This window comes from Stenella coeruleoalba (assembly GCF_951394435.1).
Source record: "Stenella coeruleoalba genome assembly, contig: scaffold_554, whole genome shotgun sequence".
Classification (NCBI taxonomy): Eukaryota; Metazoa; Chordata; class Mammalia; order Artiodactyla; family Delphinidae; genus Stenella; species Stenella coeruleoalba.
The window spans coordinates 5,657-74,000 of record NW_027646201.1 but is presented as its reverse complement, the minus strand read 5'-3'; the positions used below and the strand labels follow the sequence as shown (position 1 = coordinate 74,000).

The window sequence follows — 68,344 nt, the reverse complement described above, 5'->3', positions numbered from 1 at the left end:
TAAACTTGGCTACACAGGAACTGCATTCCAAAACAGAACAGGGTCTCAAATTTAGAAAACCAACTTATGCTTGCTTAAGGGGAAAGGTGAGTTGGGGTGCTGCATAAAACCAGAGATTGAAATGAGCACAGATAAAGTTCCTTAAGCCAAATATGGAATAGACAAGAGCTACTCCTTGCTCAACGAAATGGACTCAACACCGCATATTAAACGCCTAAGAATGTACCTGACTAGTAAGTATCTTAAAACCTATAGATTGCTATGTCTCCGAAAGAGAATCAAGCATGTGTACAGAGGCATAAACGCAGCAGTGATAGGATTTCAGAGGTTCGTGAGCAAATGAAGACCCTTTGAAGTCATATTGCATGTTACCCATTACACGGGTTTCAAATACCCAGGTTTAAGGTATTCTTCTTTCAGCTAAAACATGCATGTGGAACCTAGAGTATGATCAACCATGTGATCGGGAGACGTGTTCAAATATGTCTCAGTTTTTGTACCCTGGTCCTCGGGTGCAACATTCCAGACGCTTTACTAACACTCTCCCGACTTGGAGAGTCAGTCCCTTTAACCTCCTGTTTGGCCCAGTTTGCAATTTCTGCGGAAGATGAACAGGAATAGCGAGAACCAATGAGAGACTAGCTGGAGGTGTCTGGACGGGCAAATTTAACTCTCATTTCCCACCAGGAAGAGGAAATAACCAAAGGCTCAGCATGCCATACAGGAACCAGATTAGGGCCTGAAGCCATCCTGCGGTGTTGCGGCCAGCTCAAAAGAAAGCGAGTTGAAGAAAGGAGCTCAGGGGCACTGTAATTCACAAACCTGCAGAGTTATAAATGACAGCTATCGTCCAAAAATAGACTGAAGTAAGGCTGCCAAGAGGACTTGAAAGCGGGGCAGAATTGCAGGAAACCGATTTCAGGAGGTAGACTGGAATTGCATTGAAAGCATAGGAAAAGAGGCAGAACGTCCACAATGATGCACTTGGCCTAAAAGGGCGTATGCGTTTTTTCCTGAATATATTCAGGAAAAAACGCATACGCCCTTTTTGGCCAACCAAGCAAGCTTGCAAAGGAAATCTGCACTACAATGAAGTCTCACTTCCCCCCGGTCAAAAGGGCCATCTGAAAAAACTGTAAAATCCAGAAAGGCAGGACAGGCCATGGAGAACTGGGAGCCTTGTTATGCTGATGGGCGGGATGTAAATTGCCAACAGACACTCCGGAGAAGTGTATGGTGTTTCCTGAAACATCTAAAAAACAAAGCAACAGAGCCTAGGGCACTTCCACTTATGGTCCTATAGCTTAGGGAAATTAAAATCAAAAAGACACAGCCACCCCAAAGTTTGGGACGCCTCTGTTTACAAGAACCTCGTTTACAGTACAAGTTCAATATCACAGAAAGTGAAAAATGGATAAAGAACTTGTGGTACTTACGTACAATGCAGTATCACTCAGCAATGAAATCTATGTCATCAGGCCCGTAGCAGCATCATTAGTGGATTCAGGTACGATGATTCTAACTGAAATAAGTCACACAGAAAAAGAAACATCATAAGATATCACTAATACACGGAATGTAAACTTGGCTACACAGGAACTGCATTCCAAAACAGAACAGGGTCTCAAATTTAGAAAACCAACTTATGCTTGCTTAAGGGGAAAGGTGAGTTGGGGTGCTGCATAAAACCAGAGATTGAAATGAGCACAGATAAAGCTCCTTAAGCCAAATATGGAATAGACAAGAGCTACTCCTTGCTCAACGAAATGGACTCAACACCCCATATTAAACGCCTAAGAATGTACCTGACTAGTAAGTATCTTAAAACCTATGGATTGCTATGTCTCCAAAAGAGAATCAAGCGTGTGTACAGGGGCATAAACGCAGCAGTGATAGGATTGGAGAGGTTCGGTGAGCAAATGAAGACCCTTTGAAGTCATATTGCATGGTACCCATTACATGGGTCTCAACTCTCCAGGTTTAAGGTATTCTTCCTTCAGCTAAAACATGCATGTGGAACCCAGAGTATGATCAACCATGTGAACGGGAGACGTGTTCAAATATGTCTCAGTTTTCCTCCCCTGGTACTCGGGTGCAACATTCCAGATGCTTTACTAACACTCTCCCCACTTGGAGAGTCAGCGCCTTTAACCTCCTGTTTGGCCCAGTTTGCAATTTCTGCGGAAGATGAACAGGAATAGCGAGAACCAATGAGAGGCTAGCTGGAGGTGTCTGGACGGGCAAATTTAACTCTCATTTCCCACCAGGAAGAGAAAATAACCAAAGGCTCAGCGTGCCGTACCGGAACCAGATTAGGGCCTGAAGCCATCCTGCGGTGTTGCGGCCAGCTCAAAAGAAAGCGAGTTGAAGAAAGGAGCTCAGGGGCACTGTAATTCACAAACCTGCAGAGTTATAAATGACAGCTATCGTCCAAAAATATACTGAAGTAAGGCTGCCAAGAGGACTTGAAAGCGGGGCAGAATTGCAGGAAACCGATTTCAGGAGGTAGACTGGAATTGCATTGAAAGCATAGGAAAAGAGGCAGAACGTCCACAATGATGCACTTGGCCAAAAAGGGCGTATGCGTTTTTTCCTGAATATATTCAGGAAAAAACGCATACGCCCTTTTTGGCCAACCAAGCAAGCTTGCAAAGGAAATCTGCACTACAATGAAGTCTCACTTCCCCCCGGTCAAAAGGGCCATCTGAAAAAAGTGTAAAATCCAGAAAGGCAGGACAGGCCATGGAGAACTGGGAGCCTTGTTATGCTGATGGGCGGGATGTAAATTGCCAACAACCACTCGGGAGAAGTGTATGGTGTTTCCTGAAACATCTAAAAAACAAAGCAACAGAACCTAGGGCACTTCCACTTATGGTCCTATAGCTTAGGGAAATTAAAATCAAAAAGACACAGCCACCCCAAAGTTTGGATGGGCTCTGTTTACAAGAACCTCGTTTACAGTACAAGTTCAACATCGCAGAAAGTGAAAAATGGATAAAGAAGTTGTGGTATTTACTTACAAAGCAATATCACTCAGCAATGAAATCTGTGTCATCAGGCCCTTAGCAGCACAATGAGTGGATTCAGGTATGATGATTCTAACTGAAATAAGTCACACAGAAAAAGAAACATCATAAGATATCAGTAATACACGGAATGTAAACTTGGCTACACAGGAACTGAATTACAGAACAGAACAGGGTCTCAAATTTAGAAAACCAACTTATGCTTGCTTAAGGGTAAAGGTGAGTTGCGGTGCTGCATAAAACCAGAGATTGAAATGAGCACAGATAAAGTTCCTTAAGCCAAATATGGAATAGACAAGAGCTACTCCTTGCTCAACGAAATGGACTCAACACCGCATGTTAAATGCCTAAGAATGTACCTGACTAGTAAGTATCTTAAAACCTATGGATTGCTATGTCTCCGAAAGAGAATCAGGCATGTGTACAGGGGCATAAACGCAGCAGTGATAGGATTGGAGAGGTTCGGTGAGCAAATGAAGACCCTTTGAAGTCATATTGCATTGTACACATTCCACGGGTTTCAACTACCAAGGTTTAAGGTATTCTTCCTTCAGCTAAAACATGCATGTGGAACCTAGATTATGATCAACCATGTGATCGGGAGACGTGTTCAAATATGTCTCAGTTTTCGTACCCTGGTACTCGGGTGCAACATTCCAGACGCTTTACTAACACTCTCCCCACTTGGAGAGTCAGTCCCTTTAACCTCCTGTTTGGCCCAGTTTGCAATTTCTGTGGAAGATGAACAGGAATAGCGAGAACCAATGAGAGACTAGCTGGAGGTGTCTGGATGGGCAAATTTAACTCTCATTTCCCACCAGGAAGAGGAATTAACCAAAGGTTCAGCGTGACGTGCCAGAACCAGATTAGGGCCTGAAGACATCCTGCAGTGTTGCGGCCAGGTCACAAGAAAGCGAGTTGAAGAAAGAGCTCAGGGGCACTGTAATTCACAAGCCTGCAGAGTTATAAATGACAGCTATCGTCCAAAAATAGACTGAAGTAAGGCTGCCAAGAGGACTTGAAAGCGGGGCAGAATTGCAGGAAACCGATTTCAGGAGGTAGACTGGAATTGCATTGAAAGCATAGGAAAAGAGGCAGAACGTCCACAATGATGCACTTGGCCAAAAAGGGCGTATGCGTTTTTTCCTGAATATATTCAGGAAAAAACGCATACGCCCTTTTTGGCCAACCAAGCAAGCTTGCAAAGGAAATCTGCACTACAATGAAGTCTCACTTCCCCCCGGTCAAAAGGGCCATCTGAAAAAAGTGTAAAATCCAGAAAGGCAGGACAGGCCATGGAGAACTGGGAGCCTTGTTATGCTCATGGGCGGGATGTAAATTGCCAACAACCACTCGGGAGAAGTGTATGGTGTTTCCTGAAACATCTAAAAAACAAAGCAACAGAACCTAGGGCACTTCCACTTATGGTCCTATAGCTTAGGGAAATTAAAATCAAAAAGACACAGCCACCCCAAAGTTTGGATCGGCTCTGTTTACAAGAACCTCGTTTACAGTACAAGTTCAACATCGCAGAAAGTGAAAAATGGATAAAGAAGTTGTGGTATTTACTTACAAAGCAATATCACTCAGCAATGAAATCTGTGTCATCAGGCCCTTAGCAGCACAATGAGTGGATTCAGGTATGATGATTCTAACTGAAATAAGTCACACAGAAAAAGAAACATCATAAGATATCAGTAATACACGGAATGTAAACTTGGCTACACAGGAACTGAATTACAGAACAGAACAGGGTCTCAAATTTAGAAAACCAACTTATGCTTGCTTAAGGGTAAAGGTGAGTTGCGGTGCTGCATAAAACCAGAGATTGAAATGAGCACAGATAAAGTTCCTTAAGCCAAATATGGAATAGACAAGAGCTACTCCTTGCTCAACGAAATGGACTCAACACCGCATGTTAAATGCCTAAGAATGTACCTGACTAGTAAGTATCTTAAAACCTATGGATTGCTATGTCTCCGAAAGAGAATCAGGCATGTGTACAGGGGCATAAACGCAGCAGTGATAGGATTGGAGAGGTTCGGTGAGCAAATGAAGACCCTTTGAAGTCATATTGCATTGTACACATTCCACGGGTTTCAACTACCAAGGTTTAAGGTATTCTTCCTTCAGCTAAAACATGCATGTGGAACCTAGAGTATGATCAACCATGTGATCAGGAGACGTGTTCAAATATGTCTCAGTTTTCGTACCCTGGTACTCGGGTGCAACATTCCAGACGCTTTACTAACACTCTCCCCACTTGGAGAGTCAGTCCCTTTAACCTCCTGTTTGGCCTAGTTTGCAATTTCTGTGGAAGATGAACAGGAATAGCGAGAACCAATGAGAGACTAGCTGGAGGTGTCTGGATGGGCAAATTTAACTCTCATTTCCCACCAGGAAGAGGAATTAACCAAAGGTTCAGCGTGCCGTACCAGAACCAGATTAGGGCCTGAAGACATCCTGCGGTGTTGCGGCCAGGTCACAAGAAAGCGAGTTAAAGAAAGGAGCTCAGGAGCACTGTAATTCACAAACCTGCAGAGTTATAAATGACAGCTATCGTCCAAAAATATACTGAAGTAAGGCTGCCAAGAGGACTTGAAAGCGGGGCAGAATTGCAGGAAACCGATTTCAGGAGGTAGACTGGAATTGCATTGAAAGCATAGGAAAAGAGGCAGAACGTCCACAATGATGCACTTGGCCAAAAAGGGCGTATGCGTTTTTTCCTGAATATATTCAGGAAAAAAAGCATACGCCCTTTTTGGCCAACCAAGCAAGCTTGCAAAGGAAATCTGCACTACAATGAAGTCTCACTTCCCCCCGGTCAAAAGGGCCATCTGAAAAAAGTGTAAAATCCAGAAAGGCAGGACAGGCCATGGAGAACTGGGAGCCTTGTTATGCTGAAGGGCGTGATGTAAATTACCAACAAACACTAGGGAGAAGTGTATGGTGTTTCCTGAAACATCTAAAAAACAAAGAAACAGAGCCTAGGGCACTTCCACTTATGGTCCTATAGCTTAGGGAATTTAAAATCAAAAAGACACAGCCACCCCAAAGTTTTGAACGGCTCTGTTTACAAGAACCTCGTTTACAGTACAAGTTCAACATCGCAGAAAGTGAAAAATGGATAAAAAAGTTGTGGTATTTACTTACAAAGCAATATCACTCAGCAATGAAATCTGTGTCATCAGGCCCTTAGCAGGACAATGAGAGGATTCAGGTATGATGATTGTAACTGAAATAAGTCACACAGAAAAAGAAACATCATAAGATATCAGTAATACACGGAATGTAAACTTGGCTACACAGGAACTGAATTACAGAACAGAACAGGGTCTCAAATTTAGAAAACCAACTTATGCTTGCTTAAGGGGAAAGGTGAGTTGGGGTGCTGCATAAAACCAGAGATTGAAATGAGCACAGATAAAGTTCCTTAAGCCAAATATGGAATAGACAAGAGCTACTCCTTGCTCAACGAAATGGACTCAACACCGCATATTAAACGCCTAAGAATGTACCTGACTAGTAAGTATCTTAAAACCTATGGATTGCTATGTCTCCGAAAGAGAATCAAACATGTGTACAGGGGCATAAACGCAGCAGTGATAGGATTGGAGAGGTTCGGTGAGCAAATGAAGACCCTTTGAAGTCATATTGCATGGCACCCATTCCACGGGTTTCACCTACCCAGGTTTAAGGTATTCTTCCTTCAGCTAAAAGATGCATGTGGAACCCAACTATGATCAACCATGTGAACGGGAGACGTGTTCAAATATGTCTCAGTTTTCCTCCCCTGGTACTCGGGTGCAACATTCCAGACGCTTTACTAACACTCTCGCCACTTGGAGAGTCAGCGCCTTTAACCTCTTGTTTGGCCCAGTTTGCTATTTCTTGGAAGATGAACAGGAATAGCGAGAACCAATGAGAGACTAGCTGGAGGTGTCTGGACGGGCAAATTTAACTCTCATTTCCCACCAGGAAGAGGAAATAACCAAAGGCTCAGCATGCCGGGCCGGAACCATATTAGGGCCTGAAGCCATCCTGCGGTGTTGCGGCCAGGTCACAAGAAAGCGAGTTGAAGAAAGGAGCTCAGGGGCACTGCAATTCACAAACCAGCAGAGTTATAAATGACAGCTATCGTCCAAAAATAGACTGAAGTAAGGCTGCCAAGAGGACTTGAAAGCAGGGCAGAATTGCAGGAAACCGATTGGCACAATGATGCCATCCTGCGGTGTAGCGGCCAGCTCAAAAGAAAGCGAGTTGAAGAAAGGAGCTGATGGGCACTGTAATTCACAAACCTGCAGAGTTATAAATGACAGCTATCGTCCAAAAATATACTGAAGTAAGGCTGCCAAGAGGACTTGAAAGCGGAGCAGAATTGCAGGAAACCGATTTCAGGAGGTAGACTGGAATTGCATTGAAAGCATAGGAAAAGAGGCAGAACGTCCACAATGATGCACTTGGCCAAAAAGGGCGTATGCGTTTTTTCCTGAATATATTCAGGAAAAAACGCATACGCCCTTTTTGGCCAACCAAGCAAGCTTGCAAAGGAAATCTGCACTACAATGAAGTCTCACTTCCCCCCGGTCAAAAGGGCCATCTGAAAAAAGTGTAAAGTCCAGAAAGGCAGGACAGGCCATGGAGAACTGGGAGCCTTGTTATGCTGATGGGCGGGATGTAAATTGCCAACAGACACTGGGGAGAAGTGTATGGTGTTTCCTGAAACATCTAAAAAACAAAGCAACAGAACCTAGGGCACTTCCACTTATGGTCCTATACCTTAGGGAAATTAAAATCAAAAAGACACAGCCACCCCAAAGTTTGGGACGCCTCTGTTTACAAGAACCTCGTTTACCGTACAAGTTCAATATCACAGAAAGTGAAAAATGGATAAAGAAGTTGTGGTACTCATGTACAAAGCAATATCACTCAGCAATGAAATCTATGTCACCAGGCCCGTAGCAGCATAATGAGTGGATTCGGGTACGGTGATTCTAACTGAAATAAGTCACACAGAAAAAGAAACATCATAAGATATCAGTAATACACGGAATGTAAACTTGGCTACACAGGAACTGAATTACAGAACAGAACAGGGTCTCAAATTTAGAAAACCAACTTATGCTTGCTTAAGGGGAAAGGTGAGTTGGGGTGCTGCATAAAACCAGAGATTGAAATGAGCACAGATAAAGTTCCTTAAGCCAAATATGGAATAGACAAGAGCTACTCCTTGCTCAACGAAATGGACTCAACACCGCATATTAAACGCCTAAGAATGTACCTGACTAGTAAGTATCTTAAAACCTATGGATTGCTATGTCTCCGAAAGAGAATCAAGCATGTGTACAGGGGCATAAACGCAGCAGTGATAGGATTGGAGAGGTTCGTGAGCAAATGAAGACCCTTTGAAGTCATATTGCATGGTACCCATTCCACGGGTTTCAACTACCAAAGTTTAAGGTATTCTTCCTTCAGGTAAAACATGCATGTGGAACCTAGAGTATGATCAACCATGTGATCGGGGGACGTGTTCAAATATGTCTCAGTTTTCGTACCCTGGTAGTCGGGTGCAACATTCCAGATGCTTTACTAACACTCTCCCCACTTGGAGAGTCAGTCCCTTTAACCTCCTGTTTGGCCCAGTTTGCAATTTCTGTGGAAGATGAACAGGAATAGCGAGAACCAATGAGAGACTAGCTGGAGGTGTCTGGATGGGCAAATTTAACTCTCATTTCCCACCAGGAAGAGGAATTAACCAAAGGCTCAGCGTGCCGTGCCGGAACCAGATTAGGGCCTGAAGACATCCTGCGGTGTTGCGGCCAGGTCACAAGAAAGCGAGTTGAAGAAAGGAGCTCAGGGGCACTGTAATTCACAAACCTGCAGAGTTATAAATGACAGCTATCGTCCAAAAATAGACTGAAGTAAGGCTGCCAAGAGGACTTGAAAGCGGGGCAGAATTGCAGGAAACCGATTTCAGGAGGTAGACTGGAATTGCATTGAAAGCATAGGAAAAGAGGCAGAACGTCCACAATGATGCACTTGGCCAAAAAGGGCGTATGCGTTTTTTCCTGAATATATTCAGGAAAAAACGCATACGCCCTTTTTGGCCAACCAAGCAAACTTGCAAAGGAAATCTGCACTACAATGAAGTCTCACTTCCCCCCGGTCAAAAGGGCCATCTGAAAAAAGTGTAAAATCCAGAAAGGCAGGACAGGCCATGGAGAACTGGGAGCCTTGTTATGCTGATGGGGGGGATGTAAATTGCCAACAGACACTCAGGAGAAGTGTATGGTGTTTCCTGAAACATCTAAAAAACAAAGCAACAGAGCCTAGGGCACTTCCACTTATGGTCCTATAGCTTAGGGAAATTAAAATCAAAAAGACACAGCCACCCCAAAGTTTGGGACGCCTCTGTTTACAAGAACCTCGTTTACCGTACAAGTTCAATATCACAGAAAGTGAAAAATGGATAAAGAACTTGTGGTACTTACGTACAATGCAGTATCACTCAGCAATGAAATCTATGTCATCAGGCCCGTAGCAGCATAATGAGTGGATTTAGGTACGATGATTCTAACTGAAATAAGTCACACAGAAAAAGAAACATCATAAGATATCAGTAATACACGGAATGTAAACTTGGCTACACAGGAACTGAATTACAGAACAGAACAGGTTCTCAAATTTAGAAAACCAACTTATGCTTGCTTAAGGGTAAAGGTGAGTTGGGGTGCTGCATAAAACCAGAGATTGAAATGAGCACAGATAAAGTTCCTTAAGCCAAATATGGAATAGACAAGAGCTACTCCTAGCTCAACGAAATGGACTCAACACCGCATATTAAACGCCTAAGAATGTACCTGAGTAGTAAGTATCTTAAAACCTATGGATTGCTATGTCTCCGAAAGAGAATCAAGCATGTGTACAGGGGCATAAACGCAGCAGTGATAGGATTGGAGATGTTCGGTGAGCAAATGAAGACCCTTTGAAGTCATATTGCATGGTACCCATTCCACGGGTATCAACTACCCAGGTTTTAGGTATTCTTCCTTCAGCTAAAACATGCATGTGGAACCCAGAGTATGATCAACCATGTGATCGGGAGACGTGTTCAAATATGTCTCAGTTTTCGTACCCTGGTACTCGGGTGCAACATTCCAGATGCTTTACTAACACTCTCCCCACTTGGAGAGTCAGCGCCTTTAACCTCCTGTTTGGCACAGTTTGCAATTTCTGCGGAAGATGAACAGGAATAGCGAGAACCAATGAGAGGCTAGCTGGAGGTGTCTGGACAGGCAAATATAACTCTCATTTCCCACCAGGAAGAGGAAATAACCAAAGGCTCAGCGTGCCGTACCAGAACCAGATTAGGGCCTGAACCCATCCTGCGGTGTTGCGGCCAGCTCAAAAGAAAGCGAGTTGAAGAAAGGAGCTCAGGGGCACTGTAATTCACAAACCTGCAGAGTTATAAATGACAGCTATCGTCCAAAAATAGACTGAAGTAAGGCTGCCAAGAGGACTTGAAAGCGGGGCAGAATTGCAGGAAACCGATTTCAGGAGGTAGACTGGAATTGCATTGAAAGCATAGGAAAAGAGGCAGAACGTCCACAATGATGCACTTGGCCAAAAAGGGCGTATGCGTTTTTTCCTGAATATATTCAGGAAAAAACGCATACGCCCTTTTTGGCCAACCAAGCAAGCTTGCAAAGGAAATCTGCACTACAATGAAGTCTCACTTCCCCCCGGTCAAAAGGGCCATCTGAAAAAAGTGTAAAATCCAGAAAGGCAGGACAGGCCATGGAGAACTGGGAGCCTTGTTATGCTGATGGGCGGGATGTAAATTGCCAACAGACACTCGGGAGAAGTGTATGGTGTTTCCTGAAACATCTAAAAAACAAAGCAACAGAGCCTAGGGCACTTCCACTTATGGTCCTATAGTTTAGGGAAATTAAAATGAAAAAGACACAGCCACCCCAAAGTTTGGAACGGCTCTGTTTACAAGAACCTCGTTTACAGTACAAGTTCAACATCGCAGAAAGTGAAAAATGGATAAAGAAGTTGTGGTATTTACTTACAAAGCAATATCACTCAGCAATGAAATCTGTGTCATCAGGCCCTTAGCAGCACAATGAGTGGATTCAGGTATGATGATTCTAACTGAAATAAGTCACACAGAAAAAGAAACATCATAAGATATCACTAATACACGGAATGTAAACTTGGCTACACAGGAACTGAATTACAGAACAGAACAGGATCTCAAATTTAGAAAACCAACTTATGCTTGCTTAAGGGGAAAGGTGAGTTGGGGTGCTGCATAAAACCAGAGATTGAAATGAGCACAGATAAAGTTCCTTAAGCCAAATATGGAATAGACAAGAGCTACTCCTTGCTCAACGAAATGGACTCAACACCGCATATTAAACGCCTAAGAATGTACCTGACTAGTAAGTATCTTAAAACCTATGGATTGCTATCTCTCCGAAAGAGAATCAAGCATGTGTACAGGGGCATAAATGCAGCAGTGATAGGATTGGAGAGGTTCGTGAGCAAATGAAGACCCTTTGAAGTCATATTGCATGGTACCCATTACACGGTTCTCAACTCTCCAGGTTTAAGGTATTCTTCCTTCAGCTAAAACATGCATGTGGAACCCAGAGTATGATCAACCATGTGAACGGGAGACGTGTTCAAATATGCCTCAGTTTTCCTCCCCTGGTACTCGGGTGCAACATTCCAGACGCTTTACTAACACTCTCCCCACTTGGAGAGTCAGTCCCTTTAACCTCCTGTTTGGCCCAGTTTGCAATTTCTGCGGAAGATGAACAGGAATAGCAAGAACCAATGAGAGGCTAGCTGGAGGTGTCTGGACGGGCAAATTTAACTCTCATTTCCCACCAGGAAGAGGAATTAACCAAAGGCTCAGCATGCCGGGCCGGAACCAGATTAGGGCCTGAAGCCATCCTGCGGTGTTGCGGCCAGGTCACAAGAAAGCGAGTTGAAGAAAGGAGCTCAGGGGCACTGTAATTCACAAACCTGCAGAGTTATAAATGACAGCTATCGTCCGAAAATATACTGAAGTAAGGCTGCCAAGAGGACTTGAAAGCGGAGCAGAATTGCAGGAAACCGATTTCAGGAGGTAGACTGGAATTGCATTGAAAGCATAGGAAAAGAGGCAGAACGTCCACAATGATGCACTTGGCTAAAAAGGGCGTATGCGTTTTTTCCTGAATATATTCAGGAAAAAACGCATACGCCCTTTTTGGCCAACCAAGCAAGCTTGCAAAGGAAATCTGCACTACAATGAAGTCTCACTTCCCCCCGGTCAAAAGGGCCATCTGAAAAAAGTGTAAAATCCAGAAAGGCAGGACAGGCCATGGAGAAATGGGAGCCTTGTTATGCTGATGGGCGGGATGTAAATTGCCAACAACCACTCGGGAGAAGTGTATGGTGTTTCCTGAAACATCTAAAAAACAAAGCAACAGAACCTAGGGCACTTCCACTTATGGTCCTATAGCTTAGGGAAATTAAAATCAAAAAGACACAGCCACCCCAAAGTTTGGAACGGCTCTGTTTACAAGAACCTCGTTTACAGTACAAGTTCAACATCGCAGAAAGTGAAAAATGGATAAAGAAGTTGTGGTATTTACTTACAAAGCAATATCACTCAGCAATGAAATCTGTGTCATCAGGCCCTTAGCAGCACAATGAGTGGATTCAGGTACGATGATTCTAACTGAAATAAGTCACACAGAAAAAGAAACATCATAAGATATCAGTAATACACGGAATGTAAACTTGGCTACACAGGAACTGAATTACAGAACAGAACAGGGTCTCAAATTTAGAAAACCAACTTATGCTTGCTTAAATGGAAAGGTGAGTTGGGGTGCTGCATAAAACCAGAGATTGAAATGAGCACAGATAAAGTTCCTTAAGCCAAATATGGAATAGACAAGAGCTACTCCTTGCTCAACGAAATGGACTCAACACCGCATATTAAACGCCTAAGAATGTACCTGACTAGTAAGTATCTTAAAACCTATGGATTGCTATGTCTCCAAAAGAGAATCAAGCGTGTGTACAGGGGCACAAACGCAGCAGTGATAGGATTGGAGAGGTTCGGTGAGCAAATGAAGACCCTTTGAAGTCATATTGCATGGTACCCATTACACGGGTCTCAACTCTCCAGGTTTAAGGTATTCTTCCTTCAGCTAAAACATGCATGTGGAACCCAGAGTATGATCAACCGTGTGAATGGGAGACGTGTTCAAATATGTCTCAGGTTTCCTCCCCTGGTACTCGGGTGCAACATTCCAGATGCTTTACTAACACTCTCCCTACTTGGAGAGTCAGTGCCTTTAACCTCCTGTTTGCCGCAGTTTGCAATTTCTGCGGAAGATGAACAGGAATAGCGAGAACCAATGAGAGACTACCTGGAGGTGTCTGGATGGGCAAATTTAACTCTCATTTCCCACCAGGAAGAGGAATTAACCAAAGGCTCAGCGTGCTGTGCCGGAACCAGATTAGGGCCTGAAGACATCCTGCGGTGTTGCGGCCAGGTCACAAGAAAGCGAGTTGAAGAAAGGAGCTCAGGGGCACTGTAATTCACAAACCTGCAGAGTTATAAATGACAGCTATCGTCCAAAAATAGACTGAAGTAAGGCTGCCAAGAGGACTTGAAAGCGGGGCAGAATTGCAGGAAACCGATTTCAGGAGGTAGACTGGAATTGCATTGAAAGCATAGGAAAAGAGGCAGAACGTCCACAATGATGCACTTGGCCAAAAAGGGCGTATGCGTTTTTTCCTGAATATATTCAGGAAAAAACGCATACGCCCTTTTTGGCCAACCAAGCAAACTTGCAAAGGAAATCTGCACTACAATGAAGTCTCACTTCCCCCCGGTCAAAAGGGCCATCTGAAAAAAGGGTAAAATCCAGAAAGGCAGGACAGGCCATGGAGAACTGGGAGCCTTGTTATGCTGATGGGCGGAATGTAAATTGCCAACAGACACTCAGGAGAAGTGTATGGTGTTTCCTGAAACATCTAAAAAACAAAGCAACAGAGCCTAGGGCACTTCCACTTATGGTCCTATAGATTAGGGAAATTAAAATCAAAAAGACACAGCAAACCCCAAAGTTTGGGACGCCTCTGTTTACAAGAACCTCGTTTACCGTACAAGTTCAATATCACAGAAAGTGAAAAATGGATAAAGAACTTGTGGTACTTACGTACAATGCAGTATCACTCAGCAATGAAATCTATGTCATCAGGCCCGTAGCAGCATAATGAGTGGATTCAGGTACGATGATTCTAACTGAAATAAGTCACACAGAAAAAGAAACATCATAAGATATTAGTAATACACGGAATGTAAACTTGGCTACACAGGAACTGAATTACAGAACAGAACAGGTTCTCAAATTTAGAAAACCAACTTATGCTTGCTTAAGGGTAAAGGTGAGTTGGCGTGCTGCATAAAACCAGAGATTGAAATGAGCACAGATAAAGTTCCTTAAGCCAAATATGGAATAGACAAGAGCTACTCCTAGCTCAATGAAATGGACTCAACACCGCATATTAAACGCCTAAGAATGTATCTGACTAGTAAGTATCTTAAAACCTATGGATTGCTATGTCTCTGAAAGAGAATCAAGCATGTGTACAGGGGCATAAATGCAGCAGTGATAGGATTGGAGAGGTTCGTAAGCAAATGAAGACCCTTTGAAGTCATATTGCATGGTACCCATTCCACGGGTTTCAACTACCCAGGTGTAAGGTATTGTTCCTTCAGCTAAAACATGCATGTGGAACCTAGAGTATGATCAACCATGTGATCGGGAGACGTGTTAAAATATGTCTCAGTTTTCGTACCCTGGTACTCGGGTGCAACATTCCAGACGCTTTACTAACACTCTCCCGACTTGGAGAGTCAGTCCCTTTAACCTCCTGTTTGGCCGAGTTTGCAATTTCTGCGGAAGATGAACAGGAATAGCGAGAACCAATGAGAGGCTAGCTGGAGGTGTCTGGATGGGCAAATTTAACTCTCATTTCCCACCAGGAAGAGGAATTAACCAAAGGCTCAGCGTGCCATGCCAGAACCAGATTAGGGCCTGAAGCCATCCTGCGGTGTTGCGGCCAGGTCACAAGAAAGCGAGTTGAAGAAAGGAGCTCAGGGGCACTGTAATTCACAAACCTGCAGAGTTATAAATGACAGCTATCGTCCAAAAATAGACTGAAGTAAGGCTGCCAAGAGGACTTGAAAGCGGGGCAGAATTGCAGGAAACCGATTTCAGGAGGTAGACTGGAATTGCATTGAAAGCATAGGAAAAGAGGCAGAACGTCCACAATGATGCACTTGGCCAAAAAGGGCGTTTGCGTTTTTTCCTGAATATATTCAGGAAAAAACGCATACGCCCTTTTTGGCCAACCAAGCAAGCTTGCAAAGGAAATCTGCACTACAATGAAGTCTCACTTCCCCCCGGTCAAAAGGGCCATCTGAAAAAAGTGTAAAATCCAGAAAGGCAGGACAGGCCATGGAGAACTGGGAGCCTTGTTATGCTGATGGGCGGGATGTAAATTGCCAACAACCACTTGGGAGAAGTGTATGGTGTTTCCTGAAACATCTAAAAACAAAGCAACAGAGCCTAGGGCACTTCCGCTTATGATCCTATAGCTTAGGGAAATTAAAATCAAAAAGACACAGCCACCCCAAAGTTTGGGACGCCTCCGTTTACAAGAACCTCGTTTGCCGTACAAGTTCAATATCACAGAAAGTGAAAAATGGATAAAGAACTTGTGGTACTTACGTACAATGCAGTATCACTCAGCAATGAAATCTATGTCATCAGGCCCATAGCAGCATAATGAGTGGATTCAGGTACGATGATTCTAACTGAAATAAGTCACACAGAAAAAGAAACATCATAAGATATCACTAATACACGGAATGTAAACTTGGCTACACAGGAACTGCATTCCAAAACAGAACAGGGTCTCAAATTTAGAAAACCAACTTATGCTTGCTTAAGGGGAAAGGTGAGTTGGGGTGCTGCATAAAACCAGAGATTGAAATGAGCACAGATAAAGTTCCTTAAGCCAAATATGGAATAGACAAGAGCTACTCCTTGCTCAACAAAATGGACACAAAACCCCATATTAAACGCCTAAGAATGCACCTGACTAGTAAGTATCTTAAAACCTATGGATTGCTATGTCTCCGAAAGAGAATCAAGCATGTGTACAGGGGCATAAACGCAGCAGTGATAGGATTGGAGAGGTTCGTGAGCAAATGAAGACCCTTTGAAGTCATATTGCATGGTACCCATTCCACGGGTTTCAACTACACAGGTTTAAGGTATTCTTCCTTCAGCTAAAACATGCATGTGGAACCTAGAGTATGATCAACCATGTGATCGGGAGACGTGTTAAAATATGTCTCAGTTTTCGTACCCTGGTACTCGGGTGCAACATTCCAGACGCTTTACTAACACTCTCCCCACTTGGAGAGTCAGTCCCTTTAACCTCCTGTTTGGCCGAGTTTGCAATTTCTGCGGAAGATGAACAGGAATAGCGAGAACCAATGAGAGGCTAGCTGGAGGTGTCTGGACGGGCAAATTTAACTCTCATTTCCCACCAGGAAGAGGAAATAACCAAAGGCTCAGCGTGCCGTACCGGAACCAGATTAAGGCCTGAAGCCATCCTGCGGTGTTGCGGCCAGGTCACAAGAAAGCGAGTTGAAGAAAGGAGCTCAGGGGCACTGTAATTCACAAACCTGCAGAGTTATAAATGACAGCTATCATCCAAAAATAGACTGAAGTAAGGCTGCCAAGAGGACTTGAAAGCGGGGCAGAATTGCAGGAAACCGATTTCAGGAGGTAGACTGGAATTGCATTGAAAGCATAGGAAAAGAGGCAGAACGTCCACAATGATGCACTTGGCCAAAAAGGGCGTATGCGTTTTTTCCTGAATATATTCAGGAAAAAACGCATACGCCCTTTTTGGCCAACCAAGCAAGCTTGCAAAGGAAATCTGCACTACAATGAAGTCTCACTTCCCCCCGGTCAAAAGGGCCATCTGAAAAAAGTGTAAAATCCAGAAAGGCAGGACAGGCCATGGAGAACTGGGAGCCTTGTTATGCTGATGGGCGGGATGTAAATTGCCAACAGACACTCGGGAGAAGTGTATGGTGTTTCCTGAAACATCTAAAAAACAAAGCAACAGAGCCTAGGGCACTTCCACTTATGGTCCTATAGCTTAGGGAAATTAAAATCAAAAAGACACAGCCACCCCAAAGTTTGGAACGGCTCTGTTTACAAGAAACTCGTTTACAGTACAAGTTCAACATCGCAGAAAGTGAAAAATGGATAAAGAAGTTGTGGTATTTACTTACAAAGCAATATCACTCAGCAATGAAATCTGTGTCATCAGGCCCTTAGCAGCACAATGAGTGGATTCAGGTATGATGATTCTAACTGAAATAAGTCACACAGAAAAAGAAACATCATAAGATATCACTAATACACGGAATGTAAACTTGGCTACACAGGAACTGCATTCCAAAACAAAACAGGGTCTCAAATTTAGAAAACCAACTTATGCTTGCTTAAGGGGAAAGGTGAGTTGGGGTGCTGCATAAAACCAGAGATTGAAATGAGCACAGATAAAGTTCCTTAAGCCAAATATGGAATAGACAAGAGCTACTCCTTGCTCAACGAAATGGACTCAAAACCCCATATTAAACGCCTAAGAATGTACATGACTAGTAAGTATCTTAAAACCTATGGATTGCTATGTCTCCAAAAGAGAATCAAGCGTGTGTACAGGGGCATAAACGCAGCAGTAATAGGATTGGAGAGGTTCGGTGAGCAAATGAAGACCCTTTGAAGTCATATTGCATGGTACCCATTCCACGGGTTTCAACACTCCAGTTTTAAGGTATTCTTCCTTCAGCTAAAATATGCATGTGGAACCCAGAGTATGATCAACCATGTGAACGGGAGACGTGTTCAAATATGTCTCAGTTTTCCTCCCCTGGTACTCGGGTGCAACATTCCAGATGCTTTCCTAACACTCTCCCGACTTGGAGAGTCAGTCCCTTTAACCTCCTGTTTGGCCCAGTTTGCGATTTCTGCGGAAGATGAACAGGAATAGCGAGAACCAATGAGAGGCTAGCTGGAGGTGTCTGGACGGGCAAATTTAACTCTCATTTCCCACCAGGAAGAGGAATTAACCAAAGGCTCATCATGCCGTGCCAGAACCAGATTAGGGCCTGAAGGCATCCTGCGGTGTTGCGGCCAGGTCACAAGAAAGCGAGTTGAAGAAAGGAGCTCAGGGGCACTGTAATTCACAAACCTGCAGAGTTATAAATGACAGCTATCGTCCAAAAATAGACTGAAGTAAGGCAGCCAAGAGGACTTGAAAGCGGGGCAGAATTGCAGGAAACCGATTTCAGGAGGTAGACTGGAATTGCATTGAAAGCATAGGAAAAGAGGCAGAACGTCCACAATGATGCACTTGGCCAAAAAGGGCGTATGCGTTTTTTCCTGAATATATTCAGGAAAAAACGCATACGCCCTTTTTGGCCAACCAAGCAAGCTTACAAAGGAAATCTGCACTACAATGAAGTCTCACTTCCCCCCGGTCAAAAGGGCCATCTGAAAAAAGTGTAAAATCCAGAAAGGCAGGACAGGCCATGGAGAACTGGGAGCCTTGTTATGCTGATGGGCGGGATGTAAATTGCCAACAGACACTCAGGAGAAGTGTATGGTGTTTCCTGAAACATCTAAAAAACAAAGCAACAGAGCCTTGGGCACTTCCACTTATGGTCCTATAGCTTAGGGAAATTAAAATCCAAAAGTCACAGCCACCCCAAAGTTTGGGACGCCTCCGTTTACAAGAACCTCGTTTACCATACAAGTTCAATATCACAGAAAGTGAAAAATGGATAAAGAACTTGTGGTACTTACGTACAATGCAGTATTACTCGGCAATGAAATCTATGTCATCAGGCCCGTAGCAGCATAATGAGTGGATTCAGGTACGATGATTCTAACTGAAATAAGTCACACAGAAAAAGAATCATCATAAGATATCACTAATACACGGAATGTAAACTTGGCTACACAGGAACTGCATTCCAAAACAGAACAGGGTCTCAAATTTAGAAAACCAACTTATGTTTGCTTAAGGGGAAAGGTGAGTTGGGGTGCTGCATAAAACCAGAGATTGAAATGAGCACAGATAAAGTTCCTTAAGCCAAATATGGAATAGACAAGAGCTACTCCTTGCTCAACGAAATGGACTCAACACCCCATATTAAACGCCTAAGAATGTACCTGACTAGTAAGTATCTTAAAACCTATGGATTGCTATGTCTCCAAAAGAGAATCAAGCGTGTGTACAGGGGCATAAACGCAGCAGTGATAGGATTGGAGAGGTTCGGTGAGCAAATGAAGACCCTTTGAAGTCATATTGCATGGTACCCATTACACGGGTCTCAACTCTCCAGGTTAAGGTATTCTTCCTTCAGCTAAAACATGCATGTGGTACCCAGAGTATGATCAACCATGTGATCGGGAGACGTGTTCAAATATGTTTCAGTTTTCCTCCCCTGGTACTCGGGTGCAACATTCCAGACGCTTTACTAACACTCTCCCCACTTGGAGAGTCAGTCCCTTTAACCTCCTGTTTGGCCCAGTTTGCAATTTCTGCGGAAGATGAACAGGAATAGCGAGAACCAATGAGAGGCTAGCTGGAGGTGTCTGGACGGGCAAATTTAACTCTCATTTCCCACCAGGAAGAGGAATTAACCAAAGGCTCAGCATGCCGGGCCGGAACCAGATTAGGGCCTGAAGCCATCCTGCGGTGTTGCGGCCAGGTCACAAGAAAGCGAGTTGAAGAAAGGAGCTCAGGGGCACTGTAATTCACAAACATGCAGAGTTATAAATGACAGCTATCGTCCAAAAATAGACTGAAGTAAGGCTGCCAAGAGGACTTGAAAGCAGGGCAGAATTGCAGGAAACCGATTTCAGGAGGTAGACTGGAATTGCATTGAAAGCATAGGAAAAGAGGCAGAACGTCCACAGTGATGCACTTGGCCAAAAAGGGCGTATGCGTTTTTTCCTGAATATATTCAGGAAAAAACGCATACGCCCTTTTTGGCCAACCAAGCAAGCTTGCAAAGGAAATCTGCACTACAATGAAGTCTCACTTCCCCCCGGTCAAAAGGGCCATCTGAAAAAAGTGTAAAATCCAGAAAGGCAACAGGCCATTGAGAACTGGGCGCCTTGTTATGCTGATGGGCGGGATGTAAATTGCCAACAGACACTGGGGAGAAGTGTATGGTGTTTCCTGAAACTTCTAAAAAACAAAGCAAACGAGCCTAGGGCACTTCCACTTATGGTCCTATAGCTTAGGGAAATTAAAATCAAAAAGACACAGCCACCCCAAAGTTTGGGACGCCTCCGTTTACAAGAACCTCGTTTACCGTACAAGTTCAATATCACAGAAAGTGAAAAATGGATAAAGAACTTGTGGTACTTATGTACAATGCAGTATCACTCAGCAATGAAATCTATGTCATCAGGCCCGTAGCAGCATAATGAGTGGATTCAGGTACGATGATTCTAACTGAAATAAGTCACACAGAAAAAGAAACATCATAAGATATCACTAATACACGGAATGTAAACTTGGCTACACAGGAACTGCATTCCAAAACAGAACAGGGTCTCAAATTTAGAAAACCAACTTATGCTTGCTTAAGGGTAAAGGTGAGTTGGGGTGCTGATAAAACCAGAGATCGAAATGAGCACAGATAAAGTTCCTTAAGCCAAATATGGAATAGACAAGAGCTACTCCTTGCTCAACGAAATGGACTCAACACCCCATATTAAACGCCTAAGAATGTACCTGACTAGTAAGTATCTTAAAACCTATGGATTGCTATGTCTCCAAAAGAGAATCAAGCGTGTGTACAGGGGCATAAACGCAGCAGTGATAGGATTGGAGAGGTTCGGTGAGCAAATGAAGACCCTTTGAAGTCATATTGCATGCTACCCATTACACGGGTCTCAACTCTCCAGGTTTAAGGTATTCTTCCTTCAGCTAAAACATGCATGTGGAACCCAGAGTATGATCAACCATGTGAACGGGAGACGTGTTCAAATATGTCTCAGTTTTCCTCCCCTGGTACTCGGGTGCAACATTCCAGACGCTTTACTAACACTCTCCCCAGTTGGAGAGTCAGCGCCTTTAACCTCCTGTTTGGCCCAGTTTGCAATTTCTGCGGAAGATGAACAGGAATAGGGAGAACCAATGAGAGACTAGCTGGAGGTGTCTGGACGGGCAAATTTAACTCTCATTTCCCACCAGGAAGAGGAAATAACCAATGACTCAGCGTGCCGTGCCAGAACCAGATTAGGGCCTGAAGCCATCCTGCGGTGTTGCGGCCAGCTCACAAGAAAGCGAGTTGAAGAAAGGAGCTCAGGGGCACTGTAATTCACAAACCTGCAGAGTTATAAATGACAGCTATCCTCCAAAAATATACTGAAGTAAGGCTGTCAAGAGGACTTGAAAGCGGGGCAGAATTGCAGGAAACCGATTTCAGGAGGTAGACTGGAATTGCATTGAAAGCATAGGAAAAGAGGCAGAACGTCCACAATGATGCACTTGGCCAAAAAGGGCGTATGCGTTTTTTCCTGAATATATTCAGGAAAAAACGCATACGCCCTTTTTGGCCAACCAAGCAAGCTTGCAAAGGAAATCTGCACTACAATGAAGTCTCACAACCCCCCGGTCAAAAGGGGCCTCTGAAAAAAGTGTAAAATCCAGAAAGGCAGGACAGGCCATGGAGACCTGGGAGCCTTGTTTTGCTGAAGGGCGGGATGTAAATTGCCAACAGACACTCGGGAGAAGTGAATGGTGTTTCCTGAAACATCTAAAAAACAAAGCAACAGAGCCTAGGGCACTTCCACTTACGGTCCTATAGCTTAGGGAAATTAAAATCAAAAAGACACAGCCACCCCAAAGTTTGGAACGGCTCTGTTTACAAGAACCTCGTTTACAGTACAAGTTCAACATCGCAGAAAGTGAAAAATGGATAAAGAAGTTGTGGTATTTACTTACAAAGCAATATCACTCAGCAATGAAATCTATGTCATCAGGACCTTAGCAGCACAATGAGTGGATTCAGGTATGATGATTCTAACTGAAATAAGTCACACAGAAAAAGAAACATCATAAGATATCAGTAAGACACAGAATGTAAACTTGGCTACACAGGAACTGAATTACAGAACAGAACAGGGTCTCAAATTTAGAAAACCAACTTATGCTTGCTTAAGGGTAAAGGTGAGTTGGGGTGCTGCATAAAACCAGAGATCGAAATGAGCACAGATAAAGTTCCTTAAGCCAAATATGGAATAGACAAGAGCTACTCCTTGCTCAACGAAATGGACTCAACACCGCATGTTAAATGCCTAAGAATGTACCTGACTAGTAAGTATCTTAAAACCTATGGATTGCTATGTCTCCGAAAGAGAATCAAGCTTGTGTACAGGGGCATAAACGCAGCAGTGATAGGATTGGAGAGGTTCGGTGAGCAAATGAAGACCCTTTGAACTCATATTGCGTGGTACCCATTTCACGGGTTTCAACTACCCAGGTTTAAGGTATTCTTCCTTCAGCTAAAACATGCATGTGGAACCTAGAGTATGATCAACCATGTGATCGGGAGATGTGTTCAAATATGTCTCAGTTTTCGTACCTTGGTACTCGGGTGCAACATGCCAAACACTTTACTGACACTCTCCCGACTTGGAGAGTCAGTCCCTTTAACCTCCTGTTTGGCCCAGTTTGCAATTTCTGCGGAAGATGAACAGGAATAGCGAGAACCAATGAGAGACTAGCTGGAGGTGTCTGGACGGGCAAATTTAACTCTCATTTCCCACCAGGAAGAGGAAATAACCAAAGGCTCAGCGTGCCGTGCCGGAAACAGATTAGGACCTGGAGCCATCCTGCGGTGTTGCGGCCAGGTCACAAGAAAGCGAGTTGAAGAAAGGAGCTCAGGGGCACTGTAATTCACAAACCTGCAGAGTTATAAATGACAGCTATCGTCCAAGAATATACTGAAGTAAGGCTGCCAAGAGGACTTGAAAGCGGGGCAGAATTGCAGGAAACCGATTTCAGAAGGTAGACTGGAATTGCATTGAGAGCATAGGAAAAGAGGCAGAACGTCCACAATGATGCACTTGGCCAAAAAGGGCGTATGCGTTTTTTCCTGAATATATTCAGGAAAAAACGCATACGCCCTTTTTGGCCAACCAAGCAAGCTTGCAAAGGAAATCTGCACTACAATGAAGTCTCACTTCCTCCCAGTCAAAAGGGCCATCTGAAAAAAGTGTAAAATCCAGAAAGGCAGGAAAGGCCATGGAGAACTGGGAGCCTTGTTATGCTGATGGGCGGGATGTAAATTGCCAACAGACACTGGGGAGAAGTGTATGGTGTTTACTGAAACATCTATACAACAAAGCAACAGAGCCTAGGGCACTTCCACTTATGGTCCTATAGCTTAGGGAATTTAAAATCAAAAAGACACAGCCACCCCAAAGTTTGGAACGGCTCTGTTTACAAGAACCTCGTTTACCATACAAGTTCAATATCACAGAAAGTGAAAAATGGATAAAGAACTTGTGGTACTTACGTACAATGCAGTATCACTCAGCAATGAAATCTATGTCATTAGGCCCGTAGCAGTATAATGAATGGATTCAGGTACGATGATTCTAACTGAAATAAGTCACACAAAAAAAGAAACATCATAAGATATCACTAATACACGGAATGTAAACTTGGCTACACAGGAACTGAATTCCAAAACAGAACAGGGTCTCAAATTTAGAAAACAAACTTATGCTTGCTTAAGGGGAAAGGTGAGATGGGGTGCTGCATAAAACCAGAGATTGAAATGAGCACAGATAAAGTTCCTTAAGCCAAATATGGAATAGACAAAAGCTACTCCTTGCTCAACGAAATGGACTCAACACCCCATATAAAACGCCTAGGAATGTAACTGACTAGTAAGTATCTTAAAACCTATGGATTGCTAGGTCTCCAAAAGAGAAACAAGCGTGTGAACAGGGGCATAAATGCAGCAGTGATAGGATTGGAGAGGTTCGGTGAGCAAATGAAGACCCTTTGAAGTCATATTGCATGGTACCCATTCCACGGGTCTCAACTCTCCAGGTTTAAGGTATTCTTCCTTCAGCTAAAACATGCATGTGGAACCCAGAGTATGATCAACCATGTGAACGGGAGACGTGTGCAAATATGTCTCAGTTTTCCTCCCCTGGTACTCGGGTGCAACATTCCAGATGCTTTACTAACACTCTCCCCACTTGGAGAGTCAGCGCCTTTAACCTCCTGTTTCGCCCAGTTTGCAATTTCTGCGGAAGATGAACAGGAATAGGGAGAACCAATGAGAGACTAGCTGGAGGTGTCTGGACGGGCAAATTTAACTCTCATTTCCCACCAGGAAGAGGAAATAACCAAAGGCTCAGCGTGCCGTGCCGGAACCAGATTAGGGCCTGAAGCCATCCTGCGGTGTTGCGGCCAGCTCACAATAAAGCGAGTTGAAGAAAGGAGCTCAGGGGCACTGTAATTCACAAAACTGCAGTGTTATAAATGACAGCTATCATCCAAAAATAGACTGAAGTAAGGCTGCCAAGAGGACTTGAAAGCGGGGCAGAATTGCAGGAAACCGATTTCAGGAGGTAGACTGGAATTGCATTGAAAGCATAGGAAAAGAGGCAGAACGTCCACAATGATGCACTTGGCCAAAAAGGGCGTATGCGTTTTTTCCTGAATATATTCAGGAAAAAACGCATACGCCCTTTTTGGCCAACCAAGCAAACTTGCAAAGGAAATCTGCACTACAATGAAGTCTCACTTCCCCCCGGTCAAAAGGGCCATCTGAAAAAAGGGTAAAATCCAGAAAGGCAGGACAGGCCATGGAGAACTGGGAGCCTTGTTATGCTGATGGGCGGAATGTAAATTGCCAACAGACACTCAGGAGAAGTGTATGGTGTTTCCTGAAACATCTAAAAAACAAAGCAACAGAGCCTAGGGCACTTCCACTTATGGTCCTATAGATTAGGGAAATTAAAATCAAAAAGACACAGCAAACCCCAAAGTTTGGGACGCCTCTGTTTACAAGAACCTCGTTTACCGTACAAGTTCAATATCACAGAAAGTGAAAAATGGATAAAGAACTTGTGGTACTTACGTACAATGCAGTATCACTCAGCAATGAAATCTATGTCATCAGGCCCGTAGCAGCATAATGAGTGGATTCAGGTACGATGATTCTAACTGAAATAAGTCACACAGAAAAAGAAACATCATAAGATATTAGTAATACACGGAATGTAAACTTGGCTACACAGGAACTGAATTACAGAACAGAACAGGTTCTCAAATTTAGAAAACCAACTTATGCTTGCTTAAGGGTAAAGGTGAGTTGGCGTGCTGCATAAAACCAGAGATTGAAATGAGCACAGATAAAGTTCCTTAAGCCAAATATGGAATAGACAAGAGCTACTCCTAGCTCAATGAAATGGACTCAACACCGCATATTAAACGCCTAAGAATGTACCTGACTAGTAAGTATCTTAAAACCTATGGATTGCTATGTCTCTGAAAGAGAATCAAGCATGTGTACAGGGGCATAAATGCAGCAGTGATAGGATTGGAGAGGTTCGTAAGCAAATGAAGACCCTTTGAAGTCATATTGCATGGTACCCATTCCACGGGTTTCAACTACCCAGGTGTAAGGTATTGTTCCTTCAGCTAAAACATGCATGTGGAACCTAGAGTATGATCAACCATGTGATCGGGAGACGTGTTAAAATATGTCTCAGTTTTCGTACCCTGGTACTCGGGTGCAACATTCCAGACGCTTTACTAACACTCTCCCCACTTGGAGAGTCAGTCCCTTTAACCTCCTGTTTGGCCGAGTTTGCAATTTCTGCGGAAGATGAACAGGAATAGCGAGAACCAATGAGAGGCTAGCTGGAGGTGTCTGGACGGGCAAATTTAACTCTCATTTCCCACCAGGAAGAGGAATTAACCAAAGGCTCAGCGTGCCATGCCAGAACCAGATTAGGGCCTGAAGCCATCCTGCGGTGTTGCGGCCAGGTCACAAGAAAGCGAGTTGAAGAAAGGAGCTCAGGGGCACTGTAATTCACAAACCTGCAGAGTTATAAATGACAGCTATCGTCCAAAAATAGACTGAAGTAAGGCTGCCAAGAGGACTTGAAAGCGGGGCAGAATTGCAGGAAACCGATTTCAGGAGGTAGACTGGAATTGCATTGAAAGCATAGGAAAAGAGGCAGAACGTCCACAATGATGCACTTGGCCAAAAAGGGCGTTTGCGTTTTTTCCTGAATATATTCAGGAAAAAACGCATACGCCCTTTTTGGCCAACCAAGCAAGCTTGCAAAGGAAATCTGCACTACAATGAAGTCTCACTTCCCCCCGGTCAAAAGGGCCATCTGAAAAAAGTGTAAAATCCAGAAAGGCAGGACAGGCCATGGAGAACTGGGAGCCTTGTTATGCTGATGGGCGGGATGTAAATTGCCAACAACCACTTGGGAGAAGTGTATGGTGTTTCCTGAAACATCTAAAAACAAAGCAACAGAGCCTAGGGCACTTCCGCTTATGATCCTATAGCTTAGGGAAATTAAAATCAAAAAGACACAGCCACCCCAAAGTTTGGGACGCCTCCGTTTACAAGAACCTCGTTTGCCGTACAAGTTCAATATCACAGAAAGTGAAAAATGGATAAAGAACTTGTGGTACTTACGTACAATGCAGTATCACTCAGCAATGAAATCTATGTCATCAGGCCCGTAGCAGCATAATGAGTGGATTCAGGTACGATGATTCTAACTGAAATAAGTCACACAGAAAAAGAAACATCATAAGATATCACTAATACACGGAATGTAAACTTGGCTACACAGGAACTGCATTCCAAAACAGAACAGGGTCTCAAATTTAGAAAACCAACTTATGCTTGCTTAAGGGGAAAGGTGAGTTGGGGTGCTGCATAAAACCAGAGATTGAAATGAGCACAGATAAAGTTCCTTAAGCCAAATATGGAATAGACAAGAGCTACTCCTTGCTCAACAAAATGGACACAAAACCCCATATTAAACGCCTAAGAATGCACCTGACTAGTAAGTATCTTAAAACCTATGGATTGCTATGTCTCCGAAAGAGAATCAAGCATGTGTACAGGGGCATAAACGCAGCAGTGATAGGATTGGAGAGGTTCGTGAGCAAATGAAGACCCTTTGAAGTCATATTGCATGGTACCCATTCCACGGGTTTCAACTACACAGGTTTAAGGTATTCTTCCTTCAGCTAAAACATGCATGTGGAACCTAGAGTATGATCAACCATGTGATCGGGAGACGTGTTAAAATATGTCTCAGTTTTCGTACCCTGGTACTCGGGTGCAACATTCCAGACGCTTTACTAACACTCTCCCCACTTGGAGAGTCAGTCCCTTTAACCTCCTGTTTGGCCGAGTTTGCAATTTCTGCGGAAGATGAACAGGAATAGCGAGAACCAATGAGAGGCTAGCTGGAGGTGTCTGGACGGGCAAATTTAACTCTCATTTCCCACCAGGAAGAGGAAATAACCAAAGGCTCAGCGTGCCGTACCGGAACCAGATTAAGGCCTGAAGCCATCCTGCGGTGTTGCGGCCAGGTCACAAGAAAGCGAGTTGAAGAAAGGAGCTCAGGGGCACTGTAATTCACAAACCTGCAGAGTTATAAATGACAGCTATCATCCAAAAATAGACTGAAGTAAGGCTGCCAAGAGGACTTGAAAGCGGGGCAGAATTGCAGGAAACCGATTTCAGGAGGTAGACTGGAATTGCATTGAAAGCATAGGAAAAGAGGCAGAACGTCCACAATGATGCACTTGGCCAAAAAGGGCGTATGCGTTTTTTCCTGAATATATTCAGGAAAAAACGCATACGCCCTTTTTGGCCAACCAAGCAAGCTTGCAAAGGAAATCTGCACTACAATGAAGTCTCACTTCCCCCCGGTCAAAAGGGCCATCTGAAAAAAGTGTAAAATCCAGAAAGGCAGGACAGGCCATGGAGAACTGGGAGCCTTGTTATGCTGATGGGCGGGATGTAAATTGCCAAAAGACACTCGGGAGAAGTGTATGGTGTTTCCTGAAACATCTAAAAAACAAAGCAACAGAGCCTAGGGCACTTCCACTTATGGTCCTATAGCTTAGGGAAATTAAAATCAAAAAGACACAGCCACCCCAAAGTTTGGAACGGCTCTGTTTACAAGAAACTCGTTTACAGTACAAGTTCAACATCGCAGAAAGTGAAAAATGGATAAAGAAGTTGTGGTATTTACTTACAAAGCAATATCACTCAGCAATGAAATCTGTGTCATCAGGCCCTTAGCAGCACAATGAGTGGATTCAGGTATGATGATTCTAACTGAAATAAGTCACACAGAAAAAGAAACATCATAAGATATCACTAATACACGGAATGTAAACTTGGCTACACAGGAACTGCATTCCAAAACAAAACAGGGTCTCAAATTTAGAAAACCAACTTATGCTTGCTTAAGGGGAAAGGTGAGTTGGGGTGCTGCATAAAACCAGAGATTGAAATGAGCACAGATAAAGTTCCTTAAGCCAAATATGGAATAGACAAGAGCTACTCCTTGCTCAACGAAATGGACTCAAAACCCCATATTAAACGCCTAAGAATGTACATGACTAGTAAGTATCTTAAAACCTATGGATTGCTATGTCTCCAAAAGAGAATCAAGCGTGTGTACAGGGGCATAAACGCAGCAGTAATAGGATTGGAGAGGTTCGGTGAGCAAATGAAGACCCTTTGAAGTCATATTGCATGGTACCCATTCCACGGGTTTCAACTCTCCAGTTTTAAGGTATTCTTCCTTCAGCTAAAATATGCATGTGGAACCCAGAGTATGATCAACCATGTGAACGGGAGACGTGTTCAAATATGTCTCAGTTTTCCTCCCCTGGTACTCGGGTGCAACATTCCAGATGCTTTCCTAACACTCTCCCGACTTGGAGAGTCAGTCCCTTTAACCTCCTGTTTGGCCCAGTTTGCGATTTCTGCGGAAGATGAACAGGAATAGCGAGAACCAATGAGAGGCTAGCTGGAGGTGTCTGGACGGGCAAATTTAACTCTCATTTCCCACCAGGAAGAGGAATTAACCAAAGGCTCATCATGCCGTGCCAGAACCAGATTAGGGCCTGAAGGCATCCTGCGGTGTTGCGGCCAGGTCACAAGAAAGCGAGTTGAAGAAAGGAGCTCAGGGGCACTGTAATTCACAAACCTGCAGAGTTATAAATGACAGCTATCGTCCAAAAATAGACTGAAGTAAGGCTGCCAAGAGGACTTGAAAGCGGGGCAGAATTGCAGGAAACCGATTTCAGGAGGTAGACTGGAATTGCATTGAAAGCATAGGAAAAGAGGCAGAACGTCCACAATGATGCACTTGGCCAAAAAGGGCGTATGCGTTTTTTCCTGAATATATTCAGGAAAAAACGCATACGCCCTTTTTGGCCAACCAAGCAAGCTTGCAAAGGAAATCTGCACTACAATGAAGTCTCACTTCCCCCCGGTCAAAAGGGCCATCTGAAAAAAGTGTAAAATCCAGAAAGGCAGGACAGGCCATGGAGAACTGGGAGCCTTGTTATGCTGATGGGCGGGATGTAAATTGCCAACAGACACTCAGGAGAAGTGTATGGTGTTTCCTGAAACATCTAAAAAACAAAGCAACAGAGCCTTGGGCACTTCCACTTATGGTCCTATAGCTTAGGGAAATTAAAATCCAAAAGTCACAGCCACCCCAAAGTTTGGGACGCCTCCGTTTACAAGAACCTCGTTTACCATACAAGTTCAATATCACAGAAAGTGAAAAATGGATAAAGAACTTGTGGTACTTACGTACAATGCAGTATTACTCGGCAATGAAATCTATGTCATCAGGCCCGTAGCAGCATAATGAGTGGATTCAGGTACGATGATTCTAACTGAAATAAGTCACACAGAAAAAGAATCATCATAAGATATCACTAATACACGGAATGTAAACTTGGCTACACAGGAACTGCATTCCAAAACAGAACAGGGTCTCAAATTTAGAAAACCAACTTATGTTTGCTTAAGGGGAAAGGTGAGTTGGGGTGCTGCATAAAACCAGAGATTGAAATGAGCACAGATAAAGTTCCTTAAGCCAAATATGGAATAGACAAGAGCTACTCCTTGCTCAACGAAATGGACTCAACACCCCATATTAAACGCCTAAGAATGTACCTGACTAGTAAGTATCTTAAAACCTATGGATTGCTATGTCTCCAAAAGAGAATCAAGCGTGTGTACAGGGGCATAAACGCAGCAGTGATAGGATTGGAGAGGTTCGGTGAGCAAATGAAGACCCTTTGAAGTCATATTGCATGGTACCCATTACACGGGTCTCAACTCTCCAGGTTAAGGTATTCTTCCTTCAGCTAAAACATGCATGTGGTACCCAGAGTATGATCAACCATGTGAACGGGAGACGTGTTCAAATATGTTTCAGTTTTCCTCCCCTGGTACTCGGGTGCAACATTCCAGACGCTTTACTAACACTCTCCCCACTTGGAGAGTCAGTCCCTTTAACCTCCTGTTTGGCCCAGTTTGCAATTTCTGCGGAAGATGAACAGGAATAGCGAGAACCAATGAGAGGCTAGCTGGAGGTGTCTGGACGGGCAAATTTAACTCTCATTTCCCACCAGGAAGAGGAATTAACCAAAGGCTCAGCATGCCGGGCCGGAACCAGATTAGGGCCTGAAGCCATCCTGCGGTGTTGCGGCCAGGTCACAAGAAAGCGAGTTGAAGAAAGGAGCTCAGGGGCACTGTAATTCACAAACATGCAGAGTTATAAATGACAGCTATCGTCCAAAAATAGACTGAAGTAAGGCTGCCAAGAGGACTTGAAAGCAGGGCAGAATTGCAGGAAACCGATTTCAGGAGGTAGACTGGAATTGCATTGAAAGCATAGGAAAAGAGGCAGAACGTCCACAGTGATGCACTTGGCCAAAAAGGGCGTATGCGTTTTTTCCTGAATATATTCAGGAAAAAACGCATACGCCCTTTTTGGCCAACCAAGCAAGCTTGCAAAGGAAATCTGCACTACAATGAAGTCTCACTTCCCCCCGGTCAAAAGGGCCATCTGAAAAAAGTGTAAAATCCAGAAAGGCAACAGGCCATTGAGAACTGGGCGCCTTGTTATGCTGATGGGCGGGATGTAAATTGCCAACAGACACTGGGGAGAAGTGTATGGTGTTTCCTGAAACTTCTAAAAAACAAAGCAAACGAGCCTAGGGCACTTCCACTTATGGTCCTATAGCTTAGGGAAATTAAAATCAAAAAGACACAGCCACCCCAAAGTTTGGGACGCCTCCGTTTACAAGAACCTCGTTTACCGTACAAGTTCAATATCACAGAAAGTGAAAAATGGATAAAGAACTTGTGGTACTTATGTACAATGCAGTATCACTCAGCAATGAAATCTATGTCATCAGGCCCGTAGCAGCATAATGAGTGGATTCAGGTACGATGATTCTAACTGAAATAAGTCACACAGAAAAAGAAACATCATAAGATATCACTAATACACGGAATGTAAACTTGGCTACACAGGAACTGCATTCCAAAACAGAACAGGGTCTCAAATTTAGAAAACCAACTTATGCTTGCTTAAGGGTAAAGGTGAGTTGGGGTGCTGATAAAACCAGAGATCGAAATGAGCACAGATAAAGTTCCTTAAGCCAAATATGGAATAGACAAGAGCTACTCCTTGCTCAACGAAATGGACTCAACACCCCATATTAAACGCCTAAGAATGTACCTGACTAGTAAGTATCTTAAAACCTATGGATTGCTATGTCTCCAAAAGAGAATCAAGCGTGTGTACAGGGGCATAAACGCAGCAGTGATAGGATTGGAGAGGTTCGGTGAGCAAATGAAGACCCTTTGAAGTCATATTGCATGCTACCCATTACACGGGTCTCAACTCTCCAGGTTTAAGGTATTCTTCCTTCAGCTAAAACATGCATGTGGAACCCAGAGTATGATCAACCATGTGAACGGGAGACGTGTTCAAATATGTCTCAGTTTTCCTCCCCTGGTACTCGGGTGCAACATTCCAGACGCTTTACTAACACTCTCCCCAGTTGGAGAGTCAGCGCCTTTAACCTCCTGTTTGGCCCAGTTTGCAATTTCTGCGGAAGATGAACAGGAATAGGGAGAACCAATGAGAGACTAGCTGGAGGTGTCTGGACGGGCAAATTTAACTCTCATTTCCCACCAGGAAGAGGAAATAACCAATGACTCAGCGTGCCGTGCCGGAACCAGATTAGGGCCTGAAGCCATCCTGCGGTGTTGCGGCCAGCTCACAAGAAAGCGAGTTGAAGAAAGGAGCTCAGGGGCACTGTAATTCACAAACCTGCAGAGTTATAAATGACAGCTATCCTCCAAAAATATACTGAAGTAAGGCTGTCAAGAGGACTTGAAAGCGGGGCAGAATTGCAGGAAACCGATTTCAGGAGGTAGACTGGAATTGCATTGAAAGCATAGGAAAAGAGGCAGAACGTCCACAATGATGCACTTGGCCAAAAAGGGCGTATGCGTTTTTTCCTGAATATATTCAGGAAAAAACGCATATGCCCTTTTTGGCCAACCAAGCAAGCTTGCAAAGGAAATCTGCACTACAATGAAGTCTCACAACCCCCCGGTCAAAAGGGGCCTCTGAAAAAAGTGTAAAATCCAGAAAGGCAGGACAGGCCATGGAGACCTGGGAGCCTTGTTTTGCTGAAGGGCGGGATGTAAATTGCCAACAGACACTCGGGAGAAGTGAATGGTGTTTCCTGAAACATCTAAAAAACAAAGCAACAGAGCCTAGGGCACTTCCACTTACGGTCCTATAGCTTAGGGAAATTAAAATCAAAAAGACACAGCCACCCCAAAGTTTGGAACGGCTCTGTTTACAAGAACCTCGTTTACAGTACAAGTTCAACATCGCAGAAAGTGAAAAATGGATAAAGAAGTTGTGGTATTTACTTACAAAGCAATATCACTCAGCAATGAAATCTGTGTCATCAGGCCCTTAGCAGCACAATGAGTGGATTCAGGTATGATGATTCTAACTGAAATAAGTCACACAGAAAAAGAAACATCATAAGATATCACTAATACACGGAATGTAAACTTGGCTACACAGGAACTGCATTCCAAAACAAAACAGGGTCTCAAATTTAGAAAACCAACTTATGCTTGCTTAAGGGGAAAGGTGAGTTGGGGTGCTGCATAAAACCAGAGATTGAAATGAGCACAGATAAAGTTCCTTAAGCCAAATATGGAATAGACAAGAGCTACTCCTTGCTCAACGAAATGGACTCAAAACCCCATATTAAACGCCTAAGAATGTACATGACTAGTAAGTATCTTAAAACCTATGGATTGCTATGTCTCCAAAAGAGAATCAAGCGTGTGTACAGGGGCATAAACGCAGCAGTAATAGGATTGGAGAGGTTCGGTGAGCAAATGAAGACCCTTTGAAGTCATATTGCATGGTACCCATTCCACGGGTTTCAACTCTCCAGTTTTAAGGTATTCTTCCTTCAGCTAAAATATGCATGTGGAACCCAGAGTATGATCAACCATGTGAACGGGAGACGTGTTCAAATATGTCTCAGTTTTCCTCCCCTGGTACTCGGGTGCAACATTCCAGATGCTTTCCTAACACTCTCCCGACTTGGAGAGTCAGTCCCTTTAACCTCCTGTTTGGCCCAGTTTGCGATTTCTGCGGAAGATGAACAGGAATAGCGAGAACCAATGAGAGGCTAGCTGGAGGTGTCTGGACGGGCAAATTTAACTCTCATTTCCCACCAGGAAGAGGAATTAACCAAAGGCTCATCATGCCGTGCCAGAACCAGATTAGGGCCTGAAGGCATCCTGCGGTGTTGCGGCCAGGTCACAAGAAAGCGAGTTGAAGAAAGGAGCTCAGGGGCACTGTAATTCACAAACCTGCAGAGTTATAAATGACAGCTATCGTCCAAAAATAGACTGAAGTAAGGCTGCCAAGAGGACTTGAAAGCGGGGCAGAATTGCAGGAAACCGATTTCAGGAGGTAGACTGGAATTGCATTGAAAGCATAGGAAAAGAGGCAGAACGTCCACAATGATGCACTTGGCCAAAAAGGGCGTATGCGTTTTTTCCTGAATATATTCAGGAAAAAACGCATACGCCCTTTTTGGCCAACCAAGCAAGCTTGCAAAGGAAATCTGCACTACAATGAAGTCTCACTTCCCCCCGGTCAAAAGGGCCATCTGAAAAAAGTGTAAAATCCAGAAAGGCAGGACAGGCCATGGAGAACTGGGAGCCTTGTTATGCTGATGGGCGGGATGTAAATTGCCAACAGACACTCAGGAGAAGTGTATGGTGTTTCCTGAAACATCTAAAAAACAAAGCAACAGAGCCTTGGGCACTTCCACTTATGGTCCTATAGCTTAGGGAAATTAAAATCCAAAAGTCACAGCCACCCCAAAGTTTGGGACGCCTCCGTTTACAAGAACCTCGTTTACCGTACAAGTTCAATATCACAGAAAGTGAAAAATGGATAAAGAACTTGTGGTACTTACGTACAATGCAGTATTACTCGGCAATGAAATCTATGTCATCAGGCCCGTAGCAGCATAATGAGTGGATTCAGGTACGATGATTCTAACTGAAATAAGTCACACAGAAAAAGAATCATCATAAGATATCACTAATACACGGAATGTAAACTTGGCTACACAGGAACTGCATTCCAAAACAGAACAGGGTCTCAAATTTAGAAAACCAACTTATGTTTGCTTAAGGGGAAAGGTGAGTTGGGGTGCTGCATAAAACCAGAGATTGAAATGAGCACAGATAAAGTTCCTTAAGCCAAATATGGAATAGACAAGAGCTACTCCTTGCTCAACGAAATGGACTCAACACCCCATATTAAACGCCTAAGAATGTACCTGACTAGTAAGTATCTTAAAACCTATGGATTGCTATGTCTCCAAAAGAGAATCAAGCGTGTGTACAGGGGCATAAACGCAGCAGTGATAGGATTGGAGAGGTTCGGTGAGCAAATGAAGACCCTTTGAAGTCATATTGCATGGTACCCATTACACGGGTCTCAACTCTCCAGGTTAAGGTATTCTTCCTTCAGCTAAAACATGCATGTGGTACCCAGAGTATGATCAACCATGTGAACGGGAGACGTGTTCAAATATGTTTCAGTTTTCCTCCCCTGGTACTCGGGTGCAACATTCCAGACGCTTTACTAACACTCTCCCCACTTGGAGAGTCAGTCCCTTTAAACTCCTGTTTGGCCCAGTTTGCAATTTCTGCGGAAGATGAACAGGAATAGCGAGAACCAATGAGAGGCTAGCTGGAGGTGTCTGGACGGGCAAATTTAACTCTCATTTCCCACCAGGAAGAGGAATTAACCAAAGGCTCAGCATGCCGGGCCGGAACCAGATTAGGGCCTGAAGCCATCCTGCGGTGTTGCGGCCAGGTCACAAGAAAGCGAGTTGAAGAAAGGAGCTCAGGGGCACTGTAATTCACAAACATGCAGAGTTATAAATGACAGCTATCGTCCAAAAATAGACTGAAGTAAGGCTGCCAAGAGGACTTGAAAGCAGGGCAGAATTGCAGGAAACCGATTTCAGGAGGTAGACTGGAATTGCATTGAAAGCATAGGAAAAGAGGCAGAACGTCCACAGTGATGCACTTGGCCAAAAAGGGCGTATGCGTTTTTTCCTGAATATATTCAGGAAAAAACGCATACGCCCTTTTTGGCCAACCAAGCAAGCTTGCAAAGGAAATCTGCACTACAATGAAGTCTCACTTCCCCCCGGTCAAAAGGGCCATCTGAAAAAAGTGTAAAATCCAGAAAGGCAACAGGCCATTGAGAACTGGGCGCCTTGTTATGCTGATGGGCGGGATGTAAATTGCCAACAGACACTGGGGAGAAGTGTATGGTGTTTCCTGAAACTTCTAAAAAACAAAGCAAACGAGCCTAGGGCACTTCCACTTATGGTCCTATAGCTTAGGGAAATTAAAATCAAAAAGACACAGCCACCCCAAAGTTTGGGACGCCTCCGTTTACAAGAACCTCGTTTACCGTACAAGTTCAATATCACAGAAAGTGAAAAATGGATAAAGAACTTGTGGTACTTATGTACAATGCAGTATCACTCAGCAATGAAATCTATGTCATCAGGCCCGTAGCAGCATAATGAGTGGATTCAGGTACGATGATTCTAACTGAAATAAGTCACACAGAAAAAGAAACATCATAAGATATCACTAATACACGGAATGTAAACTTGGCTACACAGGAACTGCATTCCAAAACAGAACAGGGTCTCAAATTTAGAAAACCAACTTATGCTTGCTTAAGGGTAAAGGTGAGTTGGGGTGCTGATAAAACCAGAGATCGAAATGAGCACAGATAAAGTTCCTTAAGCCAAATATGGAATAGACAAGAGCTACTCCTTGCTCAACGAAATGGACTCAACACCCCATATTAAACGCCTAAGAATGTACCTGACTAGTAAGTATCTTAAAACCTATGGATTGCTATGTCTCCAAAAGAGAATCAAGCGTGTGTACAGGGGCATAAACGCAGCAGTGATAGGATTGGAGAGGTTCGGTGAGCAAATGAAGACCCTTTGAAGTCATATTGCATGCTACCCATTACACGGGTCTCAACTCTCCAGGTTTAAGGTATTCTTCCTTCAGCTAAAACATGCATGTGGAACCCAGAGTATGATCAACCATGTGAACGGGAGACGTGTTCAAATATGTCTCAGTTTTCCTCCCCTGGTACTCGGGTGCAACATTCCAGACGCTTTACTAACACTCTCCCCAGTTGGAGAGTCAGCGCCTTTAACCTCCTGTTTGGCCCAGTTTGCAATTTCTGCGGAAGATGAACAGGAATAGGGAGAACCAATGAGAGACTAGCTGGAGGTGTCTGGACGGGCAAATTTAACTCTCATTTCCCACCAGGAAGAGGAAATAACCAATGACTCAGCGTGCCGTGCCGGAACCAGATTAGGGCCTGAAGCCATCCTGCGGTGTTGCGGCCAGCTCACAAGAAAGCGAGTTGAAGAAAGGAGCTCAGGGGCACTGTAATTCACAAACCTGCAGAGTTATAAATGACAGCTATCCTCCAAAAATATACTGAAGTAAGGCTGTCAAGAGGACTTGAAAGCGGGGCAGAATTGCAGGAAACCGATTTCAGGAGGTAGACTGGAATTGCATTGAAAGCATAGGAAAAGAGGCAGAACGTCCACAATGATGCACTTGGCCAAAAAGGGCGTATGCGTTTTTTCCTGAATATATTCAGGAAAAAACGCATATGCCCTTTTTGGCCAACCAAGCAAGCTTGCAAAGGAAATCTGCACTACAATGAAGTCTCACAACCCCCCGGTCAAAAGGGGCCTCTGAAAAAAGTGTAAAATCCAGAAAGGCAGGACAGGCCATGGAGACCTGGGAGCCTTGTTTTGCTGAAGGGCGGGATGTAAATTGCCAACAGACACTCGGGAGAAGTGAATGGTGTTTCCTGAAACATCTAAAAAACAAAGCAACAGAGCCTAGGGCACTTCCACTTACGGTCCTATAGCTTAGGGAAATTAAAATCAAAAAGACACAGCCACCCCAAAGTTTGGAACGGCTCTGTTTACAAGAACCTCGTTTACAGTACAAGTTCAACATCGCAGAAAGTGAAAAATGGATAAAGAAGTTGTGGTATTTACTTACAAAGCAATATCACTCAGCAATGAAATCTATGTCATCAGGACCTTAGCAGCACAATGAGTGGATTCAGGTATGATGATTCTAACTGAAATAAGTCACACAGAAAAAGAAACATCATAAGATATCAGTAAGACACAGAATGTAAACTTGGCTACACAGGAACTGAATTACAGAACAGAACAGGGTCTCAAATTTAGAAAACCAACTTATGCTTGCTTAAGGGTAAAGGTGAGTTGGGGTGCTGCATAAAACCAGAGATCGAAATGAGCACAGATAAAGTTCCTTAAGCCAAATATGGAATAGACAAGAGCTACTCCTTGCTCAACGAAATGGACTCAACACCGCATACTAAACGCCTAAGAATTTACCTGACTAGTAAGTATCTTAAAACCTATGGATTGCTATGTCTCCGAAAGAGAATCAAGCTTGTGTACAGGGGCATAAACGCAGCAGTGATAGGATTGGAGAGGTTCGGTGAGCAAATGAAGACCCTTTGAACTCATATTGCGTGGTACCCATTTCACGGGTTTCAACTACCCAGGTTTAAGGTATTCTTCCTTCAGCTAAAACATGCATGTGGAACCTAGAGTATGATCAACCATGTGATCGGGAGATGTGTTCAAATATGTCTCAGTTTTCGTACCTTGGTACTCGGGTGCAACATGCCAAACACTTTACTGACACTCTCCCGACTTGGAGAGTCAGTCCCTTTAACCTCCTGTTTGGCCCAGTTTGCAATTTCTGCGGAAGATGAACAGGAATAGCGAGAACCAATGAGAGACTAGCTGGAGGTGTCTGGACGGGCAAATTTAACTCTCATTTCCCACCAGGAAGAGGAAATAACCAAAGGCTCAGCGTGCCGTGCCGGAAACAGATTAGGACCTGGAGCCATCCTGCGGTGTTGCGGCCAGGTCACAAGAAAGCGAGTTGAAGAAAGGAGCTCAGGGGCACTGTAATTCACAAACCTGCAGAGTTATAAATGACAGCTATCGTCCAAGAATATACTGAAGTAAGGCTGCCAAGAGGACTTGAAAGCGGGGCAGAATTGCAGGAAACCGATTTCAGAAGGTAGACTGGAATTGCATTGAGAGCATAGGAAAAGAGGCAGAACGTCCACAATGATGCACTTGGCCAAAAAGGGCGTATGCGTTTTTTCCTGAATATATTCAGGAAAAAACGCATACGCCCTTTTTGGCCAACCAAGCAAGCTTGCAAAGGAAATCTGCACTACAATGAAGTCTCACTTCCTCCCAGTCAAAAGGGCCATCTGAAAAAAGTGTAAAATCCAGAAAGGCAGGAAAGGCCATGGAGAACTGGGAGCCTTGTTATGCTGATGGGCGGGATGTAAATTGCCAACAGACACTGGGGAGAAGTGTATGGTGTTTACTGAAACATCTATACAACAAAGCAACAGAGCCTAGGGCACTTCCACTTATGGTCCTATAGCTTAGGGAATTTAAAATCAAAAAGACACAGCCACCCCAAAGTTTGGAACGGCTCTGTTTACAAGAACCTCGTTTACCATACAAGTTCAATATCACAGAAAGTGAAAAATGGATAAAGAACTTGTGGTACTTACGTACAATGCAGTATCACTCAGCAATGAAATCTATGTCATTAGGCCCGTAGCAGTATAATGAATGGATTCAGGTACGATGATTCTAACTGAAATAAGTCACACAAAAAAAGAAACATCATAAGATATCACTAATACACGGAATGTAAACTTGGCTACACAGGAACTGAATTCCAAAACAGAACAGGGTCTCAAATTTAGAAAACAAACTTATGCTTGCTTAAGGGGAAAGGTGAGATGGGGTGCTGCATAAAACCAGAGATTGAAATGAGCACAGATAAAGTTCCTTAAGCCAAATATGGAATAGACAAAAGCTACTCCTTGCTCAACGAAATGGACTCAACACCCCATATAAAACGCCTAGGAATGTAACTGACTAGTAAGTATCTTAAAACCTATGGATTGCTAGGTCTCCAAAAGAGAATCAAGCGTGTGTACAGGGGCATAAACGCAGCAGTGATAGCATTGGAGAGGTTTGGTGAGCAAATGAAGACCCTTTGAAGTCATATTGCATGGTACCCATTACACGGGTCTTAACTCTCCAGGTTTAAGGTATTCTTCCTTCAGCTAAAACATGCATGTGGAACCCAAGTATGATCAACCATGTGAACGGGAGACGTGTTCAAATATGTCTCAGTTTTCCTCCCCTGGTACTCGGGTGCAACATTCCAGACGCTTTACTAACACTCTCCCCACTTGGAGAGTCAGCGCCTTTAACCTCCTGTTTGGCCCAGTTTGCAATTTCTGCGGAAGATGAACAGGAATAGTGAGAAACAATGAGAGACTAGCTGGAGGTGTCTGGACGGGCAAATTTAACTCTCATTTCCCACCAGGAAGAGGAAATAACCAAAGGCTCAGCGTGCCGTGCCGGAACCAGATTAGGGCCTGAAGCCATCCTGCGGTGTTGCGGCCAGGTCACAAGAAAGCGAGTTGAAGAAAGGAGCTCAGGGGCACTGTAATTCACAAACCTGCAGAGTTATAAATGACAGCTATCGTCCAAAAATAGACTGAAGTAAGGCTGCCAAGAGGACTTGAAAGCGGGGCAGAATTGCAGGAAACCGATTTCAGGAGGTAGACTGGAATTGCATTGAAAGCATAGGAAAAGAGGCAGAACGTCCACAATGATGCACTTGGCCAAAAAGGGCGTATGCGTTTTTTCCTGAATATATTCAGGAAAAAACGCATACGCCCTTTTTGGCCAACCAAGCAAGCTTGCAAAGGAAATCTGCACTACAATGAAGTCTCACTTCCCCCCGGTCAAAAGGGCCATCTGAAAAAAGTGTAAAATCCAGAAAGGCAGGACAGGCCATGGAGAACTGGGAGCCTTGTTATGCTGATGGGCGGGATGTAAATTGCAAACAACCACTCGGGAGAAGTGTATGGTGTTTCCTGAAACATCTAAAAAACAAAGCAACAGAACCTAGGGCACTTCCACTTATGGTCCTATAGCTTAGGGAAATTAAAATCAAAAAGACACAGCCACCCCAAAGTTTGGAACGGCTCTGTTTACAAGAACCTCGTTTACAGTACAAGTTCAACATCGCAGAAAGTGAAAAATGGATAAAGAAGTTGTGGTATTTACTTACAAAGCAATATCACTCAGCAATGAAATCTGTGTCATCAGGCCCGTAGCAGCACAATGAGTGGATTCAGGTATGATGATTCTAACTGAAGTAAGTCACACAGAAAAAGAAACATCATAAGATATCAGTAATACACGGAATGTAAACTTGGCTACACAGGAACTGAATTACAGAACAGAACAGGGTCTCAAATTTAGAAAACCAACTTATGCTTGCTTAAGGGGAAAAGTGAGTTGGGGTCCTGTTTAAAATGAGAGATCGAAATGAGCACAGTTAAAGTTCTTTAAGCCAAATATGGAATAGACAAGAGCTACTCCTTGCTCAACGAAATGGACTCAACACCGCATATTAAACGCCTAAGAATGTACCTGACTAGTAAGTATCTTAAAACCTATGGATTGCTATGTCTCCGAAAGAGAATCAAGCATGTGTACAGGGGCATGAACGCAGCAGTGATAGGATTGGAGAGGTTTGGTGAGCAAATGAAGACCCTTTGAAGTCATATTGCATGGTACCCATTCCACGGGTTTCAACTACCCAGGTTTAAGGTATTCTTCCTTCAGCTAAAACATGCATGTGGAACCTAGAGTATGATCAACCATGTGATCGGGAGACGTGTTCAAATATGTCTCAGTTTTCGTACCCTGGTACTCGGGTGCAACATTCCAGATGCTTTACTAACACTCTCCCGACTTGGAGACTCAGTCCCTTTAACCTCCTGTTTGGCCCAGTTTGCAATTTCTGCGGAGGATGAACAGGAATAGCGAGAACCAATGAGAGACTAGCTGGAGGTGTCAGGACGGGCAAATTTAACTCTCATTTCCCACCAGGAAGAGGAAATAACCAAAGGCTCAGCGTGCCGTGCCGGAACCAGATTAGGGCCTGAAGCCATCCTGTGGTGTTTCGGCCAGCTCAAAAGAAAGCGAGTTGAAGAAAGGAGCTCAGGGGCACTGTAATTCACAAACTTGCAGAGTTATAAATGACAGCTATCGTCCAAAAATATACTGAAGTAAGGCTGCCAAGAGGACTTGAAAGCGGGGCAGAATTGCAGGAAAGCGATTTCAGGAGGTAGACTGGAATTGCATTGAAAGCATAGGAAAAGAGGCAGAACGTCCACAATGATGCACTTGGCCAAAAAGGGTGTATGCGTTTTTTCCTGAATATATTCAGGGAAAAACGCATACGCCCTTTTTGGCCAACCAAGCAAACTTGCAAAGGAAATCTGCACTACAATGAAGTCTCACTTCCCCCCGGACAAAAGGGCCATCTGAAAAAAGTGTAAAATCCAGAAAGGCAGGACAGGCCATGGAGAACTGGGAGCCTTGTTATGCTGATGGGCGGGATGTAAATTGCCAACAGACACTCCGGAGAAGTGTATGGTGTTTCCTGAAACATCTAAAAAACAAAGCAACAGAGCCTAGGGCACTTCCACTTATGGTCCTATAGCTTAGGTAAATTAAAATCAAAAAGACACAGCCACCCGAAAGTTTGGGACGCCTCTGTTTACAAGAATCTCGTTTACAGTACACGTTCAATGTCACAGAAAGTGAAAAATGGATAAAGAAATTGTGGTACTTACGTACAATGCAGTATCACTCAGCAATGAAATCTATGTCATCAGGCCCGTAGCAGCATAATGAGTGGATTCAGGTACGATGATTCTAACTGAAATAAGTCACACAGAAAAAGAAACATCATAATATATCACTAATACACGGAATGTAAACTTGGCTACACAGGAACTGAATTCCAAAACAGAACAGGGTCTCAAATTTAGAACACTAACTTATGCTTGCTTAAGGGGAAAGGTGAGTTGGTGTGCTGCATAAAACCAGAGATTGAAATGAGCACAGATAAAGTTCCTTAAGCCAAATATGGAATAGACAAGAGCTACTCCTTGCTCAACGAAATGGACTCAACACCCCATATTAAACGCCTAAGAATGTACCTGACTAGTAAGTATCTTATAACCTATGGATTGCTATGTTTCCAAAAGAGAATCAAGCGTGTGTACAGGGGAATAAACGCAGCAGTGATAGGATTGGAGAGGTTCGGTGAGCAAATGAAGACCCTTTGAAATCATATTGCATGGTACCCTTTACACGGGAATCAACTCTCCCGGTTTAAGGTATTCTTCCTTCAGCTAAAACATGCATGTGGAACCCAGAGTATGATCAACCATGTGAACGGAAGACGTGTTCAAATATGTCTCAGTTTTCCTCCCCTGGTACTCGGGTGCAACATTCCAGACGCTTTACTAACTCTCTCCCGACTTGGAGACTCAGTCCCTTTAACCTGCTGTTTGGCCCAGTTTGCAATTTCTGCGGAAGATGAACAGGAATAGCGAGAACCAATGAGAGACTAGCTGGAGGTGTCTGGACGGGCAAATTTAACTCTCATTTCCCACCAGGAAGACGAATTAACCAAAGGCTCAGCGTGCCGTGCCGGAACCAGATTAGGGCCTGAAGCCATCCTGCGCTCTTGCGGCCAGGTCTCAAGAAAGCGAGTTGAAGAAAGGAGTTCAGGGGCACTGTAATACACAAACCTGCAGAGTTATAAATTACAGCTATCGTCCAAAAATATACTGAAGTAAGACAGCCAAGAGGACTTGAAAGTGGGGCAGGATTGCAGGAAACCGATTTCAGGAGGTAGACTGGAATTGCACTGAAAGCATAGGAAAAGTGGTAGAACGTCCACAATGATGCACTTGGCCAAAAATTGCGTATGCGTTTTTTCCTTCAGGAAAAAACGCATACGCCCTTTTTGGCCAACCAAGCAAGCTTGCAAAGGAAATCTGCACTACAATGAAGTCTCAATTCCCCCCGGTCAAAAGGGCCATCTGAAAAAAGTGTAAAATCCAGAAAGGCAGGACAGGCCATGGAGAACTGGGAGCCTTGTTATGCTGATGGGCGGGATGTAAATTGCCAACAGACACTCGGGAGAAGTGTATGGTGTTTCCTGAAACATCTAAAAAACAAAGCAACAGAGCCTAGGGCACTTCCACTTATGGTCCTATAGCTTAGGGAAACTAAAATCAAAAAGACACAGCCACCCCAAAGTTTGGGACGCCTCTGTTTACAAGAGCCTCGTTTACCGTACAAGTTCAATATCACAGAAAGTGAAAAATGGATAAAGAACTTGTGGTACTTACGTACAATGCAGTATCACTCAGCAATGAAATCTATGTCATCAGGCCCGTAGCAGCATAATGAGTGGATTCAGGTACGATGATTCTAACTGAAATAAGTCACACAGAACAAGAAACATCATAAGATATCAGTAATACACGGAATGTAAACTTGGCTACACAGGAACTGAATTACAGAACAGAACAGGGTCTCAAATTTAGAAAACCAACTTATGCTTGCTTAAGGGGAAAGGTGAGTTGGGGTGCTGCATAAAACCAGAGATTGAAATGAGCACAGATAAAGTTCCTTAAGCCAAATATGGAATAGACAAGAGCTACTCCTTGCTCAACGAAATGGACTCAACACCCCATATTAAACGCCTAAGAATGTACCTGACTAGTAAGTATCTTAAAACCTATGGATTGCTATGTCTCCAAAAGAGAATCAAGCGTGTGTACAGGGGCATAAACGCAGCAGTGATAGGATTGGAGAGGTTCGGTGAGCAAATGAAGACCCTTTGAAGTCATATTGCATGGTACCCATTCCACGGGTCTCAACTCTCAAGGTTTAAGGAATTCTTCCTTCAGCTAAAACATGCATGTGGAACCCAGAGTATGATCAACCGTGTGAACAGGAGACGTGTTCAAATATGTCTCAGTTTTCCTCCCCTGGTACTCGGGTGCAACATTCCAGACGCTTTACTAACACTCTCCCCACCTGGAGAGTCAGCGCCTTTAACCTCCTGTTTGGCCCAGTTTGCAATTTCTGCGGAAGATGAACAGGAATAGGGAGAACCAATGAGAGACTAGCTGGCGGTGTCTGGACGGGCAAATTTAACTCTCATTTCCCACCAGGAAGAGGAAATAACCAAAGGCTCAGCGTGCCGTGCCGGAACCAGATTAGGGCCTGAAGCCATCCTGTGGTGTTGCGGCCAGGTCACAAGAATGCAAATTGAAGAAAGGAGCTCAGGGGCACTGTAATTCACAAACATGCAGAGTTATAAATGACAGCTATCGTCCAAAAATAGACTGAAGTAAGGCTGCCAAGAGGACTTGAAAGCGGGGCAGAATTGCAGGAAACCGATTTCAGGAGGTAGACTGGAATTGCATTGAAAGCATAGGAAAAGAGGCAGAACGTCCACAATGATGCACTTGGCCAAAAAGGGCGTAAGCGTTTTTTCCTGAATATATTCAGGGAAAAACGCATACGCCCTTTTTGGCCAACCAAGCAAACTTGCAAAGGTAATCTGCACTACAATGAAGTCTCACTTCCCCCCGGACAAAAGGGCCATCTGAAAAAAGTGTAAAATCCAGAAAGGCAAGACAGGCCATGGAGAAATGGGAGCCTTGTTATGCTGATGGGCGGGATGTAAATTGCCAACAGACACTCGGGAGAAGTGTATGGTGTTTCCTGAAACATCTAAAAAACAAAGCAACAGAGCCTAGGGCACTTCCACTTATGGTCCTATAGCTTAGGGAAATTAAAATCAAAAAGACACAGCCACCCCAAAGTTTGGGACGCCTCTGTTTACAAGAACCTCGTTTACAGTACAAGCTTAACATCGCAGAAAGTGAAAAATGGATAAAGAAGTTGTGGTATTTACTTACAAAGCAATATCACTCAGCAATGAAATCTATGTCATCAGGCCCTTAGCAGCACAATGAGTGGATTCAGGTAGGATGATTCTAACTGAAATAAATCACACAGAAAAAGAAACATCATAAGATATCAGTAATACACGGAATGTACACTTGGCTACACAGGAACTGAATTACAGAACAGAACAGGGTCTCAAATTTAGAAACCCAACTTATGCTTGCTTAAGGGGAAAGGTGAGTTGGGGTGCTGCATAAAACCAGAGATTGAAATAAGCACAGATAAAGTTCCTTAAGCCAAATATGGAATAGACAAGAGCTACTCCTTGCTCAACGAAATGGACTCAACACCCCATATTAAACGCCTAAGAATGTACCTGACTAGTAAGTATCTTAAAACCTATGGATTGCTATGTCTCCGAAAGAGAATCAAGCGTGTGTACAGGGGCATAAACGCAGCAGTGATAGGATTGGAGAGGTTCGGTGAGCAAATGAAGACCCTTTGAAGTCATATTGCATGGTACCCATTACACGGGTTTCAACTACCCGGTTTTAAGGTATTCTTCCTTCAGCTAAAACATGCATGTGGAACCTAGAGTATGATCAACCATGTGATCGGGAGACGTGTTCAAATATGTCTCAGTTTTCGTACGCTCGTACTCGGGTGCAACATTCCAGACGCTTTACTAACACTCTCCCGACTTGGAGAGTCAGTCCCTTTAACCTCCTGTTTGGCCCAGTTTGCAATTTCTGCGGAAGATGAACAGGAATAGCGAGAACCAATGAGAGACTAGCTGGAGGTGTCTGGACGGGCAAATTTAACTCTCATTTCCCACCAGGAAGAGGAATTAACCAAAGGCTCAGCGTGCCATGCCGGAACCAGATTAGGGCCTGAAGCCATCCTGCGGTGTTGCGGCCAGCTCACAAGAAAGCGAGTTGAAGAAAGGAGCTCAGGGGCACTGTAATTCACAAACCTGCAGAGTTATAAATGACAGTTATCGTCCAAAAATATACTGAAGTAAGGCTGCCAAGAGGACTTGAAAGACGGGCAGAATTGTAGGAAACCGATTTCAGGAGGTAGACTGGAATTGCATTGAAAGCATAGGAAAAGAGGCAGAACGTCCACAATGATGCACTTGGCCAAAAAGGGCATATGCGTTTTTTCCTGAATATATTCAGGAAAAAACGCATATGCCCTTTTTGGCCAACCAAGCAAGCTTGCAAAGGAAATCTGCACTACAATGAAGTCTCACTTCCCCCCGGTCAAAAGGGCCATCTGAAAAACGTGTAAAATCCAGAAAGGCAGGACAGGCCATGGAGAACTGGGAGCCTTGTTATGCTGATGGGCGGGATGTAAATTGTCAACAGACTCTCCGGAGAAGTGTATGGTGTTTCCTGAAACATCTAAAAAACAAAATAACAGAGCCTAGGGCACTTCCACTTATGGTCCTATAGCTTAGGGAAATTAAAATCAAAAAGACACAGCCACCCCAAAGTTTGGGACGCCTCTGTTTACAAGAACCTCGTTTACTGTACAAGTTCAATATCACAGAAATTGAAAAATGGATAAAGAACTTGTGGTACTTACGTACAATGCAGTATCACTCAGCAAAGAAATCTATGTCATCAGGCCTGTAGCAGCATAATGAGTGGATTCAGGTACGATGATTCTAACTGAAATAAGTCACACAGAAAAAGAAACATCATAAGATATCAGTAATACACGGAATGTAAACTTGGCTACACAGGAACTGAATTCCAAAAGAGAACAGGGTCTCAAATTTAGAAAACCAACTTATGCTTGCTTAAGGGGAAAGGTGAGTTGGGGTGCTGCATAAAACCAGAGATTGAAATGAGCACAGATAAAGTTCCTTAAGCCAAATATGGAATAGACAAGAGCTACTCCTTGCTCAACGAAATGGACTCAACACCCCATATTAAACGCCTAAGAACGTACCTGACTAGTAAGTATCTTAAAACCTATGGATTGCTATGTCTCCAAAAGAGAATCAAGCGTGTGTACAGGGGCATAAACGCAGCAGTGATAGGATTGGAGAGGTTCGGTGAGCAAATGAAGACCCTTTGAAGTCATATTACATTGTACCCATTACACGGGACTCAACTCTCCAGGTTTAAGGTATTCTTCCTTCAGCTAAAACATGCTTGTGGAACCCAGAGTATGATCAACCGTGTGAACGGGAGACGTGTTCAAATATATCTCAGTTTTCCTCCCCTGGTACTCGGGTGCAACATTCCAGACGCTTTACTAACACTCTCCCCACTTGGAGAGTCAGCGCCTTTAACCTCCTGTTTGGCCCAGTTTGCAATTAATGCGGAAGATGAACAGGAATAGCGAGAACCAATGAGAGACTAGCTGGAGGTGTCTGGACGGGCAAATTTAACTCTCATTTCCCACCAGGAAGAGGAAATAACCAAAGGCGCAGCGTGCCATGCCGGAACCAGATTAGGGCCTGAAGCCATCCTGCGGTGTTGCGGCCAGCTCACAAGAAAGCGAGTTGAAGAAAGGAGCTCAGGGGCACTGTAATTCACAAACCTGCAGAGTTATAAATGACAGCTATTGTCCAAAAATATACTGAAGGAAGGCTGCCAAGAGGACTTGAAAGCGGGGCAGAATTGCAGGAAACTGATTTCAGGAGGTAGACTGGATTTGCATTGAAAGCATAGGAAAAGAGGCAGAACGTCCACAATGATGCACTTGGCCAAAAAGGGCGTATGCGTTTTTTCCTGAATATATTCAGGAAAAAATGCATACGCCCTTTTTGGCCAACCAAGCAAGCTTGCAAAGGAAATCTGCACTACAATGAAGTCTCACTTCCACCCGGTCAAAAGGGCCATCTGAAAAAAGTGTAAAATCCAGAAAGGCAGGACAGGCCATGGAGAACTGGGAGCCTTGTTATGCTGATGGGCGGGATGTAAATTGCCAAAAGACACTTGGGAGAAGTGTATGGTGTTTCCTAAAACATCTAAAAAACAAAGCAACAGAGCCTAGGGCACTTCCACTTATGGTCCTATAGCTTAGGGAAATTAAAATCAAAAAGACACAGCCACCCCAAAATGGAACGGCTCTGTTTACAAGAACCTCGTTTACAGTACAAGTTCAACATCGCAGAAAGTGAAAACTGGATAAAGAAATTGTGGTATTTACTTACAAAGCAATATCACTCAGCAATGAAATCTATGTCATCAGGCCCTTAGCAGCACAATGAGTGGATTCAGGTATGATGATTCTAACTGAAATAAGTCACACAGAAAAAGAAACATCATAAGATATCACTAACACACGGAATGTAAACTTGGCTACACAGGAACTGAATTACAGAACAGAACAGGGTCTCAAATTTAGAAAACCAACTTATGCTTGCTTAAGGGGAAAGGTGAGTTGGGGTGCTGCATAAAACCAGAGATTGAAATGAGCACAGATAAAGTTCCTTAAGCCAAATATGGAATAGACAAGAGCTACTCCTTGCTCAACGAAATGGACTCAACACCGCATATTAAACGCCTAAGAATGTACCTGACTAGTAAGTATCTTAAAACCTATGGATTGCTATGTCTCCAAAAGAGAATCAAGCGTGTGTACAGGGGCATAAACGCAGCAGTGATAGGATTGGAGAGGTTCGGTGAGCAAATGAAGACCCTTTGAAGTCATATTGCATGGTACCCATTCCACGGGTTTCAACTACCCGGGTTTAAGGTATTCTTCCTTCAGCTAAAACATGCATGTGGAACCCAGAGTATGATCAACCGTGTGAACGGGAGACATGTTCAAATATGTCTCAGTTTTCCTCCCCTGGTACTCGGGTGCAACATTCCAGATGCTTTACTAACACTCTCCCCACTTGGAGAGTCAGCGCCTTTAACCTCCTGTTTGGCCCAGTTTGCAATTTCTGCGGAAGATGAACAGGAATAGGGAGAACCAATGAGAGACTAGCTGGAGGTGTCTGGATGGGCAAATTTAACTCTCATTTCCCACCAGGAAGAGGAAATAACCAAAGGCTCAGCGTGCCATGCCGGAACCAGATTAGGGCCTGAAGCCATCCTGCGGTGTTGCGGCCAGGTCACAAGAAAGCGAGTTGAAGAAAGGAGCTCAGGGGCACTGTAATTCACAAACCTGCAGAGTTATAAATGACAGCTATCGTCCAAAAATAGACTGAAGTAAGGCTGCCAAGAGGACTTGAAAGTGGGGCAGAATTGCAGGAAACCGATTTCAGGAGGTAGACTGGAATTGCATTGATAGAATAGGAAAAGAGGCAGAACGTCCACAATGATGCACTTGGCCAAAAAGGGCGTATGCGTTTTTTCCTGAATATATTCAGGAAAAAACGCATACGCCCTTTTTGGCCAAATAAGCAAGCTTCCAAAGGAAATCTGCACTACAATGAAGTCTCACTTCCCCCCGGTCAAAAGGGCCATCTGAAAAAAGTGTAAAATCCAGAAAGGCAGGACAGGCCATGGAGAACTGGGAGCCTTGTTATGCTGATGGGCGGGATGTAAACTGCCAACAGACACTCGGGAGAAGTGTATGGTGTTTCCTGAAACATCTAAAAAACAAAGCAACAGAGCCTAGGGCACTTCCACTTATGGTCCTATAGCTTAGGGAAATTAAAATCAAAAAGACACAGCCACTCCAAAGTATGAAACGGCTCTGTTTACAAGAACCTCGTTTACAGTACAAGTTCAACATCGCAGAAAGTGAAAAATGGATAAAGAAGTTGTGGTACTTACGTACAATGCAATATCACTCAGCAATGACATCTATGTCATCAGGCCCGTAGCAGCATAATGAGTGGATTCAGGAATGATGATTCTAACTGAAATAAGTCACACAGAAAAAAAAATCATAAGATATCACTAATAAACGGAATGTGAACTTGGCTACACTGTAACTGAGTTACAAAACAGAACAGGGTCTCAAGTTTAGAAAACCAACTTATGTTTGCTTAAGGGGAAAGGTGAGTTGGGGTGCTGCATAAAACCAGAGTTTGAAATTAGCACAGATACCGTTCCATAAGCCAAATATGTAATAGACAAGACCTACCCCTTGCTCAACAAAATGGACTCAACAATGAGGTATCACCTCACACCTGATAGAATGGGCATCATCAGAAAATCTACAAACAAAAATGCTGGAAAGGGTGTGGAGAAAAGGAACACTCTTCCACTATTGTTGGGAATATAAATTGATACAGTCACTATGGAGAACAATATGGAGTTTCTTAAGAAACTAACAATAGAATTACCATATGATACAGCAATCCCTGTACTGGACATATACCCAGACAAAACCATAAATCAAAAAGAGACATTCACCACAATGTTCATTGCATCACTATTTACAATATCGAGGTAATGGAAGCAATCTAAATGCCCACAGACAGACGAATGCATAAAGCTGTGGTACATATATAAAATGGAATATTACTAAGCCACGAAAAGGAATGAAATTGGGTCATTTGTAGAGACGTCGATGGATCTAGAGACTGTCATACAGAGTGAAGTAAGTCAGAAAGAGAAAAACAAATCTTGTATATTCATGCATATATGTGGAACCTAGAAAAACTGTACAGATTAACCATTTTGCAAGGCATAAATAGAGCAACAGATGTAGACAACAAACGTATGGACAACAAGGGGGGAAAGCTGTTGGGGGGGTGGTGGTGGGAGGAGTTGAGAGACTGGGATTGGCATGTATACATTTATATGTATAAAATAGATAACCAATAAGAACCTGCTGTATAAAAATATAAAATAAAATTAAAAATTAAAAAGAAATAAAATTTAAAAAATAAAACAGAAAAAACAATTATTCTCTTCACATACATGTATTTATATGAATAAATTATTTCCATGCTTATATCTGTAAATACAAAAAAGAGGAATAAAACCTACCTTGAATCAAAAACGAAAAAGAGAAAAAAAACACAGAACCCACCAGTTCCACAGAGGAAAACCGTATCAGGGCACTTGCTCCAGTTGTAAACAATTCTGAAGTTGGTCAGTGGTGGGGAATCGTCTCCCATTCAGCCAGCAGCCCCCACGCAACAAGCGTCCTCATTGCAAAGCTGGGGCACCGTGCCGAGGCATCTGTGAGTAAACGTGAGCTGAGCCCCAGGCCAGTTGCTGCTGAACTATTCCCACCCGTCCCAGGTAAAACACCTGAATATATACAAGGACTTGAAAGCCTAGAGGAAGGGCCATAGAGCCACACGAGTGACAGCATGCCGGCCGACTTGGTGCCTGCAGGCCAGCCAGGATGGTCCTGGCCCTGGGTGCTCTTCTGGAAGATTTCCATTTCCCTGCCTGAGATACCCGTCCTGTCCCTGCCCCCACTGCTTTTTTCCTTCCTCACCTCTGCCCAGGGAGAAATTCCAGCAGCAGGTATGGGTGACACATCCTCTTCTTTAGCAGGTGGCAGCATGGCAACTGCTGCAGAAAGTCCAGCAGAGCCCCACTCACACTGGGCCACCCACAAAGCCGTGGCCTCTCACTCCCTCCCACCAGCCCAGCCCCGAGACTGCTGACAGGGCAGAGAAAATGGCGTCAGGCACTGCAGGGGCTCTTGCTGCCTGGAGTGGTATTTATATTGATCTCAACCCAGGCACACCTGGGGAGGGCTGGCCGGCACGGTAAGGCTGCCCAGCTCAGCCAATCATCACCCCTCAGGGGCTCACAGTTGCAGAAAATGGAACTTGCTAAACCGGCCAGGTCCAAGGAACAGGTGTGGGCTCCTGAGAGTCAGGATAGACAAGGGGCTGCAGCTTTGGCTTGTTTTCTAATCATTTTATCTGGCCCATGAGTGGGAGACAACTTCAAGAAAACCCTCTCCTAATGAGAGGAAACCAGGAGTCAGGGAGAGGAGGGGTGGGTGGTGGTTGGAGACAGAGGCCTGGTGCCCCGGGTGCAGTGGAAGTCTCTGGAAGACCAGGTGGAAGGAGGCCACACAGAGTGATGCCCAGGGTCACAGACCTGTCGCAGCTGCTGTTTGTTAGTTCAAGTCCTGCTCTGAGGTGCTCTGTGTCAGCTCTGAGCGACAGGTGAGCTGGGGGTGCTCTGCAATGAGGGCTATGTGCACAGTTCCTGTGTGCCCAGCCCTGCCACGGTACCTGCAAGGGTAGCTCTGTATCCTGGGAGGGGCCTGACCACGAGAGCCCCATGGGCTGGGGTGGGGGTGGGGTACCTGCCCAGGTGAGCTCCATATTCTGGGATTGGTCTGACCACGAGAGCCCCATGGGCTGCTGGGGACCTGGTAAAGGATGTCAGGACAGTCAGTGAAGCCACCGAGGATATACCTCCAGTTGCTCCTAATTCCTACACCCTGCTGGTCATTCTACCAACCACCAGGACATGGTATTCTGTATTAGTCTTCAATGATGCCTTCTTTTGCATTCCATTAGTCCCAGAGTCACAAGAAATTTTGGCTTGTGAGTGGCAGGACTCAACATACAACTAAAACAATACTTCCGGGCCGTCTTGCCCCAAGGGTGCAAAAATTCCCACACCATCTTTGGGGACAGCTTAGCTAAAGACCTAAAAGTTCTACCTCTGGAAAAGGAAATCCTCCTTCAGTACGCAGACGACATTCTGATCGCCAGCCCTACTAAGGAGGCCTCTGAACTACCAAGCCAATAAAGGATAGAAGTTGTCCAAGAAAAAGCTCAAATATCACAGACTGCGGTGACCTGCCTGGGCTTCATTCTCACAGAAGGTCGGAGAAGCCCATCCCAGGAAAGGGAAGAAACCATTTTCAGCCTTACCCCTTTCTAAAACTAGAAGACAGCTTAGGGGTTCCTGGGGAGGCCAGGGTTTGCTGCTTCTGGATCCCTAACTATAGTCTACTAGCTGGGTCTCTATATGAAACACTGAAAGGAAAAGATGATGATCCTTTTGAATAGAATCCAGAAGTGACCTTTCAAGAATGGAAAGAGCAGTCAATTCAGACCCTTGCCATGGAACTCCCTAATTTAGCTAAACCCTTTGACCTTTACATTCCCGGTGAAAGGTGAATCGCCATTGGAGAATTAGTGCAAAAACTGGGACCACTTGAAATGGAACAATGCAAGAATGCCATCCAGGTAGGATAAACTACGGTCACCAAGGGGCTTGGCCCACTGCCACATCTGGCCAAGATACTGGCGGTATCTAAAAACCTGGAAATCAGCAGCCCAAAAGGCCACCTCCCTCCTAAGGGAAAAGGACCCCACGTGGTGATCCTAACCACCAACCATGCCCTGAAGTTGCAGGGTTCGCTCCGTGGGCACACCAACCTCGAGTGAGGAGGCCCTCCAACTCCAACATCCAGAGAGATAACCAGGGGCAACAGGGCACCATGACGACTCGTGTGAACATCACTTGACCTGGAGTTTCTCTCATAAAACAACAAGAGTGTGTCCCAAAAGAGTAGACTACTGCTTGCAGGACTTACTGCACCCAGAGGGGAGCTAATAATCTTGGCGGGGGAACCGTATATCACACTGTCACCATAGAAAAGCCTACAGACACTGTGCTGATGGTGGCCAATAAGACCGGCTGGACTCCTGTTTACTTCAAAAGGCTGTTGACTCAGTGGCCATCATGGTCCTTGATCACCACTGACCCTGGACTGTCTGGGAGTGGAGCGGGCAGGGCTCTGACACCTGGTGCTGTTTGTACATTAATTCAGGGGCCTAATTGAAGAAAGCGCAGACTACTGGTCAGAGCATCTAGGCTGGCAGAAACGGTCAGCCTAAGGTGGCCAAACAAATGTGGGGCGGGGTGAAACCGGCCCCCACAGCGTCTCTGCACATCTCTTTCCTGGACCCTTAAAGGTCATTAGAATCTATAACACTTCCAATGTTGGTGCTCAGGTGGACGAGCAGGGAGGCAGGGGTCCTGGGGACAATCAACGTCACCTGGAGGCTGCTGGGGAGAAGCTCTGACCCTCGCCCCCGGGTATGAGGGCTCCCAACTCAGCACTCAGCAGTTACAGAAGAAGGGTCTGCACCCTCAGCACTCCAAGAATGAGGAACGGGACAAAAGGCAGAGGAGGGGTTTGTCCCCAGCAAAGCCCATTAAAAATCCCTGGGAGATAAAAATAGAATCTGGGCAATAAAGTCAAGTCTAACCTTTTTTATCCTTTGTGCTTTGTCTAATTTCATGTGCTCCTAGGGTCCCGCATGCAGAGGTTCCACACCCGGCACTTCAGACCAGATTTCCTAGTGCAGAATGGCTGGGTCGACACCTCAGCTCCTGGGGCCCAGTGCAGACTCCGCGATATAGAGCCTGAGCTGCAGCCAACCCCGCCCTCGAGAGCTCCGCCCCCTCCCTCCCACTGACTCTGACAGGATCTCTACACAGCAGCCCAGCCCACAGCCCACGGGGTAGTGCATGCTCTCACCTCTCCATTCTCTGATCAAAATATAAAGTTTCCTTTGCTTGTGAACCAAACTCAGTCTCAATCTGTTGGCCCCAATGACACTGGGCAGGGGGACACTTGTTGGGGTCCACTCTGGAGGATCAGTAACAGAAATTGAGACTATTGTAACCTCAATGAACAGATGTGTGAGCCAAACTGTAGTTAACATAGAACAGTGTATAAGGCTCCGGTAAAATAAGATGTTTCTAACACTTCCATTTGATATTTCCATCACTTTATTATAAGCAAGTTCAGTGAAAAGGTTTGTCTTATTTGTCAGGTCAATATTAGAGAAACGAAGTGATTTCTTTCCAAGGATGTACAGCTAATAATCTTGGTTAAACCTTCAATCTTGTTTTAAATGCTTTTCCATTGAAAATGATACCTCTCTTTCAGCTCCCCCATTTCTGAGAAGTATAAAATCTTATAATTTATTATTACCAAAGGGGAAAGGTGGGAGGAGGGATAAATTAACAGTTTGGGATTAACACATACACACTGCTATGTATAAAATAGATCATCAACAAGGAACTACTGTATAGCACAGGGAACTACACTCAACATTTTGCAATAACCTATAAGGGGAAATAATCTGAAAAAGAATAGATATTTTTATTGACATCATCTATCAATGACAGTTAAAGTGTAACCTAAGGGAAGCTGGTGGTGAGTGCTTCTGACCCTGAAGACTTCAATCATCTAAAGTTTGGACTCTGCCTACTTCCCAAGGCCCTTAATGAACATATGTGTAGCCGTAGCTTAAAAAATTCCCCAGTTTGGGTTTCGGGGAGACACTGATTTTGAAAAAGCCCTGGTGTTCTCCTTACATGAATGGGACTCTTCCTACTGCTAAAACATGTCTGTCACACCCAGAGGATGGTATACCGTCTGATCGGGAAGAGTTTGGAAAAGGCATCTCATCTCCTCATCTCCTGGTGCTCGGGTTCACCCCTCCAGCGTCTTTACTAACAGTCTCCCCACTTGGAGATGTCAGCACTGTCAACATCCTGTTGCGTACAGTTTGGAATTTGTCCAGAGGATGAAGCGGAAGGATGAGGAACAATGAGAGACAAGTCCTAGGTGTTCAGACAGGCACATGTCACTCTAATTTCCAATCAGGAAGACGAATTGACCAAAGGCTAGGGTTGCCCATGGAAACAGTATAGGGCTTGAGGAAATCCTGCTGCTTTGTGGCCAGTTCCCATAAACACAAGTTGAACAATGGAACTCAGGGGCAGTAAAATTCACGAAACTGCAGAGTTGAAAATATCCATCACTGAAAAATGTCTTGAGGAAAGTCAGAGAAAAGGACTTGTAAGCAAGGGAGAATGGCAGGAAAGGGATTTGAGGAGGTAGAAAGGACTCGCCATTAAGCACAAGAAAAGGAGCTGAACATTGCCAACATTGCAGTTGGCCAAAAAGGGTGTATGCGTTCTTTTCTGTATATATTCAAGAAAAGGGCATACACTTTTTTAGCCAACCAAACAGGTGGGCACTGGAAGTCAATACTACAAAACATATCACTTCGCATCAGTCAGAAGAGCCATCCTCATAAAGCGTAAACAACAGAAATGCAGGACAGGGCAACGAGAAGAGGGAGCCCTGTGAGACTTATAGTGGAAATGTATATTGCCAATGGCCATTCTGGAGAAGTGTATTGTGTTTACTAAAGCATCTAAAAAATGAGCTACAGAGCATAGGGCACTTGCACTCATGGGCGTATATCTTGGGAAAAACAAAAATCGAGAGGACACAGGCACCCCAATGTTTACCCCCTCTCTGTTTAAAAGATCCTCGACTAGGATATAACTTAAATGTCTCTGGAGGGAAAAAATGGATAGAGATGTGGTACTTAGGTAGAGTGGAATATTATTCAGCCTGGAAATCAATGAAATATGGCCAGTTGTAACAACTCCGGAGGAGTTACGTATGATCATTCTAAGTGACAGAATTCAAAAAGAAAAAGACACATATCATAAGATATCACTTAAAGGTGGAATCCAAAATGGCTACACATGAAATAAATTACAAAACAAAAACATAGTCAAATATGTAGAAAACACGCATAAGGCTGCTAAACGGGAAAGGTGGGGAGGGGTGAGGCATCATCCAGGAGGTTGAAATTAGCAAAGATACCATTCCAAATACCAAACTGATAATCAACAAGGCCTACACGGTAGCTAAAAGAACTGCACTCAGCACACTCAAGTCACCGGAAAAGAATATATACGACTGGTAAGAATCTGAAAAAGAATTTATTGATGTCTCTCTGTACGTGAATCAAGTGGATGTACAGCAGCAAGATACAGAGCTCTGAAAATCAGCTGTAACCAATATAGTAATAAATTGAAAAAAATAAATGACAGAGAGACAGAGAAAACCTCTTACAACTTTTCCTCAGGGACGGTGATGCAACATGGATTGAACACATCTAGACCCACAGCAGGATGAGACATAAGGCTGGAAACTGCGCTAAGAGAAATGTGAGGTTGGGTGAGGAAATGCACACCCTTTAAAGTAATACTACCTGGTGCCCATTCAATGGGTCCCAAATCTTCAGGTTCAAGGGATCTTCCTACAGCTAAAACATGCATGGAAAACCCAGAGGACTGTACACCATGTGATCGGGAGATGTGTCTAAAATGCAGCTCATTTATCCTCTCCTGGTGCTCCTGTTCACCATTCCAGCCACGTTACTTAGAATCTCCCCACTTGGAGAATCAGCACATTTCAACTTCTGTTTCACACATTTTGCAAATTGTGAGGAGGATGAACGGGAAGAGGGGGAACCAATGAGAGAATAGTTGTAGGGGGTTGGACGGGCACATATCAATCTAATTTCCCATTAAGAATAAGAATTGAAAAAAGGCTCAGCCTGCCTCGCCGGAGCCAAAATAGGGCCTGAAGCAATCCTGCGGGTTTGAGGCCAGCTCACAAAAGAGCAACTTAAAAAATGGAGCTCAGGGTCACTGCAATTCACAAACCTGCAGAGTTATAAATGAAAACTAACGTCCAAAAATATGTTGAGGTAAGGCAAAGAAGAGGATCTGAATGCAAGACAGAATTGCAAGAAACAGATTTCAAGAGATAGATTGGACTCATCTTTAAAGCACATGAAAAGCGGCAGAATTTCGACAATGATGCAGTTGGCCCAAAAGGGCATATGCGTTTTTCCTGATTATATCCAGGAAAAAACGCATACGCACTTTATGGGAAGGAAGCCCATATGGGCAGGCAAGCAATGCAAATGTGCACAACAAAGAAGTCTCATTTCCCACCGGTCAAAAGAGCCATCCTAAAAAATTGTAAAAACCAGAAATGCAGGACAGGCCATGGAGAACAGGGAGCCTTTATACGCTGATGGGCAGTGTGTGAACTGCCGAGAGCCACTCTGGAGAAGTGTATGGTGGTTCCTAAATCATCTAAAAAACAGAGCTACAGAGCATAGGACACTTCCAATCATGGGAGTATATCTAGGGAAGTCTAAAAATCAACAAGAAACAAGCACACCACAGTTTAGGGCTACTCTGTTTACAAGAACCTCAACTTCAGTACACCTTAAATATCCCAGGAAAGAGAACAATGGATAAAGAAGATGTGGTACTTATGTACAACGGAATATCTCTTCACCATGAAATCAATGTAATAAGGCTAGTAGAAGGATAAAGAGTGGATTTAGGTCCGATAATACTACTTGAAATAAGTCAAACAGAAAAAGAAACATATCATAAGATATCACCTATAGAGGGAGGGTAAATATGGCTGCACAAGAAATGAATTACAGAACAGAACAGTGTCTCACATTTAGAAAACACACTTATGTCAGCTTAAGGGGAAAGGAGAGGTGGGGTGATGCATAAAACCAGAGTTTGAAATTAGCACAGATACTGTTCAATAAACCAAATAGGTATTAGACAAGATCTACACCTTGCTCAATGAACTGGCCTCAACACACCCTATACACCACAGAGAAATATATCTGAGTAATAAGAGTCTTAAAACCCATGTATTGATATATCTCCATAAGGGAATCAAGTGTGTGCAGAGCAGCACAAACACAGCAGTGAAAATGAGCTAAACCCCATTATAGAAATAAATTTTAAAAACAAAATGCAGAAACAATGAAAGAGAGAAAAATTCTTACAAAATTCGCTCAGGGGCTGTGATGCAACCTGGATTGACCACATATAAACCCACAGCTGGATAAGACATAAGGCTGGACACTTGGGGCTGAGAGGATTGGTGAGCTTTGGTGAGCAACTGCCGAAAGTTTAATGCAATACTTCATGCTGCTCATTCCAAGGGTCCCAACACTCCAGGTTGAAGGGAATCTTCCTACAGCTAAACCATGCTTGGGAAACCCAGCGACTGGTATACCATATGATCGGAAAAGGTTTCTAAAACGCACCTCATTTTTCCTCTCCTGGGGCTCCGGATCGACATTCCAGCCGCTTTACTAACAACATCCCCACAAGGAGAGTCAATGCCTTTAAGATCTGGTATCGCACAGTCTGCAGTTAGTGCGGAGGATGAATGGGAATAGGGGGAACCAGCGAGAAACTAGCTGTAGCGGTTTCAATGGGCACATGTCACTCTAATTTCACATCAGTAAGAAGAATTAACCAAAGGCACAGCAAGGTGCCCCAGAAGAATAGGGCCTGAAGGAATCGTGTGGTTATGAGGCAAAATCACAAAAATAAGAGCTGAAAAATGGAGCTAAGGGACACTGCAATTCAAAAACCTGCAGAGTTATAAAGGCCAACTACTTTCAAAAAATATACTGAGGTAAGGCTATGAAGAGTCAATGAAAGCAAGGCAGAAATGCAGGAAACCGATTTGAGGAGGTAGACTGGAATTGCATTGAAAACATATGAAGAAAGTCAGAACCTCGACAATGATGCACTTGGTCAAAAAAGGCGTATGCGTTTTTTCCTGAATATATTCAGGAAAAAACGCATATGCCCTTTTTGGCCAACCAAGCAAGCTTGCAAAGGAAATCTGCACTACAATGAAGTCTCACTTCCCCCCGGTCAAAAGGGCCATCTGAAAAAAGTGTAAAATCCAGAAAGGCAGGACAGGCCATGGAGAACTGGGAGCCCTGTTATGCTGATGGGCGGGATGTAAGTTGCCAACACCACTTGGGAGAAGTGTATGGTGTTTCCTGAAATATCTAAAAAACAAAGCAACAGAGCCTAGGGCACTTCCACTTATGGTCCTATAGCTTAGGGAAATGAAAATCAAAAAGACACAGCCACCCCAAAGTTTGGGACGGCTCTGTTTACAAGAACCTCGTTTACGGGACAAGTTCAATATCGCAGAAAGTGAAAAATGGATGAAGAAGTTGTGGTACTTACGTACAATGCAATATCACTCAGCAATGAAATCTATGTCATCAGGCCCATAGCAGCATAATGAGTGGATTCAGGTATGATGATTCTAAATGAAATAAGTCACACAGAAAAAGAAACATCATAAGATATCACTAATACACGGAATGTAAACTTGGCTACACAGGAACTGAATTACAAAACAGAACAGGGTCTCCAATTTAGAAAACTAACCTATGCTTGCTTAAGGGGAAAGGTGAGTTGGGGTGCTGCATAAAACCAGAGATTGAAATGAGCACAGATAAAGTTCCTTAAGCCAAATATGGAATAGACAAGAGCTACTCCTTGCTCAACGAAATGGACTCAACACCCCATATTAAACGCCTAAGAATGTACCTGACTAGTAAGTATCTTAAAACCTATGGATTGCTATGTCTCCGAAAGAGAATCAAGCGTGTGTACAGGGGCATAAACGCAGCAGTGATAGGATTGGAGAGGTTCGGTGAGCAAATGAAGACCCTTTGAAGTCATATTGCATGGTACCCATTCCACGGGTCTAAACTCTCCAGGTTTAAGGGATTCTTCCTTCAGCTAAAACATGCATGTGGAACCTAGAGTATGATCAACCGTGTGATCGGGAGACGTGTTCAAATATGTCTCAGTTTTCATACCCTGGTACTAGGGTGCAACATTCCAGACGCTTTACTAACACTCTCCCGACTTGGAGAGTCAGTGCCTTTAACCTCCTGTTTGGCCCAGTTTGCAATTTCTGCGGAAGATGAACAGGAAGAGGGAGAACCAATGAGAGACTAGTTGGAGGTGTCTGGACGGGCAAATTTAACTCTCTTTTCCCACCAGGCAGAGGAATTAACCAAAGGCTCAGCGTGCCGTGCCGGAACCAGATTAGGGCCTGAAGCAATCCTGCGGTGTTGCGGCCAGGTCACAAGAAAGCGAGTTGAAGAAAGGAGCTCAGGGGCACTGTAATTCACAAACCTGCAGAGTTATGAATGACAGCTATCGTCCAAAAATAGACTGAAGTAAGGCTGCCAAGAGGACTTGAAAGCGGGGCAGAATTGCAGGAAACCGATTTCAGGAGGTAGACGGGAATTGCATTGAAAGCATAGGAAAAGAGGCAGAACGTCCACAATGATGCACTTGGCCAAAAAGGGCGTATGCGTTTTTTCCTGAATATATTCAGGAAAAAACGCATACGCCCTTTTTGGCCAACCAAGCAAGCTTGCAAAGGAAATCTGCACTACAATGAAGTCTCACTTCCCCCCGGTCAAAAGGGCCATCTGAAAAAAGTGTAAAATCCAGAAAGGCAGGACAGGCCATGGAGAACTGGGAGCCTTGTTATGCTGATGGGCGGGATGTAAATTGCCAACAGACACTCGGGAGAAGTGTATGGTGTTTCCTGAAACATCTAAAAAACAAAGCAACAGAGCCTAGGGCACTTCCACTTATGGTCCTATAGCTTAGAGAAATGAAAATCAAAAAGACACCACCACCCCAAAGTTTGGGACGGCTCTGTTTACAAGAACCTCGTTTACGGTACAAGTTCAATATCGCAGAAAGTGAAAAATGGATGAAGAGGTTGTGGTACTTACGTACAATGCAATATCACTCAGCAATGACATCTATGTCATCAGGCCCGTAGCAGCATAGTGAGTGGATTCAGGTATGATGATTCTAACTGAAATAAGTCACACAGAAAAAGAAACATCATAAGATATCACTAATACATGGAATGTAAACTTGGCTAAACAGGAACTGGATTACAAAACAGAACAGGGTCTCAAATTTAGAAAACCAACTTATGCTTGCTTAAGGGGAAAGGTGAGTTGGGGTGCTGCATAAAACCAGAGATTGAAATGAGCACAGATAAAGTTCCTTAAGCCAAATATGGAATAGACAAGAGCTACTCCTTGCTCAACGAAATGGACTCAACACCCCATATTAAACGCCTAAGAATGTACCCGACTAATAAGTATCTTAAAACCTATGGATTGCTATGTCTCCGAAAGAGAATCAGGCGTGTGTACAGGGGCATAAACGCAGCAGTGATAGGATTGGAGAGGTTCGGTGAGCAAATGAAGACCCTTTGAAGTCATATTGCATGGTACCCATTCCACGGGTCTCAACTCTCCAGGTTTAAGGGATTCTTCCTTCAGCTAAAACATACATGTGAAACCCAGAGTATGATCAACCGTGTGATCGGGAGACGTGTTCAAATATGTCTCCATTCCCGTCCCCTGGTACTCGGGTGCAACATTCCAGACGCTTTACTAACACTCACCCGACTTGGAGAGTCAGTGCCATTAACCTCCTGTTTCGCCCAGTTTGCAATTTCTGCGGAAGATGAACAGGAATAGGGAGAACCAATGAGAGACTAGCTGGAGGTGTCTGGACAGGCAAATTTAACTCTCATTTCCCAGCAGGAAGAGGAATTAACCAAAGGCTCAGCGTGCCGTGCCGGAACCAGATTAGGGCCTGAAGCCATCCTGCAGTGTTGCAGCCAGCTCACAAGAAAGCGAGTTGAAGAAAGGAGCTCAGGGGCACTGTAATTCACAAACCTGCAGAGTTATAAATGACAGCTATCATCCAAAAATATACTGAAATAAGGCTGCCAAGAGGACTTGAAAGCGGGGCAGAATTGCAGGAAACCGATTTCAGGAGGTAGACTGGAATTGCATTGAAAGCATAGGAAAAGAGGCAGAACGTCCACAATGATGCACTTGGCCAAAAAGGGCGTATGCGTTTTTTCCTGAATATATTCAGGAAAAAACGCATACGCCCTTTTTGGCCAACCAAGCAAGCTTGCAAAGGAAATCTGCACTACAATGAAGTCTCACTTCCCCCCGGTGAAAAGGGCCATCTGAAAAAAGTGTAAAGTCCAGAAAGTCAGGACAGGCCATGGAGAACTGGGAGCCTTGTTATGCTGATGGGCGGGATGTAAATTGCCAACAGCCACTTGGGAGAAGTGTATGGTGTTTCCTGAAACATCTAGAAAACAAAGCAACAGAGCCTAGGGCACTTCCACTTATGGTCCTATAGCTTAGGGAAATGAAAATCAAAAAGACACAGCCACCCCAAAGTTTGGGACGGCTCTGTTTACAAGAACCTCGTTTACGGGACAAGTTCAATATCGCAGAAAGTGAAAAATGGATGAAGAAGTTGTGGTACTTACGTACAATGCAATATCACTCAGCAATGAAATCTATGTCATCAGGCCCATAGCAGCATAATGAGTGGATTCAGGTATGATGATTCTAACTGAAATAAGTCACACAGAAAAAGAAACATCATAAGATATCACTAATACACGGAATGTAAACTTGGCTACACAGGAACTGAATTACAAAACAGAACAGGGTCTCCAATTTAGAAAACTAACCTATGCTTGCTTAAGGGGAAAGGTGAGTTGGGGTGCTGCATAAAACCAGAGATTGAAATGAGCACAGATAAAGTTCCTTAAGCCAAATATGGAATAGACAAGAGCTACTCCTTGCTCAACGAAATGGACTCAACACCCCATATTAAACGCCTAAGAATGTACCTGACTAGTAAGTATCTTAAAACCTATGGATTGCTATGTCTCCGAAAGAGAATCAAGCGTGTGTACAGGGGCATAAACGCAGCAGTGATAGGATTGGAGAGGTTCGGTGAGCAAATGAAGACCCTTTGAAGTCATATTGCATGGTACCCATTCCATGGGTCTAAACTCTCCAGGTTTAAGGGATTCTTCCTTCAGCTAAAACATGCATGTGGAACCTAGAGTATGATCAACCGTGTGATCGGGAGACGTGTTCAAATATGTCTCAGTTTTCATACCCTGGTACTAGGGTGCAACATTCCAGACGCTTTACTAACACTCTCCCGACTTGGAGAGTCAGTGCCTTTAACCTCCTGTTTGGCCCAGTTTGCAATTTCTGCGGAAGATGAACAGGAAGAGGGAGAACCAATGAGAGACTAGTTGGAGGTGTCTGGACGGGCAAATTTAACTCTCTTTTCCCACCAGGCAGAGGAATTAACCAAAGGCTCAGCGTGCCGTGCCGGAACCAGATTAGGGCCTGAAGCAATCCTGCGGTGTTGCGGCCAGCTCACAAGAAAGCGAGTTGAGGAAAGGAGCTCAGGGGCACTGTAATTCACAAACCTGCAGAGTTATGAATGACAGCTATCGTCCAAAAATATACTGAAGTAAGGCTGCCAAGAGGACTTGAAAGCGGGGCAGAATTGCAGGAAACCGATTTCAGGAGGTAGACGGGAATTGCATTGAAAGCATAGGAAAAGAGGCAGAACGTCCACAATGATGCACTTGGCCAAAAAGGGCGTATGCGTTTTTTCCTGAATATATTCAGGAAAAAACGCATACGCCCTTTTTGGCCAACCAAGCAAGCTTGCAAAGGAAATCTGCACTACAATGAAGTCTCACTTCCCCCCGGTCAAAAGGACCATCTGAAAAAAGTGTAAAATCCAGAAAGGCAGGACAGGCCATGGAGAACTGGGAGCCTTGTTATGCTGATGGGCGGGATGTAAATTGCCAACAGACACTCGGGAGAAGTGTATGGTGTTTCCTGAAACATCTAAAAAACAAAGCAACAGAGCCTAGGGCACTTCCACTTATGGTCCTATAGCTTAGGGAAATGAAAATCAAAAAGACACCACCACCCCAAAGTTTGGGACGGCTCTGTTTACATGAACCTCGTTTACAGTACAAGTTCAATATCGCAGAAAGTGAAAAATGGATGAAGAGGTTGTGGTACTTACGTACAATGCAATATCACTCAGCAATGAAATCTATGTCATCAGGCCCGTAGCAGCATAGTGAGTGGATTCAGGTATGATGATTCTAACTGAAATAAGTCACACAGAAAAAGAAACATCATAAGATATCACTAATACATGGAATGTAAACTTGGCTAAACAGGAACTGGATTACAAAACAGAACAGGGTCTCAAATTTAGAAAACCAACTTATGCTTGTTTAAGGGGAAAGGTGAGTTGGGGTGCTGCATAAAACCAGAGATTGAAATGAGCACAGATAAAGTTCCTTAAGCCAAATATGGAATAGACAAGAGCTACTCCTTGCTCAACGAAATGGACTCAACACCCCATATTAAACGCCTAAGAATGTACCCGACTAATAAGTATCTTAAAACCTATGGATTGCTATGTCTCCGAAAGAGAATCAGGCGTGTGTACAGGGGCATAAACGCAGCAGTGATAGGATTGGAGAGGTTCGGTGAGCAAATGAAGACCCTTTGAAGTCATATTGCATGGTACCCATTCCACGGGTCTCAACTCTCCAGGTTTAAGGGATTCTTCCTTCAGCTAAAACATACATGTGAAACCCAGAGTATGATCAACCGTGTGATCGGGAGACGTGTTCAAATATGTCTCCATTCCCGTCCCCTGGTACTCGGGTGCAACATTCCAGACGCTTTACTAACACTCACCCGACTTGGAGAGTCAGTGCCATTAACCTCCTGTTTCGCCCAGTTTGCAATTTCTGCGGAAGATGAACAGGAATAGGGAGAACCAATGAGAGACTAGCTGGAGGTGTCTGGACAGGCAAATTTAACTCTCATTTCCCAGCAGGAAGAGGAATTAACCAAAGGCTCAGCGTGCCGTGCCGGAACCAGATTAGGGGCTGAAGCAATCCTGCGGTGTTGCGGCCAGCTCACAAGAAAGCGAGTTGAAGAAAGGAGCTCAGGGGCACTGTAATTCACAAACCTGCAGAGTTATAAATGACAGCTATCGTCCAAAAATATACTGAAATAAGGCTGCCAAGAGGACTTGAAAGCGGGGCAGAATTGCAGGAAACCGATTTCAGGAGGTAGACTGGAATTGCATTGAAAGCATAGGAAAAGAGGCAGAACGTCCACAATGATGCACTTGGCCAAAAAGGGCGTATGCGTTTTTTCCTGAATATATTCAGGAAAAAACGCATACGCCCTTTTTGGCCAACCAAGCAAGCTTGCAAAGGAAATCTGCACTACAATGAAGTCTCACTTCCCCCCGGTCAAAAGGGCCATCTGAAAAAAGTGTAAAGTCCAGAAAGTCAGGACAGGCCATGGAGAACTGGGAGCCTTGTTATGCTGATGGGCGGGATGTAAATTGCCAACAGCCACTCGGGAGAAGTGTATGGTGTTTCCTGAAACATCTAGAAAACAAAGCAACAGAGCCTAGGGCACTTCCACTTATGGTCCTATAGCTTAGGGAAATTAAAATCAAAAAGACACAGCCACCCCAAAGTTTGGGACGCCTCTGTTTACAAGAACCTCGTTTACCGTACAAGTTCAATATCGCAGAAAGTGAAAAATGGATGAAGAACTTTTGGTACTTACGTACAATGCAATATCACTCAGCAATGAAATCTATGTCATCAGGCCCATAGCAGCATAATGAGTGGATGCAGGTACAATTATTCTGACTGAAATAAGTCACACAGAAAAAGAAACATCATAAGATATCAGTAATACACGGAATGAAAACTTGGCTACACAGGAACTGAATTACAGAACAGAACAGGGTCTCAAATTTAGAAAACCAACTTATGCTTGCTTAAGGGTAAAGGTGAGTTGGGGTGCTGCATAAAACCAGAGATTGAAATGAGCACAGATAAAGTTCCTTAAGCCAAATATGGAATAGACAAGAGCTACTCCTTGCTCAACGAAATGGACTCAACTCCCCATATTAAACGCCTAAGAATGTACCTGACTAGTAAGTATCTTAAAACCTATGGATTGCTATGTCTCCAAAAGAGAATCAAGCGTGTGTACAGGGGCATAAACGCAGCAGTGATAGGATTGGAGAGGTTCGGTGAGCAAATGAAGACCCTTTGAAGTCATATTGCATGGTACCCATTCCACGGGTCTCAACTCTCCAGGTTTAAGGTATTCTTCCTTCAGCTAAAACATGCATGTGGAACCCAGAGTATGATCAACCGTGTGAACGGGAGACGTGTTCAAATATGTCTCAGTTTTCCTCCCCTGGTACTCGGGTGCAACATTCCAGACGCTTTACTAACACTCTCCCGACTTGGAGAGTCAGTCCCTTTAACCTCCTGTTTGGCGCAGTTTGCAATTTCTGCGGAAGATGAACAGGAATAGCGAGAAACAATGATAGACTAGCTGGAGGTGTCTGGACGTGTAAATTTAACTCTCATTTCCCACCAGGAAGAGGAATTAACCAAAGGCTCAGCGTGCCGTGCCGGGACCAGATTAGGGCCTGAAGCCATCATGCGGTGTTGCGGCCAGGTCACAAGAAAGCGAGTTGAAGAAAGGAGCTCAGGGGCACTGTAATTCACAAACCTGCAGAGTTATAAATGACAGCTATCGTCCAAAAATATACTGAAATAAGGCTGCCAAGAGCACTTGAAAGCGGGGCAGAATTGCAGGAAACCGATTTCAGGAGGTAGACTGGAATTGCATTGAAAGCATAGGAAAAGAGGCAGAACGTCCACAATGATGCACTTGGCCAAAAAGGGCGTATGCGTTTTTTCCTGAATATATTCAGGAAAAAACGCATACGCCCTTTTTGGCCAACCAAGCAAACTTGCAAAGGAAATCTGCACTACAATGAAGTCTCACTTCCCCCGGTCAAAAGGGCCATCTGAAAAAAGTGTAAAATCCAGAAAGGGAGGACAGGCCATGGAGAACTGGGAGCCTTGTTATGCTGATGGGCGGGATGTAAATTGCCAACAACCACTTGGGAGAAGTGTATGGTGTTTCCTGAAACATCTAAAAAACAAAGCAACAGAGCCTAGGGCACTTCCAATTA

General features: G+C 44.0%; 1 long non-coding RNA gene across 1 annotated transcript; it reads right to left on the bottom strand.

Annotated features, from left to right (window-relative positions):
• Nucleotides 1-18,991: 18,991 nt before the first annotated feature.
• LOC307181260 lies at nt 18,992-30,141 on the bottom strand. Its single transcript, XR_013826244.1, has 3 exons — nt 30,049-30,141; nt 23,735-23,816; nt 18,992-19,080 (listed from the first exon to the last, which is right to left on the bottom strand). It is a non-coding gene; the product is annotated as an uncharacterized lncRNA (long non-coding RNA).
• Nucleotides 30,142-68,344: the final 38,203 nt, after the last annotated feature.